The sequence below is a fragment of the Phaseolus vulgaris genome, chromosome 11 (assembly GCF_051622355.1).
Source record: "Phaseolus vulgaris cultivar YP4 chromosome 11, ASM5162235v1, whole genome shotgun sequence".
NCBI classification, from domain to species: domain Eukaryota; kingdom Viridiplantae; phylum Streptophyta; class Magnoliopsida; order Fabales; family Fabaceae; genus Phaseolus; species Phaseolus vulgaris.
Window position 1 is genome coordinate 5,354,426 of NC_143508.1, and position 60,948 is coordinate 5,415,373.

Genomic DNA, 60,948 nt, shown 5'->3' on the forward strand with positions numbered 1-60,948 from the left:
TCATATTATTTAGAAACATTGAAAGGAAAAAAAATTGAAAATGTATTTATTCAATATGAGTGTACAAGGAAGAATATAAAGGGTTAAAACAACATAAAATGTAATTGATATTAAATCAGATATTTCAGTTCTCTAACATCTCTCGTATGAAGTAATTATGGTGGGATTGTCCCACCATAAGTTTATCACAAAATTTATGAAATATAATATGACAACTACTTGAAATATTATAAAAATATAAATAAGAGGATTATACATTTACTAAAAAATAATCAAATTTATTGATGCACTTTTAACTACTGACTTAAATATGTAGTTAAATTCAGTATTACTTACAGATATTATTCACTGATACGTAAATTCAGTATTGTTTATGAACATTACACATGAATTTCCATCTGTAGGTAAATTCAATTTTACCTACAAATTATTACTCATAAATCTTTATTTGTAGGTAAATTTTACATTATCCACTAATTTTACCCACAAATCTATATCTAAAATAAATTCAATATTATTATTAATTATTAATATAAATATTTTTATTAATAATATTAAGATATAAATAATCTTAATAGTTTTAAAAGTTTTAATAATATAAATAATATTAATCACAATAATTATATACGTAATATTAAAAATATTATTATAATATATAATTATAAAATCATAACTAATATTCCTAAACAATATTAATATTATTATAATATTAATACTATTTATAATATTTATAATACGTATAATATTTGTAATATGTATAATATTTATAATATGTATAATATTTATAATTTGTATAATATTTAATAATATATATTTAATAATATTTAATAATATTAATAAATATTTAATAATATTAATAATATTTAATAATACTAATATTTTTATAAATGTTATGAATATTAATAATATTAGTATTATGAATAAAAATTAATAATATTACTATAATAATGAATAATATTCTTAATTTGAATAATAAAGAATATTATTAATAAAATTAATAATATAACGATATTAAATATATAAATAATATTAATAATTTTTATATTACTGATATTTATATTATTAATTATATTAATATTAATAAATATAATAATAATCATAACGACAACAAAATTGATTGGTACTTTAAAGTTTCTTTAGTCTCAACGACTTGCCTCCCTGTTGCACCTGATCGTGCACAAAATGGAGATTTAATTCAATGTGTTTGGAGACAAATCGAAAGATTGAAGAGGTTGAAGGTGTGCCAAGAATTGAAGCTGGCTTTGTGATCAGACGGCAACAGAACGTTCCCTTTTTGAAGTGTGCAAAGAGATAAGAATATTAAAGCTGTGAGAAAAAAAAAAAGAATTAAAGGAAGACAAAATTTCAAAGTAGGAACTGGAGAAAAAGAAGAGAAAGTCATGATAGACACTTAACCCGTCTGACCATGTTGAAAAAACAAAGAAAAGAAATAGATAAAAATATATTATATTCATCATAAACTAGAAAGGAAAAATATAAAATCACCTAAAACAACATAAAACTAATATAAAAAAAAGATATATATTAGTTATCTAAAACACATTAATCCTAAAATAAAAAAGATACTTATTGAAATCAACATCTCGAACGAAAAAATGTAAGAATATTATAATGAGAGAAAAATAATAATATTTGAAAAATTAGAAATGTTAATGTTTAAATTATCAAAGATGGTAATCAATAATTTTGTAATTAAACAACTATAAGTAATAATAATAATAATATATAGTTTAAACATAATTAAAAAAAATCAGTAAATTGCAATTCTACCATATACAAATACGAATTCCTTTTTTATATTGTTTCTTTTTTAAATTTATCATACATAATAAAACCATATATATTTATAATTTATTAGTTAAATAAATACAAAATAGTTTATATAAAATCATTGAAGACATAATTATTATTAAAGATTATAACTATATAATTTAATACATTCACAGTTATATATATATATATATTAGATCATCAAGATGAGTTTGATAACTATACAGAAGTTTGGAGATATTCATTACTCAACTAAATAAAAAAAAATCTCAAATTAAATTGAGTTAAATTTTTTATAATTTTTTTATTAGAATTAATTCAATCCAACCCTCTTTAATCGGTCAATTGATCCAAGTTTTGAACTTCTTTAAATTTGTCATTTAAAAATAAAAATTATTAAAATATAATGTTACCAATAACTTAATCAACTTTTCAATGGATGTAAATTACTTAAAAAATTGTTTTTTTATATATAAAATGACAGAAGCTGTATTAATCATGATTTTTTTCTTGTGATTATAGTTGAATTGTAATTAATGAAATTCGGGATAAATACTGCGTCCGTAATGTGACGAGTTAAAGTGTTTTAGTATTGTTAAAGTGCTGTAGATGTTTAGGAGGCAGTCAGCTGCAACACAGCTGCGAGATAGATTCAACAGAAAATATTCGTTCTTTCTGAAACAGCAACAAACAGTTTAAAACAAAGAGAACAGTGTGTTAAACCTATCATGCAGGTAACTGCAGCTGTCTATCAGCGTATTTACATGTAACAACGACAAAAAAATTAACTGCAATTGCTTAGCAAAAACAAAACAAAAATCATTCCAGATAGTAACTGAGAACCTGATTACTGGAAAATGTCCAGCTTAAATATTTGAATAAAAGGAGTCACAGACTTAGAAATCCAAGAACTTACGTTTGCTTCAACAACTACTACAAAAAATAAATGTACAATGCAGTTGTTGACAGATAATGTGCTACGACCCCATAAATACAAAGTGCTCACACAAGAATTACAGAATGATAATGATCACTGTATAAATGACAGATCCTCATCCAAACTCCCTGCACGCATCCCGTCCTTGTGGAGATTTTACTAACCTTCATGGATTTTAAGGAAGCACGACCATTTGAGTAATCAAGTAACCCCAGATGACCTCTTCACTTCCAACACAAACAGAACAGTCAGTTCTTCCTTGATCAAATATCTAACTTATGGTGCAGTTGATACCAATTTTGGATCATTTGATGTAAGATTCTCTTGGGTCCTTGTTACAGCTTTGCCTGTGACCAAACCATATATACATGTTTATAGCATCATTATAAATTTTTTCAAGATAGGAGAAGCAAAGAACGAATAATGAAAGCAAAATGAGGGGGACATAGTAGCAATATTGATTTTGATACAATGAATACTGACTTTCATCTTTGCCCATTTTCCTTCTGCTGCGCCATAGAAGTCGTATGGGTGTTCCAGAAAAACCTGCGTCCGTACGCAGCTGCCTCTCCATATAGCGCCTGTAAGTCTCAGGAAAAAGTTTTGCATCATTGACGAAGAAGACAAATGTAGGTGGCCTTATGGCAGCCTGCAAGAGGAGATCCAGTTAGACTACAAAGTAATTAAATATATTTTATATTGTGAGTACATAAAAGTATAACCAAAGGAGCTATTGAGTATGACTGCTGCACTATTCATTTCAATCATTCTAGTAACAAAAATTTGCCAATACAATACAAAAACTAACATGTCCCGGCCCTAGAAGGCTCCTCACTGTGCAAATAAGGGGCCATTGTGCGTAGTCTTACCGGCATATGCAAAAGAGGCTATTTCCAAATTCAAACTCATGACCAATCGGTCAACAAGGTACAACATCCTAATAAATGCAATGGGAACATCTCTATCATGAACAATAAAAATTCAAGAAGAATTCATCCAAACATTCCCAGTAAACTAAAAGACAAACATTAACAACTATTAACATGATACAAATACCTGAGTGCAATAGTAAACACGCCCTCTTTTTCCACCACGTGTCCTAGGCGGAGGCTTAAAAGCTACTGCTTCCAGAACTACTTGATTCAATATAGAAGTGCCAAGTCTTCTAGATCTTTCCTTTTCAACTTCACTGGCTGCAACAATAATCCTATTCGGAAAAACAACAATAAGCGATCAGCTATCAACTCCAACGAAACTTATCAAACCTGAATAAGTAATAAGTTTAATATATGAGACCGTGTTAGTGTCTACATCCAAGAAAAGTTATTCGCTATTAAAATTTATCTGTGACAAATAGTTTTCTACATCCAGAAAAAACAAAGCTAATCCATATCCAAATAAAAATTATTTTGAAAAGAGCCAGCTTCTCAAGTCCACTTATGTGCACTGTTTAAGCTCAAGAAAACGACCAAGGACTTTTTTACCACACATCAAGAAACAACAGTGCATACTAAATTGCAAGCCATCATCGGCCAATAGTGTGACTACTACTTGAGATCAACCATGACCCCCTACATTACAACAGATAAGTTCAACAAAATATACGAAGCATGACCTCATTCACCATGGGGGATACAAGTTGATATTTATTGCACGTGCCTATGAAATAAAAACTTGTTTTAAAGGGAAAGTTGGAGGAATTCAAAGCATGGAATTAGCATGCTATACAGCATAAATCAATAATTTTCCACATAAAACATACTTGTCAACACTATGACCAGCTATAGCAGTAGAATAAACAATTGGAGCCCAATCAAGTGAGCGAAGCTTCTCCCTGACATCTTCCTCATAGTGTAATGCAGTCTGCTGCTTTTTATTTGGTATTGTATCCCACTTGTTTACAACTATCACACAACCTTTTCCTTCTTTTTCTATCCTCTCAGCTATCTTGTAGTCCTTCAAAAGACATTTAAATAGTTCAAGGAGGGGAAAAGTATACATTAAACAACTACTATCCCATGTGTCTCCAGACCTGCAGCACTACTTTATTATAACAAAAAGAAAGACAATATAATTTTTATGTAACAAACAATTTAATCAGGAACCTGTTCTGTGATACAAGCCATGGCCTCAATGACAAGAGCAACAACATCAGAACGACGAATAGCACGAAATGCTCGATTCACTGACAAAGCCTCTGTTGTACTCCCTGCTGAAGCTATGGCTGCTCTTTTCCTGATTCCAGCAGTATCGATAAGTTGGAACTTCTACAGAAAGAAAATAATTATTGTGATTCCTCAAAATTATAAAAGATTACCAAATCACTATGACAATCTGGTATGGTCCAAAAAATATACAGCCTTAAACAAAGTTGGGGTTGGGAAAGCCTTATAACCAACCAATCGTTTGAATTTTTTCTGAGAAAGTATAAATTTTAGGTCTAACTCAACTTCACAAAACCGAGTTGTAAGATGAGATTTGTACCAATTTATATATTATAATTTGATCATACCATACCATACCATCTCAAAAAAATGAGTTTTAGACATAATTTAATCTTATAAAACCAACTTATAATATGAGGTTTACATCCATTTTATAGACAATAATTTAGTCATATTTGCAATCGATATGACATTTCCAACAATTTTTACAAAAAATAATAAAACATTTGAATTAAGACTTGATTTTTTTTTTGTGGTGTTACATACACCATGTGTTTACCAGTCACCAAAAGAATCACACCTGTCCATCTGGTCCAGTAAATTCAGTATCAATAGCATCACGAGTAGTGCCACTGATGGGGCTAACTATTGTTCTGTCCTCACCAACCAATGCATTCAAAATGCTACTTTTGCCAACATTTGGCCTACCAACAATGGAAATTGCCGGAACATATTCTTCTTCTTCTTCAAGAATATTTGATTCCTATAGTTCAGCCATAAAAAAGTATGAATTAAAAAACAAAGGGTCTCGAAATAAGAATAAAAACTAAGATCCTAAATTGTATAGTGATCAACAATAATACCACCTGAATCTAATTACTTGTTATCGGTTGATGATGCAAAGTATAGTCAACTCAGCGTGCTTGCGACATAAAAGTAGAAAATAAAACCTAAATTTATCAGAAGAGAATGCAACTTATATAGAAAACAAACCTCAACTTTCTGTAAGCCAGAACAAACAAGGTCAAGAAGCTCTCCAGTTCCAGTCCCTGAGATTGCTGATATTGGAAGTGGTTCAAATCTGATGTAGTAACCACAACACAACAACACTTGCTGATTACAACATAACTCTTAGAAAGATCAGTAAATAATATGATGCAACTATGTAAGAATTCCACTCAGCATGTTTAGCCGCTCAAAATTTCAGGTGTCCGTTTTGAGAGGGAGAGGTGATTTAGATGCTGTCAAGGATATTTTTGTTGATCTCTTATACTTTTAATTTAAATATATTCAAAATATATGATGTAATCCTGAACATCTTTATGACTGCTAAAAGGCTCATCTCAGAGAAATTAAGTTTCTTTATAAATGTGTACTTGTTGCTATATCTTAATCGCATCAATAATATAAAACTGCATAAGAACATGTATTTTGTGTCTGACCATAGTTATTTCCTCTACAATTACTCACGTGTGAACTAATAAGAGGAAATATGAAGCTGCAGATAGTAAAAAATAAAGTTAGTTGAAATAAACAAGGGTGGTTTTGTAACACTACTACAGCACATCATAATTAAAATAATGGCTTATTGAAAATTTAACTGCTTTTGGTTAAATTAACCACTAATATAAGTAAGTAACCTGATTCCCCTCAATGGTCATTGAATTTAATTGAAGACAATGCGAAAGTATCAATAACACCTTTGATGGCCTCAATTGTATCTTGGATTGGAACTGGCACACAAATAATTAATGCTTGTTGAGGCATATTCAAAATTATATCCGTGAATTTCCAAAACCAAGCATACAATAGATGTTCTTGGACTAGATATTCATGCCACGAAAACATCAGATCATAAACATTGTTTATAAACCGGTTAAGTGTCATGACCATTTTCCACTGTTTTTGGCCACACTTTATGCATGCATTATCCACCCACTCAAGGAGTGCACCTCACCGAAATAGCTTACCCAAGGGACCAAAATTCAGATGTCTGGATAATTCTTTTGCGGGGAGATTCACACTTGTTAACTGCGAGAATTACATGTTTATCTGAGTAGTTTCTACGCAGCCAATCAGCAATCTCCTCATCAGCTGCTGTTAGTCCTGCCTGTTCAACATGTGTCATTACTGTCTTCGGATCATGATTTTGAGCAGCTTTATGAATCAGTTGATATATCATGCTTTTAAAATAGGTATTAAAACAACAAAATTAGATTGTCCCGTTTTGAAGGTGTATAATTGTCAGCTGTAGCCAGATGGCACCATTATAGGAACCAAGTTATATAACAAAAGAAATAACTACACCAGTGCTAATATGTATCACTGATCATAATAAAATTCCTCTATATAATGGAATTAGAGAAATCCAACAGAGAAACAGTACCGGATAGAAATAACCTCCGTACAAATACGGAATAACCACTAATGGGACTTTCCCAACACCCTCATCCACAAATACCTATCAAACCAGGCGAGCCTACCAGAATAGGCAGCTACCATATCAGATTTCATCTTAAAACTAGTTGGCATTAAATGAAGTTGTCCAACAGATATATAAGCCACACTCTTTTGCAAACCTGACGTATGGGCCTAAGACACCATAAATACCCAAAGCAGTAAAATACGGCTAAGATTTAGATTCAAGAATTACCCAAAAAAATGTATTAATGACTGTAGCCTCGGAGGACTGGATTGCCCATCCAATTCTTAATAAAAGGAAATATCACCTTTTAACATATCTTGTGACCCATTTTTTATATATCTATTATATTACATAAGAAACGATCAGGGAAAAAGAAACAGCCTTGGTGAAGGAAAATAAAAAGATATGGCATACAAAATACCTGACCATCGACCAGGAAAATAATAACAGATGATTCTTCCACAGCTGCAGTTGCTTGTCTCTCGATCATTGAGGGCATCCTGGCAACAGCTGCTTCCCTAACAGCAAGTGGAATGCCATCCATACCAATGGTAGTAGTAATAGCCAGCTCTTCCATAACAGTAGCTTGTGACTTTGAAACAGTGATAACCCCCCCTGTGTCCACTACCATGAATTCATGCTCTCCCCAATACGATCGACCATATAAACGATCCCTGGTAACCCCAGGTTCATCCACCACAATAGCCCTGTTTCTCTACAATTTAAGCATCAAAGAGGTGACTGTTATAACTAATCAATTTCAACATTCAGGTTTTAGATGCACCAAATTTTCCAATGTTACTTCCCTAGAACACGAAAACATAAAGAAAAAATAAAGTTTACAGAAATCTTCAATACCCCAACAAGACGATTAAACAATGCTGACTTGCCAACATTTGGCCTTCCAACAATTGCGACCCTTTGGAGAAGATTGTCCGGGATCTGCCATTCAAATTAGAAGAGTTTCCGTAAGTCCCTGTTTATTTCAATACTTTCGAAAGAAATATGCTAACTAGTTACAAGCAATAAAGAAAAAATATCTGCTTAAAAATATTCATAGCTATTGTGACTCGCACCGAAGCTCGAGAATGCAGTAAATTCAAGCGCGAGTGACAAATCTCCCCATTGATTGGAGATAAATTAAATAAGAATCAAATAACTAGAATAGACTCATTGTTTGAATTCATTGGCATTGTGTAGAGTTCCAGAGTTTGCCAAGTTCATTATTGTTGTAATATATAGGCTTAATTACCCTTTTTATTTTATATTTTATTCAATTTGATCCTTCTATTAATTAAAAAAGTCAATCATGTCTCTCAATTTTAAAAATGCAACAATGTGACCTTGAAATTTGAGGTGGTTAGTTTTATATATTGTTAATATAGATTGATTATAAAATAAACAAATAATGGAATAAAAAGTTAATTAAGCCATTTATATATACGTGTGTGTGTGTGAATTTAACAAGAAAAACTTAATTATATACTAACAGATTTTGTTCTACGTGCACTTCTACTGCGGGATTGAGCTGTTTCCTCGTGATCATTTTTCTCCTCGTCTTCTGAATTCAAAAAACATAGAGATGGTTATTGAAGGCGCGCTGCAAAGAGAAGCAAAAACGAATTAAAAATATATATATTCACCAATGGTCAGAACTTGAGACAGAGAGCTTGAATAAGCTTGGGCAGCGTCCTTTGCTTCTTGTTCGAGGGCGATGACATCGAGCTCGCCCAGTTCCGCCGATTCTTCTTCGTCGTCGACACTGTCGGAGAATTCGGCGGCGGTAGAGCGCAGGACGGAGCGGAATAGGGAGCGGCGAATGGGCTTTTGGCGAGAAAGGATTGAAGAGGAGAAGGGAAGAGATTTGTGGAATGGGGAAATGGGGTTTAGGGTTTTAGCGAGAGAGTAAGAGATGGGTGGTAGTGTTAGAGTGTGTGCCATGGCATGGATTGGAAAGTAACTAAATCTCAAGTCTCAGGATTCAACATTTGGCGGGGAGGGGTTTATCTACTCTCCTTCTCTCCTCACGCCATTTATTCCTTACGTTAACAAAATATCCTATTCCCTACACACAATATTTTTTTTTTCAAGTTTTTTCCAACTAAATTTGGAGTTTAATTTTATTGATTAGAAAAACTTGTTAAGGGCTTTTTTTCAGACAAATTAAGGTGTTTTTGTTTTGAGTGATTTAACATAATTTAAGTGTGGTGATATTACGTAGGAGTTTTAACTTTTAATTTTCTGATTAATTGCATAATAAAAGAACAAAATGAAGATTTTTATATTTATGAGGGTACAGAAATAAAATTATGGAGTTAAAAAAAATCCTCCAAATGATAAGACAACAATTCATATATCATCTAAATATGGTAAATAAATCGTTTTAAATTGAAAGAGTAAAAAAAATACCTTCTACTTTGTAAAAACTGTATTTTATTTAAGTATAAATGAAAAGTTATAAAAGTGTAATAAGTCTTACAAAATTCTGTAAAAATATTAATAATATGATATGATAAGTAATATCATTATATCCTTATATTAAAGATTGACCAAAAAAATTAAAATTTATTTTTTAATTCAAGAAGACGAAAAAAAACACTAATACAGTATTTGCATCAGCTTGTTTATTTTTTAATCAGCATTTGCATCAGCTTGTAAAAACTATTTTTTAATTTATATCCATTATTATTAAAGTTATATCCAAGATATTTTTGTAATTCATTATATTATTAAACTAAATTAATTATTTTTTTACAAACTATCCACTCCACTTTTTTTGTTCAATCCAAAGATCTTTATTTTTTCAGTTTCTCTGTAGTCTAAAACAAATATTGGTTCAAAACATAGAATAGAATAGTGGAAGCTACTAGTTTCTCGCCTACCTTAACTTTGTATTTCAACTTAAATAGTCATCCTGAACATGTATATATAAACGTTACAGAATCAAAGCTCAGAAAATCCACATGTCACGTTTAGCAGTATCTTTTTGTAGCCAATTGAAAAAGGAATATGGAAGCTGCATTCCTCTGACATGTGTGCCTGTTTTGTTCAGCGTCAACAACTCAAGAATTTCTTATTCCCTTATCATGCTTTACTTGCTAACTCTGCGGAATCACATACTTCTTGCGGGCTATCTGGTTTAACTTTTATTTTTACTGGATTCCCAAGTATTGATTTATCTTCCATTCTAGCAATTTCTAAAGCTTTTGTACAAACTGGAAAACTCTGCTCATCCCAGAACTCCAAAATCACACCAGAACCTAAGCATGTTCTTCCCTCGTAAAAGGCCGCAAACTGCCCAGCTGCTAGACCTTGATCATCTTCAGATATGCGGACAACAGCAGAGTGACCTTGGCCATCTCCTTCCACTTCCATTTGTAAGCTACAATCATAGAATCCAGGACCATGTCTCACCTGAAAAGGTCAAGATACCATAACTCTGAGTGAGTACTACAAAAATGGGAAACGTTTTAAATAACAGGAAAAAGAACTTGATATTCAAGTAATCCACCTTGCATTGAAGTTGACTTGTCTGGCCTGGAGGCAGCTCACTAAGCCATTTAAAAGAGCCAACACGGAATACACGCCTCCTTTTGTCAAAGGAAAAGTAATTTCTTGAGACAAAAACTACATTGTTTTTAACATCCTTCTCAACAACATACCTGCATAAGATAAAAAAAATGGGATGAATTTCCTTTCTTTTAATACAAGCGGAAATTTGACATCTGGACAGGAATGCATGGAAAATATATTTTTTTCAAATGATTCAATGTGGAGAAAATAATTTAGGTAATGATAATAAAAAAATTGTACAACGCAGATCGTATTAATAATCTCATATTTCTGCAACTACAACATGGATATATCTTCAATGCAAAATGAATTGTATAATTACATGATTACAACTAATGTAGGAAAGAAATACGGAGATAACAAACCATGGACCTCCAGGTAGCCGTAGACCCTGACGCTGACCAATAGTATAAAACCAGAATCCTCGATGTTTGCCAAGGAAATCCCCTGTCTCGGCCTCCAGTATGATGCCTTCTCTTTCTCCAATATGTCTTGCAACAAATTCACTGAATCTTATCTATAACTCAAAAAGTGAACAGAAACAGAAATCAAACTTCTAGACTTGCTTCTAAACAAAAATATGGCATCATTGATGTTTTGAAATAGAAAATTAAAGAATGGTTACAATAATTCATATGGACATTGCCATAAGTGTCATTTCATTTATATTTTAATCTTCCACTCTTATAACCTTTAAAAGCTCAAAAAGTGATTTGTAAACACTTCTCATCATCATCAAATAGATATGATGTAAAGGACCCGTTCACTGCACATACCTTGCCCAAAAAGCATATTCCTTGGGAATCCTTTCTATCCTTATTTGGTAAATCAAATTCTGTTGCAAGCCTGCGAACTTCATCCTGCAGATGATAGGCAGGAGATGAAAATTAGATTAATATTCCTTCAAAACAACATGCAGTGTTACAGAAAAAGATAACGTGATAGCTTTTATAAATGGTTTACTTCAAAAGAGCATCCAAATATCAACCTACAATTAAGGGCACTCAAAAACCTATTTAATAAATATATTCAGAAAATTCCATGCCCAAATTCTCTTGTCAGCCATCATATAAAAAAGGATAGCAATTGTCTTTTCAACCCACAAGATGGAAAAGGAAAAAACTTCATATAGAGTAGGATAACTCGTTGGCATGTACAAATGGTTACTTAAGTGCACCATCCAAATTTAAATCACAAACAACAATTAAAGGCACACAAATTTAATAAATATATTCCGAGTGCTTACTGACTGACTTCTCAAGATAGACATCAAAAAGTGATTGAATTGCAGACATTAAAGACAATTTAAGCATTCAAAATTATACAAATTCACAACAAACCTTGGGAATACAACCAAGTGGAAAAAGAAGTTGCTTTAGCTGGGATTGTGAGAGGTGTGAAAGGAAGTATGTTTGATCCTTTACCTAAAATTCCAAAAGCACATTAAGATCTAATAGTATGTAAAAGTATTTTCCCGCACAATAAATGGGAAAGTAAAGAAATATGCAAAATTTAATACTAGTATAATTAGTGAAGATTCTTCAGACAGAGCTGAAAGTACCCAAATATCACCTAAATATAATAATAGACAAACAAAAACAAGATTCATGAGTACCATATCTTGTGATAGTTCAAGAACAGAAGGCCCGTTCATGCCATCAGCACATGGGTGGATAACATTTGCATAATGCCCAGAGGCAACATAGTCAAAGCCCATGCCACCAATAGCATCCAAGAATGCACCTAACAGAAAATATTTGATTAATGAAACCGAAAGAAAGTACGTGAAACTAACTACAATAAGGTCAGATTGGATTTATTGCATTTGACTGAATGTATACCAAACTTTATCCTTGTATTGCAAAGAACATCGGGGTTAGGAGTTCGGCCACTACTATACTCTTCAATGAGATAAGAAACCTGATATACATGTAAGTAATAGTCAAACACGAGGCAGAAGATACCTACACTATTGCAACTTACATTTTAGTCTTGTCTAGGTAAACTTATTGATAAGCTCTTATATAAAGAAAAGAATAAGGTAAAAGAATTAAACTTCTTTCATAAGTTAATATTAACTTAAGCTATTGATTAATTTAATAGAAATTCTCACATTTAACTGTTCCATAAGCTTATTATAAGTTATACATAAACTAAATTTATGTTATGGAAGAAACTTAATTCGTTTTTCTTTTCCAACAAGTACTTGTTCATAAGCCTTTCCAAACAAATAGCTTACACTTATTGGTATAAAGTAGCTGAATGTTATTTCCTATTAAAGGGAAAAGTGCATAAATATTGAACAAAAATAGCTGAATCGATCCAGCATACCACATTGTTCCAGTATTCATCAGTTAAGTGAACAACTTCTAACGGTACATCAACCTGCAAATAGAAACACAGACACCATTGGCATTTCCATTACTAATTTCCCGATCAGAAAAATACACGACAAAGGCGTTGATAAAAAGCGACCTGTTCACAGACAGCTTTGGCATACTTCAAATCCTCTTCCCAGGGGCACTCAGACCAAAAGTTCTCAAAATCTTCCTACAGAAAACCACGCATGAGAAAGCAACAGCCAGAATATCGATTACGCAATTCAATTTTAAACGAGAAGAATGAAGGCGTACTTGGAACCATATCTTGAGGTAGAAAGCGGTGCAGGAATGGCCGGCGGCGTGGAGCAGCCGCAGAGCGACGCTGCTATCAACACCTCCGCTAACGAGAACCGCGACTCGGAGCGGCGAATTCTGCGGCAAGGAGCAGCGGAGGTGGCGGTGCAAGTCGGCGGAAAGAGGAAGCGAGGTGTGCGCAACGGCGGAAGAAGAAGGTCGGCAGAAAAGCCTGACGGTGCGACATGGAGGCCTAGGGTTCAGCGTGTGGAAATGTTGGGATGTGAAGGCAGTTAGAGGCAGAGAAGCCGTTGGCCTCCAATTCCATCGCACGGCCACCCTCAACATCTCACCTCATCCATTTAGCGTGTCATTTCGAGAAAACGTTTCAGGAAAACACACTTGCTCGGATCTCTGTGTTTTTTTTTTCTGTTTTTTTTTTTATATTTTGTTTCAACTTTTGAAGAATTTTGTGGTGGTTTTCTTTCTAAACAATTATTTTTAAAAAAAAAATCATTATTTACTTCATGAAATATCATCTGTGCTTTTATCCAAGCTTTGGAAGTACTTTCTTGTTAATAATTGGTATAAGTGATTTTCACTTGAATTTAATATAATTTTCCACTAATCCAATTAATTTTAATTAAGTGATGTTAGGTTGAATATATTTTTTTATGTACATCCAACTCAACTCAACTTGAATTGATTGGATTGGAATCATCAACATAGATTATTATCTTTCAACAAAAAATATTTCAAAATATATAATGTTATTTCATTTTTATAAACTAACAATAATACTTATAACCTAATTATCAAAATATTGAAAAGTCAAAATAAAAATTGAAAATAATGGTGGAATTACATATTATTGCATTCGGTACATTTTGATCATTTTATCTTATTTTATTAAATTAAAAATTTAATATTCATATTTTACTGGTATAAGCCGAACGACCAATTCCATATCTCGGCTCATACGATTGGATCGACCGATATGCCCACATTTGGGTGGACCAATCAACACCTTGGTTCATTAATGCTCAAACCAAGATCATCATTAATAATTAGGTAATACACCTCTAAGCACGATTCATCTCACTGATCAGACTCCAACGAGGTAAGTCTATTAAAATAATATAAATAACGCATATTCCAATAAATAAGGTACATCATTATTAATTATTGTGCTCTGACGACCGAGTACCGAACGTCATTTGCTGACTTGAGCGTCAGAGCGTCTTCTGTAGGTATCCTCATTCGGGGAGACTAAGCGACCAAGCGACCGAGACCTAAAAGTGTAGTACGAGGACTGAAGGAGTAAGCTGAAGTGTGTGCTGACCGATCGATAGGAGAAAGAAATACGAAGTCAATCAACAGTTATCTAGATCTCATCTCTCTAACCGGAACTGTGGGTTTATGACTCACCTTTCCGTTTTCTTGTCATAATTGGGAGGTTAATTGCCACAATCAATTGCAATCAATGGGAGATTAATTGCCGCAATCAATTGCAATCAATGGGAGATTAATTGCCGCAATCAATTGCAATCAATGGGAGGTTAATTGCCACAATCAATTGCAATCAATGGGAGGTTAATTACCATTAATTGTATTTATTATTGTTGTCTCCTAGAACCACTATATATAGTGGCTTCCTTCAAACAATGTAACACACAACAAACAAGCACACACTTGCTTCCTCTCTCTTTTCATATACTCTTGGGTGTAAGTGTTTAACCCATATAGAGAGGATTTGTTTTAGGGCTATTTATCTATTAGTCTGAGAGGAATTCATTGTACTCCCAGTATCATTATAGTGAAAGTTTTGGCTCTCTCGCCGGTGGTTTTTTACCTCTATTTAAAGGGGTTTTCCACCTAAAAATTCTGGTATCATTCTCACTTTACTTGTTACTTTAATTTCTCATAATCTTTGCTTGAAATTATCACGCTTCCGCACACGATATCCCTACAAATTGGCATCAGAGCTTTTCGATAATTCAACCAGGATCTATTGTTCAATAATGTCGAAATTGGATATTGAGAAATTTGATGGTAAAATCAGTTTTGCTATCTGGCGAGTCCAGATGCTAACCGTTCTCACCCAGAATGGTTTAAAGAAAGTTCTGGCAGGTAAAATGATGAGACCAACCACTATGACGGAGGAGCAGTGGGATGAGATGGATGAAAAGGCATTGTCTGCAATCCAGTTATGCTTGTCCAGTGAGGTGTTGCATGAGGTCATCAACGAGAAAAGTACAGCAGGCATATGGGGTAAATTGGAGTCTCTATACATGACCAAAAGTCTTGCAAACAAACTCCGGTTAAAGGAGCGACTCTTTACACTCCGAATGTCTGAATGTACTCCCATCCAATCTCACCTTGATGAATTTAATTCCATCATAATTGATTTGGAAAATTTGGATGTTAAAATTGATGATGAGGATAAAGCAATTCTACTTATTGTTTCTCTACCACCCTCACACAGACAATTCAAAGAAATTATGTTATACGGTAATTATCTTACCTTAAGCTTTGATGATGTCAAGACTAATTTACTAGCCAAAGAAAAATTTGATACTCAAATTCATTCTGAAAATTCTGGTGAAGGATTAGTAGTTAGAGGGAGAAACCAAGAGAAAGGTAGGAACACTAAACATAAATCTAGGTCAAAATCTAGAGGCAAGAACTCCAAATATTGTTGTTATTGCAAGAAAAGGGGACACGAGATCTCAGAATGCTATAAATTGAAAAATAAGCAAGATAGAGAAGATAAGGGAAATGGTAAACAACCAGAAAAATTTGCCGAAGCTAGTTTATAATGGTCTTGTTTTGATGGGAAACGATGCTCAATGCAAAGTTGTTGGTGAAGGAACAATCAAAATCAAGACACATGATGGAATTGTTAGAACTTTAACAGGTGTCAGATATGTCCCTGAGTTGAAACGGAATCTCATTTCTTTAGGCACCCTTGAATCTCATGGGTGTAGATACTCAGCTGAAGGTGGAGTTTTAAAAGTGTCTAAAGGAGCTCTTGTGTTACTAAAGGCAATTCGATGTGATAGTTTGTATGTGCTGCAGGGTTCAACTGTTACAGGTTCTGCAGCTGTTGCCTCACCCAACAAAGATAACACCAAGTTGTGGCATATGAGATTAGGCCACATGAGTGAGAAGGGAATTCTAATCCTCAAGAAGAAGGGTCACCTTGGTAACCACTGTACTGAAAAGGTTGATTTCTGTGAACATTGCATTTTTGGTAAGCATAAAAAGGTTAGTTTTTCTAAAGCCATACACAGAACCAAAGGTACCTTGGATTACATTCACTCGGATCTTTGGGGTCCGTCAAAAGTTCCCTCTAGAGGTAAATGTCGTTATATGATGACAATTATTGATGATTTCTCACGAAAACTATGGGTGTATTTTCTCAAACATAAGAATGAAGCATTTTCCACTTTTAAAGAGTGGAAATTATTGATTGAGAATCAGACTGGCAAGAAGATAAAGAGGTTAAGGACAGACAATGGCCTTGAGTTCTGTTCGAATGAATTCAATGATTTTTGCAATAAGGAAGGCATTTCCAGACACTTCACCATCCCAAGTACTCCACAACAGAACGGGGTTGCAGAAAGAATGAATAGAACTATCCTGGAGAGAGTTCGTTGCATGTTCTCCCATTCTGGTTTGAGCAAATATTTTTGGGCTGAAGCGGCTTCAACGGCATGTTATCTGATAAACTGCTCTCCTAACAGATCCATTGATTGCAACATTCCAAAAGAAGTTTGGTCAGGTAACCCTGTTGATTATTCTAATCTTAAAATATTTGGTTGCCCTGCTTATTCTCATGTAAACGAGGGAAAATTAGAACCTCGTGCTAAGAAGTGCATTTTCTTGGGTTATGGCTCAGGGGTTAAAGGCTATCGTTTATATGACCCAGAATCTCACAAAATAATTCAGTCAGAATGTGACCTTTAATGAAAATGCTATGCTTTCTTCTGTAAAAGATACTGTTATTTCCTCAATTGATACAAGTGACCAGGAAGATGCTCGAGAGAAGGTGGAGTTTGAGATTAAAACACCCGCTCATGAGGAAGACGTTCCCAATTCCTCCAGTACTCAAGGTGATCAAGTCACTGTTATTGATGGTACAAATGAACATTTGAGTCCACATGAGCAATGTCCACCTAAACGACGAGGATTACCACAGCCATGGTCTATGGCTCAAGAACTTCCACAACAGAGACCAAGAAAATCGACTCAAAGATTAATTGCAGAATCAGCCAACATTGCTTATGCTTTAACTATTGCACAAGAGATGGGTGAAGAAGGTGAACCCAAGAATTACTCTGAAGCTATCTCTGGTGACGACTCAACAAAGTGGATTGCTGCTATGCAAGAAGAAGTTGAGAGTCTTCTCAAAAACGAAACATGGGAATTGGTGAAGTTACCAGAAGGAAAACGAGTCATTAGTTGCAAGTGGATCTTTAAGAGAAAAGAAGGGATCCCTGGTGTTGAGAGTACAAGGAATAAAGCAAGATTTGTTGTAAGAGGTTTTGATCAAGAGAAAGGTATTGACTTTAATGAAGTTTTTTCTCCTGTTGTTCGTCATACTTCAATACGTATATTACTTGCTTTAGTTGCCTTGTATGATTTGGAGCTGGAACAGTTAGATGTGAAAACTGCTTTTCTTCATGGTAATCTTGAGGAAGAGATTTACATCCAGCAGCCTGAGGGCTTCGTTGTACCTGGAAAGGAGGACCATGTATGTCGTTTGAAAAAATCTCTTTACGGCTTGAAGCAATCACCAAGACAATGGTATAAGAGGTTTGATTCTTTCATGGTTGGACATGGATACTCCAGAAGTAGCTATGATAACTGTGTTTATTTTCAAAAGACATCTGATGGGTCTTTTGTATACTTGTTGCTATATGTTGATGACATGTTGATTGCTGCAAGAGATAAATTTTTAGTTAACAGTTAAAGGCTCAGCTTAGTAGTGAATTTGATATGAAGGACTTAGGTCCTGCCAAGAAAATTTTGGGAATGGAGATCAATAGAGATCGTCAAGCTGGAAAACTTTTTCTATCACAAAAGAAGTATGTTCTTAAGATGCTTGACAAATTTGGAATGCGAGATTGCAAAGCTATTAATACTCCAATTGCCGCCCACTTCAAGTTGTCATCAGATCAGTGTCCAAAATCAGACAAGGACAAAAGACGCATGTCACATGTCCCGTATTCAAATGCAATTGGAAGTCTCATGTATGTTATGGTATGTACTAGACCTGATTTAGCTTATGTTGTTAGCATTGTTAGCAGGTTCATGCATAATCCAGGCAAGGCACACTAGGAAGCCGTTAAATGGATACTTCGTTATCTGAAAAGTTCTTCAGATCTTGGTTTGGTATTTGATCAACATAGAGCCGATCCCGGAGGAGCAGTTGGCTATGTTGATGCTGACTATGGTGGTGATTTAGATCGGAGAAGGTCACTTTCAGCTTACATCTTTACTCTATGTGGGTCTGCTATCAGCTGGTATTCTTCACTTCGAGCCATTGCGGTTTTGTCCACCACTGAAGCATAATATATTGCTGCGACAGAAGGTATGAAAGAGGCTATATGGCTTCGAGGCTTGGTAAGTGAACTTGGTCTTCAACAAGATGTTCTTGTTATATTTTGTGATAGTCAGAGTGTTGTTCACTTAACCAAGAACAGTAAGTATCACTCAAGGACCAAGCACATTGAAATTAAACACCATTTTATCCGAGACATTGTTGATACAGGAGATATAATTATTGAAAAAATTCATACGACCGAAAATCCTGCAGACATGTTGACCAAGCCACTTCCATCGGCTAAGTTCGATCATTGCCTGAACTTAGCTGGTATTATCCATACCTAATCAAGGCTTCATGGCGAGAGAGTGTTCCAGTCATAGGCAAGTCAAGGTGGAGATTTGTGGGTTTATGACTCACATTTCCGTTTTCTTGTCATAATTGGGAGGTTAATTGCCACAATCAATTGCAATCAATGGGAGATTAATTGCCGCAATCAATTGCAATCAATGGGAGGTTAATTGCCACAATCAATTGCAATCAATGGGAGGTTAATTACCATTAATTGTATTTATTATTGTTGTCTCCTAGAACCACTATATATAGTGGCTTCCTTCAAGCAATGTAACATACAACAAACAAGCAACACACTTGCTTCCTCTCTCTTTTCATATACGTGTAAGTGTTTAACCCATATAGAGAGGATTTGTTTTAGGGCTATTTATCTATTAGTTTGAGAGGAATTCATTGTACTCCCAGTATCATTATAGTGAAAGTTTTGGCTCTCTCACCGGTGGTTTTTTACCTCTATTTAAAGGGGTTTTCTACCTAAAAATTCTGGTATCATTCTCACTTTACTTGTTACTTTAATTTCTCATAATCTTTGCTTGAAATTATCACGCTTCCGCACACGATATCCCTACAGGAACACATAGAATTTTAGCTTTATACTATTAATTTACTTTAATATTTATATAGTTTTAGTTTTAGACTATTAATAGATATGAATAAGAGATTTGTTTCTGGGTTGTAATTGAAATCAATATACAGGTGTGTGTAATGAGTAATTTGTCTATCAGTAACAGTTAAAATATTGAATTTTATCAGTAAATAAAAGTTTAATTGTAAGTTAGGAAAAGCTAATAAATATTATCGATTAGTTACACTTTTTTTTTCAATTGAAGTTTTATTTGAAAAGAAAGAAGAAATTATGCCGTAATTTTGAATATATATATATATATATATATAATAAGATAATAGTCATTATTAATTATTATAAAATTTTAAAAGAGTGGTTATAAACATACTTCAACATATTTTCATATGCTTACATGAGAAAGAAGGTTTGGAGTAATATACTATTTAGTGTGTGCTTTATTGAGTTAATATTATTTTATTTTTAACATAATTAGAAAACTAAATTATTATAAAAATGAAATCATAAAATTAATATTATTGTAATATATTTTTATCATCCTACCTTTTTCTTTTTATCATCGTCTCTTGTTCTTTATATTTTATAAGAATTTGCATTTCATTATCTCTCGTCAACTTTCACTAATATGTATTATTTTATTGACATTTTCATCGTTCTCTTTTCTCCTTTTCACTATTGTGTATTGATCTTCAAAATATGTTTTCAAAATATAATTTTTCTAGAATTTTTATTTCTCTCATCAACCTTCAATGATCCAAAATCAAAGTCTCGACTTAAAAAAAAAAATATTTTAAAAACCAAAGTTGTATAATGGAATAGATGGATTTTAGATAAAAATACCTTTTGTCAATTGATGGACAGTATGTTGATATATCAACACATGAACTAATGTGATTATGCGAGATCAATTATCATGCAAAATATCCAAAAAGGTAATTTAGCAAAACAAACAAATTAACACATAATACCAACCTACACAATTTCCATTTAATCTATTTGATAAAGCTTATCACTACATAATATCATATATGTGTTTTTTTTAAGAATCATCATCTTGTTAAAAAAGATTGGAAAACTTAATTAATTTTGTAAATATAAGAATAACATAATCCGTAAAGACTCGCATTTGTGATAGTCATGTGTTTATGGACAACTGAAAAGTTCTACCAAGTACCACAATTTTAATTTTATGAAAACAAAATTATAAAAATCAAGAATAAGCAATAGAATTGTGTTACAAGTGTCATATTGGTCAGATACTACTTTAACCAATAATTAATGTAATAAAAAACTTGAATTGAGTTAATTGAAAAAAAATAGAATCTCATGTTTCCCGTAATGTTCTCTCATTGCTTTATGTTTATGCTAGACCTAATCATTCTCATATAGTACTTCCATATGATACAATTGTGGTTCACATGAGGTCTCTAACCAACAATTATGCTTATTTAACCAATTTTTTTAACTTGTTCAACCAATATTTTTGGTCCACATACACAAATATATTGATAATTGATTTTTCATGTGACAGTAAGGTTAATAATGACTATGAGGATTCTTCATGTGACAACGAGGGTGGTAATGACTATGAAAAATAACTACCATACAAATTGCATTTTAAATCTAGAGGCAATATGCAACACCTAAAGTCACATGTTATTTGTAGTTTCCAACTAAGATAAAATATGAAATAAATAATTATTAACACAAAATATTAAAGTATTAACCTTTAACGAAGGTGACAAAGGATAACATATATCACAAATAACAAGTGCATGCATCATGGTTGAGGGTGTGGAGAGACTCCATAAAGGTGAACGACAAAGTTATGTTGATAAAACATATCGTTAAGACTCACATTGTCCTTAGAAAGTGAAAAAGGTGGTTAAAGTAAGGTAAATAAGGCTTTTGACCAATGAGGAGGAATGAAGATGCATTGAGGAAAAAAATGAGATATTTTTTTACCAATGAGAAGACACGAAAACATGAGGAGAAGTAAAAAGACAACACAACATAACTAGAAGAAGTTAATCCAAATACCATAACAAACTTGTCCATCTTTTATTTTGTTAACAGTAAAAAAAAATGATACCAATAATGTATAAAGTGAATATATGCCACATGTGTATTTAATTTTCCTCGTTAAAAAAACTTAAATAGTTGATTCAATATAACAAGTATTAACATATTTCATTGTTAGTACACTAAGGAAAAATTACATTCTCATTACAATTTTTTTTATTGCATTAATTTTGTTTGAAATTTGTTAGTGGTTGAAATAACTAAACACGTGTTTGGTATTTAGATTTGTTAGGTGTATTTATTAAAGAAAAACATTAACATTAAATAACTTTATATATATTTAAATTTGAAATAAGTATTTTATCTTTTGTTTTTTGACTTGTAAATTTAAGCAAGTAAGCATCACAGTTTGGGTAAAACTTGTAGCAGAAGGTCAGTTGCTCCTTTGACAGGCGTAAGAAAATAAGGCAAAGATCGTTCTTTGCGGTGACTTTGAGAGAAGAGACATAAACAGGCAAAAACGTAGTTTCAGAGAGAGCTTAAGAGAGAAGTGATAAGAGTGTAGTCGCGGAATACATATGGCATAGAGTGAGGATGAGAGAGAATAACGAAACGGTAAACAATAGTGTGAAACGGGAACTCTTCTTAGTGCATCAGGCGTGCTTAGAGAGAGCCACAATTTGGTGCTCATTGATTGACACATATAAGATTTCCTTTTGTGGTATAAAATCATGTCGAATTATTTTTGTGCAAAAATTGTGATAGTGACACGTGTTGAAAGTTACCTTAAGATTGAGTTTCATTTGTATTATAAAATTATGAAATAAGTACATTGAGTTAAAAGAATTTAACATTTTAATATATAAATACATAAGTAATAATAATAAAACAGGAGAAAACATTATTAAATGTTTTTTTTAAATATATATTTATTTGTGTATTAAAGAGTAAAATACATGATGTATATATAAGAAAAAAAACTATAACCTAACCGAAACCGAAAATGAAAATTGCGTCAAACAAACAAAATCCAATAATTAAAAAAAAAACTAAATATGTTAACAATAAATCATATTATAATAATAAAGCCTATATCAAATAAATATAAAATAATATTTTAAAAGATTTGTTCGAAATCACTCTACATTTTGAGCTTGAAAAATTGTGTTCTTTTATTGCATGAATTTTTAATAACAATATAATAAATCCAAAAAACTATAACCTAACTGAAACAGAAAATGAAAGTTGCGTCAAACAAAAAAAATCCAATAATTAAAAAAAACTAAATATGTTAACAATAGATCATATTATAATAATAAAGCCAACATCAAATAAATATAAAATAATATTTTAAAAGATTTGCTCGAAATCACTCTGCATTTTGAGTTTGAAAAATTGTGTTCTTTTATTGCATGAATTTTTAATAACAATATAATAAATCCAAAAAACTATAACCTAACTGAAAAAGAAAATGAAAGTTACGTCAAACAAACAAAATCTAATAATTAAAAAAAAAATATGTTAACAATAATCGTATTATTATAGTAAAGCCTATATCAAATAAATATAAAATAATATTTCAAAAGATTTGTTCGAAATCACTTTGCATTTTGAACTTGAAAAACTGTGTTATTTTATTGCATGAATTTTTAATAACAATATAATAAATCCAAAAAACTATAACCTAACTGAAACAAAAAAATGAAAGTTGCGTCAAACAAACAAAATCCAATAATTAAAAAAAAACTAAATATGTTAACAATAAATCATATTATAATAATAAAGCCTATATCAAATAAATATAAAATAATATTTCAAAATATTTGCTCGAAATCACTATGCATTTTGAACTTGAAAAATTGTGTTTTTTTATTGCATGAATTTTTAATAATAATATAATAAATCCAAAAAACTATAACCTAACTGAAACAGAAATGAAAGTTGCGTCAAACAAACAAAATTCAATAATTAAAAAAAAAACTAAATATGTTAACAATAAATCATATTATAATAATAAAACCTATATCAAATAAATATAAAATAATATTTCAAAAGATTTGTTCAAAATCACTGCATTTTGAGCTTGAAAAATTGTGTTCATTTATTGCATGAATTTTTAATAATATAATATATAGGATCAAGGTCATATTTTTTAAAGAAGGGTAAGACTATTATGTTTGCATTAAATTATGTTTTATCTTTTTATTAAAAAATAAATAAATAAGAGAGTAAAACAAGATTTCTCGAACCCAGATAAAATATATTTAGTTTCTTTAAAATTTTCAATAAATTATGAGTGTAATTTTTGTACTATTAACTATTTTTATTTTTTTACATTATCTATCTATAAAAGAGAAATAATACTAAATATTATAATAATAAATATCACATTATCAATGAACTAAAAATCATCTCAAATATTCCTTTGAAATTATTATCATAAAAGTATGAGAAAAAATTTCAAACACTCCTCTTATTTTTTTAATAAATTATCATAAACATACAAAAAAACCATATTTATAATAATAATTAAAATTAAAAATATTTATTACACATTATATTCTAATTAAAAGATTTATCATGATTTACTAATACTATTAAAAAAGTTTGGGCTGATACTAATGTAAATTTAAACTGGGCCAGGTTGATCCAGTTTTCCATTGCAACCCAACCCACGAAGTGCCACCTTCTTCAAAATAAAACCCTCGTTCTACCCTGAGCATATGTTTGAGCTGTCTGCAGCCTCCAACCAAAACAGAGTCTATAAGATCGATAGCATAGCCGCAAAACCTTCGCTGCCGTATACAACACAAACCCTAGAAGCGAACGTGTTTTACGGTATGTCTGTTCTTGCTAAGTATCCGTCACTCGCGTAATCGCGCCGTTTTCCATATTGTTAATTTCTCAGGATTGTTCATGGGATCTTACGTTTAAATGTTCGATTGAGTTTAGTATGTGTTTTCTTTTAGGTTTTTTAAGATTCGTTTATAGCTGTTATTATATGTTTTAAATTTGATTATGTTCGATTAAATTGTATAATTGTATATTCAGCATATAATCCACATGTAGTGTTGCTTTCTGAATGAAAATTGATGTTTGTCTTACCCATGTTTTGTTTAACATTTGTAGCTTGATTCAGCGTTTTTTTTTTATATTTCTGTTATAATTTTTTTGTGGCAGGAAGGTTGATAGGGTGCGATGGTTCAGTATAATTTTAAGAAGATTACTGTGGTGCCAAATGGGAAGGATTTCGTTGATATCATCCTCTCTCGCACCCAGCGACAGACACCGACTGTTGTGCACAAGGGATATGCAATTTCGCGGCTTCGTCAATTCTACATGCGCAAGGTGAAGTACACTCAGCAGAATTTTTATGATAAGCTCTCTACCATAATTGATGAGTTCCCCCGGCTTGATGATATTCATCCTTTCTATGGGGATCTCCTCCATGTGCTCTACAACAAAGACCATTACAAGCTTGCACTTGGACAAATCAACACTGCTAGGAATCTTATTAGTAAGATTGCCAAAGACTATGTGAAATTGCTGAAGTATGGTGACTCACTGTATCGGTGCAAGTGTCTTAAGGTGGCTGCTCTTGGCCGCATGTGCACTGTGCTCAAGAGGATTGGCCCGAGTTTGGCTTATCTAGAGCAGGTCAGACAGCACATGGCTAGGCTCCCTTCGATTGATCCTAATACAAGGACTGTCTTGATCTGTGGATATCCAAATGTTGGCAAGAGCTCGTTCATTAACAAAATTACACGAGCTGATGTCGATGTCCAGCCCTATGCTTTCACTACAAAGTCTCTATTTGTAGGTCATACAGATTATAAATACCTGAGGTACCAAGTAATTGATACACCAGGGATTTTGGACAGGCCGTTTGAAGATCGTAATATTATTGAGATGTGCAGTATCACTGCTCTAGCACATTTGAGAGCGGCAATATTGTTTTTCTTGGACATTTCTGGGTCTTGTGGGTACAGTATTGCTCAGCAGGCAGCTCTGTTTCACAGCATTAAGTCCTTGTTTTTGAACAAGCCACTGATAATAGTTTGCAACAAGACTGACTTGCAACCACTGGATGGGTTATCCGAGGAAGATATGAAGTTGGTCATGGAGATGAAAGCTGAAGCTATGAAGACTATAGTTGGTCAAGGAGGTGAGGCAACAAATGAAGACAGTGTATTGTTGACCATGAGCACTTTGACAGAAGAAGGGGTAATTGCTGTAAAAAATGCAGCATGTGACAGGTTATTGAATCAGAGGGTAGAAGTAAAGATGAAATCAAAGAAAATGAATGACTGCTTGAATAGGTTTCATGTTGCAGTACCAAAGCCTCGTGACCAGAAGGAAAGACCATCATGTATTCCTGCAGCAGTTTTAGAAGCTAAAGCTAAGGAAGCAGCTGAGAAGGAAAAGAGAAAAACTGAAAAGGAACTGGAGGATGAGAATGGTGGGGCTGGTGTATACTCAATGAATTTGAGAAAGAATTACATTTTAGCCAATGATGAATGGAAAGAGGATATACTGCCTGAAATCTTGGATGGACACAATGTTTATGATTTCATTGATCCTGATATTCTGCATAGGGTTGAAGAGTTGGAAAGAGAAGAAGGGATGAGGGAGGCAGAAGTTGAGGATGATGATTTTGAGATTGATGGAACTGAGTTGACTCCTGAACAGCAAGAGGCTTTAGCTGAGATTAGGAAAAAGAAAAGCTTGCTCATCCAGCAGCACAGGATTAAAAAGAGCAATGCGGAGAACAGGCCAACTGTTCCTAGGAAGTTTGACAAGGACAAACAGTTCACATCAGAGAGAATGGGAAGACAGCTGTCATCTTTGGGGCTTGATCCCACTTTGGCAATTAAGAGAATGCGCAGCAGATCTGTCTCTACTAGAGGACGGAAAAGGGATAGATCACCTGCAAGAAGTGCAGATGGCCGAGATGGTATGGATATTGATGGTGATACACCTAGCAAAAAACAGCGACTGAGTAGATCACTGTCACGGTCTAGGTCATTGTCACGCCCACCACATGAAGTTGTGCCCGGTGAAGGCTTGAGGGATTCTGCTCAAAAGATCAAGGCAATTAAACTTGCAAAGAAATCTGTCAAGAAGAGAAACAAGGATGCCCGTCGTGGAGAAGCTGATAGAGTCATACCTACTCTGAAGCCCAAGCACTTATATTCTGGGAAGCGCTCCTCTGGAAAAACTGATAGACGCTAAGACAGGTATGTGTTTTGTTTGGGCATCGTGCCTTATTTATCATGTTTGAAGTTTCACTAATTGCTCATGTTTCAAGCCCTTGAATGCTGATTTTTGTCTGATGAGTACTCACCTTTTTTATTGGTTCATAGGAATTGAATAGTAGCTGATTTTTCTTGTTAGACATTTTAGATTGACCTAATATAATATATATATATATATACATGTTTTGTTTTTTTTGGAAGATTGATTTCAGTATTCGCAACTCACCCAGATTAAATTTTCTCTGCAGGTGATGCAGTTTTTTGCAATTTAAAGACATTTGTTGGCATTCTCCCGCAGTTGCCTAAAGTTTTGTTATTTTATTTAGTGTTTTAAAGTTTTGTTATTTTATTTAGTGTTTTTTGTTGGGAGTTTAAGGTGCCATGATGGCAACCAAGTTAAGTTTTACTTTATACTGTTTTTTCCATTATTATTAAACTTGCTATTCTATAAGTTGCAAAATTATAGCTTCCTTTGTTGCTAATTATTTATTTAGTTCAATTTTGGAGATATCTGTGAATGAGGTGCTGTTTGAATTGTTTGAGTCGCAACAGAGTTCTGTTTCATATGTATTTGCATGCTTGGAAACAATTGAGCTTCTGTTTCGTATGCTTCAACCATAAGTGCTGCCATTGGAAATTAGTTTCTTCTAGTTTAATGAGTCGTTCAACTAAAATTGCGTATGTGTGTGGTTATTCTGTTCTAGTCTTGCAGAGACTGGAACTAGTACAAAAATGTGTTTTGATGTGGACAATTTTATTACAAACTCGTTCATAGGATAGGATAACACCTTGTTTTTGTCGAGAAAGGGGGGATGAACTGTTGGAGACCAATTGATGTCAGTTTAATCCCAGCAGCACTCGTTATCAGAAGAAGTGATTAGAGTTCAAAATGACTAGATTATCGAAACATGTTAATCGTTATTGTTTGTTGGAAAATAGGGTGGTAAACGGAGAGAGGTGAAAATTATATAGCTAGGAAAGGAACTTGAGTATTCCTAATTTATAGTCCCAATTTTTACATATCAACGGAAGCCAACATAAGTTTGTTTTGTTACAAATGTACAAATGTGCTTTTTAAGATTCTTGGAAGTAACGTTCTATGAAATTGTTAAACCATAATGTAAGAACATAAAATTGTTCTTGTTACAGATGTGCTTTGGTCTGGTTAACTTTTTTTCTCAAATGATATTTTTCATTTAGCTTTTTTATTTATTTATATTAATGTTATTTATATAAAGTATTTATCGACTATGTCAATCTTTAATTTTTCTCCAATAATTTAGTTGACCATTTCTTAAAGGTTTTTTTTTCTCCAATCATATATTTTATTTACTCTGTTCATTACAATTTTACTTTATAAAATTATTAAATATATATTTCTAAAAATATCTAAGTAATTTTATGTCATTCTTAATTTGGTTCAATAATTGAGACGATTTGATAAGAACCAAGTTTAATGAAAATAATGTGAGATTCATTAGTTTTTTTTTCAAGTTTTACTTTTGTTATAATAAATAAACAAAAATAATATTTTTTTATATTTTAAATCAAATAACTTTAGAAAATTAGTTTTCACTTTATTACTCTTCAACTAACCTTTACTTTTGTATATTACTCTTCTCCCTATTTGTTTTATTTTTACCAATCAAAACATTATAGGATTTGAATAGAGAAAATAAAAAACAGAGTATCGTTTTGTGACCTTTTTTTGGAAAATTATTTTTAAAAAATAAAATGAAGGAATAAATGAAAAAAATTTATAATGTATTAGGAACACGAATTTAATAAACTAATTTTATATTAAAATTTGACTTTAACAGTGACAACTAGAAAAGTAACTGTAAATGTAAGATTAAAAATTTATCTTTGTTGTTAAAATAAAATATATGATTAAATTATTTTATACCTAAAAATTTAACAATGTAAAAATATGTTACAAATTTTCACACATATTTTTCATAACTAAATTTTTTAAATTATTAAATTTTTAATAAATATAAATCTTAAATTATTTAATGTCATACTTATATAAAAATATGAAATAATAAATTTTTTAAATTATTCTAAATCTTAAATAATACAAAATTCTAAATTATTTAATGTTCTATTTAAATAAAGATTTAAAATAAATAAAATTATTAAATTATTAAAATAATTAAATAAATACAAATCTTAAATTATTCAATGTCTTATTTAAATAAAAATTATCAATAAATAAGATTTTAAATTATTCAAAATTCAAATAAATACAAATCCTAAATTATTTCTATTTAAATACAATTTTGAAATAAAAAAATCCTAAATTATTTAACATTATAAATAAATACAAATCTAAATTATTTAATGTCCTATTTAAATAAAAAATTTAAATAAATACAAATTCTAAATTATTTAATGTTCTATTTTGAATAAAAATTTAAAATAAATAATTTTTTAAAATTATTGAAAATTATGTATAAACAAAGATCTAAATTATTTAATGTTCTATTTAAATAAAAATCTGAAATAAATAATTTTTTAATTTATTAAAAAATCTAAATAAATACAATGAAAATTATTTAATGTATTATTTAAATAAAAATATTAAATAAATAAAAATCCTAAATTATTAAAAAAATTCTAAATAAAGATAAATTAGAAATAAATAAAATTCCTAAATTATTAATTTTTTTAACTAAATACAAATCTAAAATATTTAATGTCTTATTTAAATAAAAATCTGAAATAAATAAAATTCCTAAATTATTTAAATTTTTAAATAAATACAAACCTAAATTATTTAAATAAAAATTTGAAATAAATAAAATTTGTAAATTATTGAATTTTTTAAATAACTATGAATCTAAATTATTTAATGTCTCATTTAAATAAAAATATGAAATAAATAAATTATTCAAAATTCTAAATAAATATAAATCTAAATTATTTAATATAAAAAATATGAAAAACCAACCCATAATCGATTATGTGAGAAGAGATAATCGATTATCCCATAAATTTACACACAAAATCGATTATCTTGTGACCAACATTGATTGTCCACTCAAATTTCACACAAAATTGATTCTCATATGCTCCAACATCGATTTTCACTTAAAATTCACACATAATCGATTCTCATGTGCTCCAACATCGATTATTTCTTATTAAAAATATATATAAAATATTACAATTTGACGTGACTTTCTTCACAAATCTTCACCATCTTGTGTAGACTGTGTTTTGAGTTTTTTTTTGTATTTCCACGCCTCCAAATCAGTACAAATTCATGGATGCAAACGTGAATGATCAATACAAATCCATGTTGATATTCACCCGGATTCAAATACACTCTAAAGGATCAAAGAGTAAAAGTAAAAAACTTTGTATATTACCAATATGATAAAATTTCCGTACCTTTTTATGATAAAAATATTTATAACTAAAAAAATAGTTAAATTTTTTTATGTCAAAGTTATAAAAAGAGTGTATGCTTTAGAGTGAGTTGTTATAGTAGAAATAAGATTTTGATTGTTCTTTCTTGAATGTTTTTTTTAGTTGTGGGTTTGAAGGGTTGTCATTGGTTTTGTCGCAATAATTATCTTGCCGTTCCCTCTAATGTGTTTTTTTTACTCTTGTAAGGCTTTTATCTCTTTGAATATATAAGTCATTTCTTTTTGGGAGATGGTCATTTGATTATTTGAACAAATAATAACAAGATTAGAATAATTGATACTTAAGGTTTAAATTAAATAATAAAATAAAATATATTCAATATAGACTTTCATATCTATTGTCTAGTACTTGAGTTTCAACATGTTGGTAATATAAAAAATAGTTTTAAATTTTTTAAACTTGTCACAACACTCATGATTGGTTCCAAATCTTTCTTCCACCGATCAAGCACTTTGAATATATGTGAATTTTGGGTCCAGTAAAGAGAAAAGTCCTTTAACTGATTAGGGTTATCGCTCGGAGTTTGAATTTTAAAAAAATGATCTTTAAAACATTTGAAATAGGAATAAGAGACATTGATAGCTAACCCTATTTAAGGATAGGTTGTTTTTTAGTTGTTAACATTTTTTTTTTAAGTTTTATTTATTTGGTCCAACTTTTTTTTTTTCTGTTTTAGCTAGATCTTAATTTTTTTTTTTATATATACCATGTATTTTATTCTCAAGTAGACAAGTTATTGAATTTTCTTTTCTCTACTTTTCTCTCTTTTACATTTAAGTCATTATCTCTTTTTCCTTTACAATTAGATTTCATCAAAACCTTTCTTTCTTTATTGTGATTACGTGCTTTCCATTGAAGCACTACATCAGATCAGAAATATTCATCTTTATTAATTATTATAATAATAGTATGAAAAGACATATTCATACCTTCTCAAAATAATCTCTAGTCTATGGCGATTTTGGTGTAAATATATGGGTCATCCAACCAAGACTCAAAAACACCACACTAGTGAAAAAAAAGGGCTTTCTTCTGGTCGTTTAACCATAATAGTATCTAGGAGATGCACTGAATTTGATATTCATTATTCATAATTGACACCTACCATCATCTTTTTCTGCGTCTTGTTTGTTTGTAGCTGTGTGTTATCAGAATCATGTATCCTAAGAAAACATTCCCCGTATCATATGTCCACTGCCTTAGGAGATAGCTATAGTCCGTTGCTATGGTGGTTGCACTTTCTTAATTTATTGCTAGGTTTTTAATGGCAAGTTTGTTGTTGGTAGGACCCCTCCTCTCATCTAACTAAAGTCATGCTTGCTTATTTATGAGGTAATCAACATGAACAGTGCAAAGCTTTGGCTAAAACATGCAGTACTCAGAAAGCATGGAAAAGCTCAACCCTTCACATTTTCACAACTTCTATCACTAAATTTAGCTATCTAGCTAGAGTCTGTGTACGTAAGTATGTGAAGCATATTCAAACACGGATTAAGACATTACGTTCATGTTTTTGGCTTGCTTGTTTCTCTGGTCGTTCTCTACTTTCATTAATTATACTTTTCTACACTTTATTTTTATTGATTAAGGATGCATTTCGAAGCAACTTGAAAATGGGCCATTTCTTATGATGTGATTTTGTGTGAGGGTTTTGCGATTTGTGGACACGAACCCTTACGCATATTCTCTAGACCCTGCACTATTATGCTAAAACTGCGATTAATCATTATATTATTTGAAGTCAAAGCAATATGATGTGTTGTTAACGACATAAATTGGAACTGTGAGGTGGAAAAATTGATTTTTTTTTTCTACCTACACCCAAGCAAATATCCCTTGCTACATTTCTTATACCGAGCGAATCTCTAGCCACTTTCATAGTTTCATAAACACATGATTTTGTGACAGAAATGTATGATCCACCCACTTTGGTCCCTCTGGGGGATGCTAATTTGTTTAAATTGATTGCTTCTTTTAACTTTTTTACTTGTACTATTTCTGCAACTTTTTGGCAATCTTTCAAGCCTTTTGAGTTTGTAGAACTTGTATAGGGTTGTTACAAACAAAAACTTACTATGAAAAAGAACAATCATAATAAATGTGTACAGAATGAGACTATAGAAAGGGTAGCCATTATCCCTATTCCAATTGGATCTCCTTTCCTCGTGCAGAAAGTGGGTCTCTACTTTATCCCTACACACTGAAAAGATTTTGGTTGTTTTTGTTTGATGCATTGCAATTAACTTAGTGCTCACACCAGTTACGCAGCTAGCAATTTATCTTTCTATGGTTCTTCCAATCATCCAATGAGCTTTTGAGAAGTGTTTAGGCTCCTACATGCTCCACCACTTTAACTACCACAAGTCCTCTCAGGATGGTTTTCCTTCAAGTTTTGATTTTAAAATAAGGAAAATGATTTAACTAATTAACCCTCATCGCTAAGATATTATCACAGGTACGTCAGCAGAATGTTATATTATAACCTCCAAATCAAAACAGGTAAAATTTGGGGTCTCCATGTCAACTTGTTTTGAAGGTTGTAATGTTAATTAGTTTATTATATAATTAAGGAAACTGCTATATTGTCCATATATGTATCAATGTTGTCCTTGCTGCTTTAAAAAGATGGTCCAAAAAGTCAATTATCTGTTGCACCATTTCTTTCTTCTTTTTCTAGCATGATTCACCTTTATGTGGAGGAATATGCATGACAAAATCAAAGAAGGCTAAAGTGAACACTTCCTTCATTTGCAATTTACTAATCTCCATCTTTTCGTTTACTATTAATGAAAGTCAGCATTTCTCTGCAAAAATAGTAACACCTTGCCTCTCTATATCTGTTACTCAACCATTGCTGGTAATCCGCAGAGACTCACCTTGCCATCCTCGCTAGGAGTTTTTTCCAGTAGCTTTATAATCATAATTTTTTATACCCTATGGTGAAATTTTGAAGTATTTTTACAAGTTTCAGTCTCTTTATCTGATATTTAATAACACTTGAAGTTTTTTCTTTTTCTTTTTCAATAGTGTATTATGCAAGAATGAAACTTAAGCTTAGTAGCTTGTGGCCAACTAATTGTCATTGGGTCCCTTGCTAGGACGTTTATAAACAACATAATTAAATATATTATTCACGAATCTTTATTTCTATTTGGTTGGTGAAAGTAACAGCTAACATAGTATTGTCCTAAACTCAATTAAGATCAAACTCACTTCTATCAGATCATCAAACGGCACTGATAAAATCTTCCCTCATCAGCTGATTAATTATCATTGATTCATGCTGATGTTAGCGTATATCCAGTGTTTTTTGTACGAGATGCTTTGAAGGGTGAATGCTTTTACATATATATATATATATATATATATAGAGAGAGAGAGAGAGAGAGAGAGAGAGAGAGAGAGAGAGAGGTGAAGAAACTTACAAATTCTTCTTTTGTCGCTTTTGACGAATGTTCAAAAGCGTATAAAACATATATATGTTCGTACATATATTGAGTCTGTTTTACTTCTTTTTGTGTAATAATGAAACTTAGGCATGTGGATGTTATGCAGAAAAAAGAATTAAAAATAAAAGTTACATGCATTATTTCCCAGGATGTGCCGTCATATATAAACCTTTGTTTTATAATATCTTGAAGAACACGTGTGGGGGTAGAGAGGAAGAGATTATGTGAAGTGGAAGCAAATATATTGGCTTGGTTATAAAACAAAGTTGCTTGTATCTACATTTTTATTTATTCATTTATATATTTTGGGTGCGTATGTGTGTGTGGCACCCTATGGTTCACGTATGATGACTACCTTGTGAGTGAAGAAAAAATTAGAAAAGAAAAAAGACAAGGCCATGGAGTCAAAGACAAGAAGACACCCATCTTTCTCAATCTCTCATGTCCCTCTCCAAACCGTTTTCTACTAGACTCATCAACCAATTCTCTCTCTCTCTCCCTCTCTCTCTCTCTCTGACTCTTCCCTATTTTGTAAGCAAACCCCACAACCATCACCATCATTATCATCATCATTCCCACCCTATGAAGCTTCTTTGTTATCTTTCTCCCTCTATAAATGCTTCTCTTATCTTACATCACACCCCTTGGAGAGGAAATTGGTCATCAGTGGAACACTGCTTCTGGGGTCTGGATCATATAGTAGTGTACAATGAGAAAGCCCGAGGTGTCTGGAAAAAACAACTCCAACATTAATTACAAGCTTAGAAAGGGGTTGTGGTCACCTGAAGAAGATGACAAGCTCATGAACTACATGCTAAACAGTGGACAAGGTTGTTGGAGCGATGTAGCCAGAAATGCTGGCCTTCAAAGGTGTGGCAAAAGTTGTCGCCTTCGATGGATCAATTACTTGAGGCCTGATCTCAAACGAGGTGCATTCTCTCCACAAGAAGAGGAACTCATTGTCCATTTGCATTCCCTTCTCGGAAACAGGTTCACCTACCCTTCCTTCTTTTGTACCATGTTCTCTCTCAAAAACTCATCCATTTTGCCATATTTAATTTGAACCGATCAAAGTATATATCATTAACATCACGAAGCAATAATAACTTTTATTGATTAACATATGCCATAATGCATTTTAAACTTGATTTTATTTGATCTTCAAGAACTCTGCCAGTACTTCTCTACATGTATTATGTATTTCTAAATCCAAACATACTTACACCAACGTGTATACATACACATATATCTCAAAATTTATCAAGCAAATCAAAGTTGTGTGTCTGACATGTTACACCCACTAGCTCCTTCTAACTTTAGCTATATTCTCTTTATTAGAAAGGTGGATAGAGGCATGATTAATGTTTGAAAATTATGTACTTGGTGCCACTGGATGAGGTTAATTTAAGTGAAATACATAATTTGAGAACCCAATGCCATGTGCCATATATTTTTCCTATAAAAATTGTATGTCTGTATCTAAAAGTATGCAAGAAAGTTCAGACATGCATATATACCATGCCCAACACTAACTATTTAAAACAGTAGTAATTATAAGAAACCTGGCATTTACAATAAGACCGAAGAGATTTTAAAATGGTTCTGTTGAGTCATTGGTTGTGAAATCTAGTTCTCCTTGTCTAAGATATGGCACCAATATTCAAAGTTAAAAAATACTTGCACAAACCATGCATTATAAATATATAACAGACATACATATTTATAAGTCTAGGCGGCTCCTTGTAGAGGACAAAAAGACAAATGAAAACAACATAGAAGCATTGCGATTGGTCTGTATTTGAACTTCGAGTTGAAGGCACTCCATAATTTGAATCACTTAATAAAAAACTATATATACATTAACCTCCATGAATTATAAACATGCACTGTTTTTATGGACACCCACCAAACTCAATTAGTTTGTGCTATGTACTAAGCTGACAAATATTCATTTGTGTTCCACTTTTAAAGATGGTCTCAAATAGCGGCGCGCTTACCTGGGAGAACTGACAATGAAATTAAGAATTTTTGGAATTCAACAATAAAGAAAAGACTCAAGAACTTGTCATCCAACACCTCACCAAATGGAAGCGAGTCGTCATATGACCCTAACAAAGACCTTAACATGGCAGGGTTTACTACTTCTAATACCCATCAAGATCAACTAGCTGATTTTATGCCTATGTTGAATTCATCATCTCCATCACCATCCATGCATGCCACAGTTCTCAATTCCATAATTGACAGGTTGCCTTTGCTAGATCATGGACAAAACATGCCAGTTTCTGGTGGATTCTTCAATGGCACAGAACCATATTTCTCATCGCAAAGTGGAGTTGATCACAAAGGTTTTTATTTGGAAAATGGAGGAGTATTTGGGAGTGTAAATATTGGGGCTGAAGGAGATATGTATGTTCCTCCTCTAGAGAGTGTAAGCACTACTTCTGACCATAACCTGAAAGTTGAGAGCACATGCAACACAGATACTAACAATAGTTACTTCGATGATATAAACAGTGTCATCCTTAATAACTGCAGCAACAAGAGAACTGAAAATAGGGCTGGGGTGGAGAATTTATTTCAAGAAGAGTTAACCATGGGAGAGTGGGACTTGGAGGAGTTGATGAAAGATGTTTCATCCTTTCCCTTTCTTGATTTTTCAAATATCCAATAAGTGTTCTCTCTTTCCCTTTTTCAAAGTCTTCAAAGGATCCCATTGGCTGCTAGCTAGTCATAATTGGAATCAGCACCTCCATCTCTCTCTCTCTTTATATATACATATGTCCATTCATATTAGATAAGCTTGGTGATCTCCTAAAAACCTTGTAATTTGTACCTTTGCCATTATATTCACTGATTAAAAAGGTACTTAGGTCGAAAATAAAAGTAAATCATGTATATCTGCAGGATTGGTGATCATGTGTAATTAAATTAGTCATGCAACTCGTCATCTTGATGGCATTGATGAGGTCACTTTTATCCGGGGATCCAAATGTAGTTATTTACAGCAATCTGTTATACTTGTGAATAGATTGTAAAACATTATTTTTCTGTTCAACTATTGAGTGGATAATAATACTAAGATATTGTTTACTGAGAGCTGCTTGTTGGTGCTAACAATAGTTCTTAAGTGTCTGTTAATTTTTCATATATCATATGCTTATAAATTTTCATTCCATTGGAATTATGCGATTAAGATCACAATGCGGAATGATTCTGCTCTTAGAATTTTGCAAGCAAACCATATGTCAAGCACGATCGATGATGAATGAATGATGGTTAATGGGTGCTTAGTCCACCAGTTTTCATTTAGTTTGTGGGTTTTCATGATATCATAATAAGAAAGTTAGTGTGATCGAATAAGCTGTTGAATTCAAATAGTAATTATAACTTGAGCTTTGGGTTTCAACTTTTGAAGATGGGTAAATGCAACTGTGATGAGAAACAATCAGTGGAAGGAGAATTTTGGCATTGTGTATGGCATAGTGTGAATTTAAAGCAACTTAATTTGAAATGACAAGTTGGCTTACCGACGAGAGACGATGGAGAAGGAGAGTGCCTTACGATATCATTTCTAATTGGAATATGAACGCCCCATGCCATAATTATCACGTGTGTTTCACAATTATTTTAACCTACAAACAATCAAAATCAATCATCATAACCAACAAAGCCTGGTACGGTAACAAACCTCATTGCTTCCAACATATCTTTTAACCTACAAATTAACGAAACTAAACTTTAGGTTATGCTAGCTCATGTGTCAATGAATAAGAAAACTCTCTTGTCATTAGTGTAACATTGAACTTTTTACTTAAAAAGGATACTTTATACATTTCACATCATATAATGAATCCATTTACATATCTTTCATGTAGAAAATAAATTTTAACATTATAGAGTGTAAATAATATAGGATTTACTTTACTCAAAACCTAATAAATCCACAATAAATAATATTTATATTTAATGAACTTTTCTTCTATCAGCAAAAAGAATAAATAAATAAAAATTATTTAAGGGGTGATCTAACTCGTATATATATGTCAACTACTCAACTCAAAGGACAGATCCAATAACCTTACTCAAAACTACTAACTTACAACTAATAAAAGTACCTAAAAAACAATACCACCAAATCTACCTACTCAAACTGAAAATTATCTTAGACTTTTGATCATAAGTAAACAAGACAGTGGATTAAGACACCAATTAGAAAAAGAAAAACAAACAGAATCAACATTAGAAGTAATCTAAGATCAAACTTTTAATTGAGCTAAAGAAAAGATCTCACAATGATCAATCACTTCGCCTTTAAAAATGTGTTTATTCCTATGTTTCCAAATCTCACTAATGATTAGAACCCAAACACTTTCCCAAACGACGTTTACATAACTTCGAACACTCTGCAAAAATTAAAATGTAAAAAATGTGAACCAAAATCAATATGATCTACCGACGTCACTCCAAGCTAAACATAACACTGATTCAAACTAACCAAGTTAATCTGCATTCAAAGAACAAGTACTTAGTAGTCTCTTCTTCTTCCTGACACAAACAACAAGAAATACAATCAACTGTTACCCTCCTAATCAAATTTTCCTTAGACGCAATCGATTGTATATTTAATGACCGTAAAACAAATCTACAAAAACATAAGAGTGATGACAGTTAAAAGAGGATTTCAATTATTAGAAAACTTTGAATAAGAATGTACAACATATTGTTTTATTCTGTGAAACATAATACATTTATATATAAATAGAACACTTGGTGGTGGTCAACGATTACACGTCCCATCTAATTTTAAGTGAATTGTATGGGTCTTATGTGCGATTTTTGTATACAATTCATATTTTAGGTCTTAAGAAGTCAATTTTAGATCAAATTCAATTTTACAAAATTGGTTTATGAGATTAGGTTTGCTAATCCTTTAATTTTAATTTTTTGTGATATATATATATATATATATATAAAATGAGGAGAATTTGGAGAAAAAAATTCAATCATATAATAAATAAATCAAAATGTTGCGATCGTGTTAGTGAAAGAGATTGAAAGTAAAGTTTTTGGTGAGTGTTACGATAAAAAAAACCAATAAAAGATGGTAAGAAGCGCAAAATAAGAAAAATAATACATAAAAATGGAAAAAGGTGTAATATATTTACACCTGTCAATTTATTGCCAACAATAATAATTGAAAATCAATCAATTTATTCCTACAATAATAAGTGAAAATCAAGCAATATATAGTTTCTTTTTTATCGGCAACCAATATATAATATGTAGAACCAATATATCATATGATCCAATATTTAGAGAGATAATGTCATTAGAATTTTTATTATTATAATAATTACGTAAAGACTATTATAGTTTAATTATATAATATAATTTTTTTATATATACTTAATTACTTGTTAAGTGGTATAATTTTATGAAATTTTGATCAAAATATCACACTTCGATCATTTATTTCTTTCAATACGATATTGTATAAAATATTTATCTAAATAACATATTATATTATGCAAAATAATTACCCAAATAACACGTTTATTATAACAGTTCAGAATTCTATTCCATTTCGAAGTTGATTTTAATTTTTATTTAAAAATAAAGAAAATAATTGGTACTTTTAAGTTTTTAAGAAACAATTGTTTAAAAATTTTGTTTAGAAAATAATTTATCAAAACTTTTTTTTTGTAAAATCATGATGTAGAATATAATAATTTAGAAAATAAATATTTACAAAAATATTTTTTTTTATAATTTATTCAAAAATAATATATTTTATTTTAAAATTTGAAATTATATTTCTTTTATTTTTAAATAAAAAAATTCAGTATGAAATCAAACTCTAAATTGTTACAGTAAAACATGTTATTTAAGTTATTATTTAAAGTAATATACTATTTTAGTAAATATTTGACAAAATATTCTAATTGTGCTATTTTAATTTATAATTTTATCCCATAAGCAACACTGCAAATAATTCTAATGCTTCATCTTACCAATTTTTCTAAGCATTAGCATTAGAAAAACTTCTAAATTTGCAGTGACGTTTTTTTGTAGTGTAATTATTGCATTAGAATTATGTTAGTGTCGATGTGACGCCTCCGGACACATTCAGAGAATGGCCTCAATGTATAATGTACCATTCATCATTACCTTTTTCATTTAATTGCTACATATTAAGCTTAGGTAACGTCACATTGTTTTCAAAACTTTACTCAATTATATTATCACAAAGTAATCACAATTTTTAACCTTTTTCCGCTGACTTTCAAGCCCAACTTTATCTATTAACTAAAAGATGAAAAACATGTTAAATTATTTTCATAAGACCATGAAAACAGAAGTAAAAACCATTTAATAATAAGTGTTATTTACTATGCAAAAATAGTATTACAAAAATTGCTGTATAGTTTTAATGTAGTATATAAAACATTTGTGTCAACATTCTTAAAACCCTAATGACCCTATACTATTATTGCATAAAAAACTTGAACAAGAATTTTCTATGCCATAGAATTGTTTCGACAAACAAACATTTCCATGAAATAAAATATAATGTTTTCACAATTTTTATTGAAATCTTACATCATATGTATTTGAGTAGGTGATGAAAATAGAGAGATTCTACATATATATTAAAAATTAAAAGAAAGAGGTATGTATAATAATTTAAAAAAAAGCATAAAAAAATTGATCGTCGCCTGAGAGATTCGAACTCTCGCGGGGAAACCCCATGTACTTAGCAGGCACACGCCTTAACCACTCGGCCAAAGCGACTCGTTGAAAGCTTTTCCCATTTATTAAAGTTTAACATATTTTATTACTTTCAAAATCTAACATCTGAAAGAAGTTTCAAAAGTGGCTTTAAAACTTCAAGAATGTCAAATGAAGACTGAGCCATTTTTTTAAAGTTTACATTATGAAGGATGTAAGTAGGTAGATTCCATTCCTCATAGAATTAATAAAACTAGAGAAGAAGAAAATGAATAAATGAAAAACCAGAGTACAAAAAAAAAAGTACACTTGAAGTTCATTTTGCGTTGCATGTACCATTTAGAAAGCATCCATAATAATATTGAAAATAGGGTTCATTAATATAAAATGCTTATAATAAAGTGGAAAAATACTATTGAACATGCTCGAAGATTCAGCCAAAGAATTACAACACCAGCTTAAGCAATAAACAGTTTTATGTATGCAGACCGAATTTCAAATCATTAAGGTTTTTTTGTTGTCATTTAAAAGGATGTTCTGTGACTGGCTTATTGGAGTGGTCGTGACCACATTCTAGTTAGTGCTCATTGCCTTTTTTATGATGTATCGTGTTCAGAAACTATATATGACAAAGTTATTTATTTTATTTAAGGATATACAAGAGTAATACGAAATAAATAATATGTGAGAACGTGACATGATGAGACCTGTTTGGATTTTTATCTTCTAATTTTTTCTAGAAGAGATAAAAGAAATTTGTTGTCTACAAGGGGTGGTGAGATGAATGAAGTATGGGAAATTAATTTATTATAAGAAATATTACAGAGAAAAAAAATCAAACCATAGATATAATAATTAGACAATTTTAAATTGTTAATGTAGCCAAATTTAAAGGTATGGTTTTATGCCTATCGTATTGAACACATAAAACAGAAAATCATTTGTATCAAGAGAAAGCCTCTAGGACCTAGGCCCAATAACTTTCCGCAGATACGATGTATAGACAGAAGCCCAGAAAATTAAAATAACACACACTATATGATGATAATATACATTAGAAAGGGAAAAAAAATCTAATGTTTTAAAATCTGTCTTTTAAATTTATTAATTTTCTTTCTTTCAAAGGTTTGAATTCTTTTAAATTATGTTGTATATTCTTTTTGTGAATTTTTCGTCGAAAGTTATAAATGATGAAAATTTTCGACTTTCTCGTCGATATAAAAAGTTAATCATTCACATGATGATGGAGATATTAATCTAAAGGAAAAAGATACGTTTAGAATGTTTAAAAAAATGAACTATTAAATTGGTATTTAATTAAAATATAAACTATTTTTTTATAAAAATTAATAAAAACAATTGTAAAATAGATTTATTGAAAAATCTGGTCATCAAAGTATCTTAATTCTAACGTAAATGATAAGGAATTGATGTGATAAGACGTATAATAATGTAAAAATATGAAGATAAAATATAAATTATGAAAATATAAGAATAAACTATTTAAGATTGTGAAAATATAGAAATTAGATGTACAATAAATAAAATGGAAGCAAAAAAAAATGTAAATGATGAAAATGATAAAAACAATGTTCACATTTCATGCATTTAGAATTCTCTTAATAATCTCAAACTGTAAATGTTACCTTCACACCTACAAAATCATGTAATTGTCAATCTATATCCCTTTTATCTTTATCTTGAAACTAAATTTTTAATTTTTGTAAAAAATTATTAACAGTTAAAATAAACTATATCACAGTCTTATAATTAATGTATTAAAAATATTTCATTATAAAATTTAATTGCGTAAAATAAATGCAAATAGTATAATAAATAATACTTGCACTATTAATAGTATACTAAGATCAAATTAGGAGTATTGGCACAGAAATATTTATAAAAGAAGGCTATTTCAACCTCTGGAAGAACAGTTTTCTTAAACACTAGTCATACACTTCGTGAATAAAGATAAGAAATTATTATGCTTGCTTACATAACACATAATAATTGATTATGCAAGCAAATGAAACACTTCAAATAATCTATCAGATCAATTATTTTATTCTTCTTCACTTTATATCATAATTATAACATCAGATAATTATATGGGATAACATAGATATTGATTTTAAAATGCAGATATTTTAAGTTTAGCAGATTTAATGGCTGACATTGCATTAAACATTACTAAAAATTGGAGCTATATTAACAAATAATATTAGAGTGTTAATATATTTATTTATTGATTTAACATTTACAGCTTAATTATATAACTTATGGTGAAATGAAAAAATAAAGTTGGAATTTCTTATTTTTATTAATATTTAATTTAACAAAAGTTTAATATTTTTGAAAATTTGTCAATTTTTTTAAAAAATATTTTTATTTAATAAATTAATTACTTCATAATTAATTAAATTTTAAATTTAATTTATACTCTTCCTTTTTTAAATATAAATAAGGTAATTTTGTAATTAATTATATAATACAATTTTTTTTCTTTTTTCATCAATTAAAATATTTTTCTTTCCTTTCTTTTGTTTTCCACCTCAACCCTAATTCAAAATTAGTGTTAGTCCTTTAAAAAAGTTTCAACCACACTCAATATTATCTGTTACATTTGAAAGAGACAAAGAAAAAATGAAATGATTGTCCCATGAATGGCAAGTTTAATCAACATAGGCCAACTATGTTGTTGTACTTTTTTCGCACATTCCATGTGCATTGTGTCTTCGTTACTTGTATCTATCGTGTTGGGATTGAGTGAAAAAAAAAGAGAAATAAATAAAAATTTACAAATAATGGAATAAATATGATTAATTGAAAAATTATAAATTAATATATTTATAAATCATTAAGGATTCTAATAGATGAAATTGGATTTATTGTTAGATTAAAATCTTCTCTCCATTACCATTAATGTATTTTTAGTAGAAATAAACTACGTAGATAAAAAGAATAAGTAAGTATAATATAAAATGCGTACGTTTGTGGAAAGAAAAATAAGCAATTAATTTAGATTTGAGTTGATTTATTTAATTAAAAAAATTTAGTATGTAACTAAAAAATCCAATCTAAATAGGCCACGTGTAACTTACCCATTTCATCCTTACGTTTTAATGATGTTATTAAGCAGATATTAAAGAAATAAAAAAAATTCTCAGTCAATAGTAATTGGACTTAGTAAAATTTGTATTTTATTTAACAAATATGGTCTAATATTTTTAATGAGTTTGTCACAGTTGGGTTTTACAAAAAAATAAAGATTAATATTATTAGAAAAGAGTATTATATAATAATTATAAAATCATTTCATTTAATTTCTTATTAAAAATGTTCTATTTCTTTAAAATTATTAAAACAGAACTATCTAATGAATAACACTGACCTTTAAATTGAAGAATAAAAAAATAGAAAAACACCACATCATTTTTAATGCATATCACTGTCTTTCTATTTTCTTTTATATTTATCACATTGTCTTCTCTTCTAGCTATCGATCACAAACTGTATATACCAGTTCCTCATTTTTCAAAAAATAAAATAAAATTGTACTTTTAGTAAATTTTCAATTTTAGTGTTTACATTTTCAAATTGAAGAATTAATTTTATTTTAGAAAACATATTAAAGATAATTTAAATTCATATTATTTATAAAAAAATCATTTATTTGAAAGCAGATACAGAAAAAGCTAAATCTAACTGAATACAAAAAAAGAAAAGGGCTACTCAGGTTATTTGAAAGTTGGGTTTTTTGTTTCCAAAGAAGTTTGTGGCCTTTTGGACGATCCAAAGGCCCAAAACATGATATCTTATTGGCAATTTCTCCCTCCACCATATCAATTTCAGCATGCACCCAATCACTCTAGAAAATGACAAAAATATCCCTCCTAAATGACGAAAATAACCTTACACAAAAATAGAAAAATTATTTTTAAAACTTTTATTTGAAATATTTTGGATTTCAATCGGAACATATTTTTGAATTCTGAAATTTTTTATCCATAATGTATTCTTAGTTTTGTGTTCATAATTTTTTGTCCAGCATGTATTTTTCTATTTCTCAATTATAATTATTATTTTGGATTTTTTAATTTGGAATAAGGGTAGTTTTGGAAATTTAAAAAATTGATATGGTGAAGGTTAAAATTTATATGGTGCGGGAGGGTAGTTTTGGAAATTTAAAAAATTGATGTGGTGGAAGTTAAAATTGATATGATGCAGGAGGGTAGTTTTGAAAATTTAAAAAATTGATATGGTGGAGGTTAAAATTGTTATGGTGCAGGAAGAATTTGCCTATCTTATTTTTGGATGCATGCCATGTCTCCATCGTTACGTGTTCACCCATTCCACCTCACCAAAAGAGACAATCTGACGTGGCAACACACCCATTCACCTGTCGCCACGTGTGTTTCTGGCCCCGTTGGATTCTCCACCCACAGAGAAGAAAACAAGATCTGATCTCATTATTTTGCCTCTCTCTTTCGTGTGGCGGAGACATCGACATCTCAGACGTCAATCACAAAGCTAAAACCTACCCAAACCACCAATTTCTCACCAGCAAACAAAGCCGCATATTCCACTTCCAATCTCCACCGTCCGTTTCAAATCTAACGCCCCATAATCAAACCCCTCACATCACATCACATGCTGCCACTCTATTAAGCTCCAACACTGCCACCTCACCAGATCCCACTCCCACCACCATGGCCTCTGTAGCACTCACCACCACCCTCCCCTCTCTCCGCCTCCGCCGCAGCACCACCACCGCCGTGGCCCTCAAACCCAATCGTCTCACTTCTTTTCCAGCTTCCTCACTGAAACCAAACCTCACCACTTCGATTTCCTCCATCCCAAATTTCTCACTTAAAAAAACAAACCTCGTTTTCAATCGCAAGCACTCTTCTCTCACTGTTAGAGCTACCGTAGCTCCCATCACTCCGGCGCCGACACCGGCTCCGGTTCAGCCATGGCAAGGCGCTGCAATAAAACCCCTATTAGCCTCCATCGCCACGGGAGTGATACTTTGGTTCACACCAGTTCCCGCGGGCGTGAACCGTAACGCGTGGCAATTACTCGCGATCTTCTTAGGCACAATCGTCGGCATTATAACCCAACCGTTGCCCCTCGGCGCGGTAGCGATATTAGGTTTGGGCGTTTCCGTTCTCACCAAAACCCTACCGTTCGCCGCGGCGTTCTCCGGCTTTGGTGACCCGATCCCCTGGCTCATCGCTCTCGCCTTCTTCTTCGCCAAGGGATTCATCAAAACTGGGCTCGGGAACCGTGTTGCGTACCAGTTCGTGAAGCTCTTTGGCAGCTCCTCCCTCGGGTTAGGTTACAGCCTCGTCTTCAGCGAGGCGCTGCTGGCGCCAGCGATTCCCTCGGTGTCGGCGAGAGCTGGCGGGATATTCCTCCCGCTCGTGAAGGCTCTGTGCGTGGCGTGCGGGAGCAACGTCGGCGACGGGACGGAGACCAAGTTGGGAGCGTGGCTCATGCTCACGTGCTTTCAGACTTCGGTGATTACGTCGGCGATGTTTCTGACGGCCATGGCGGCGAATCCACTCTGCGCGACGCTGACGCTAAATTCCATTAACCAGACGATTGGGTGGTTGGATTGGGCCAAAGCTGCAATTGTCCCTGGCTTGGTGTCGTTGGTGTTGGTTCCGTTGATTTTGTACGTTATATACCCTCCGACTCTGAAGAGTAGTCCCGATGCTCCTAAGCTTGCGAGAGAGAAGTTGGCGACAATGGGGCCCATGACAACCAATGAGAAGATCATGACTGCTACTCTCTTTCTCACGGTAATGACATGAATTTTGATTTTAGTTTAGCTTGATTTGGTGTTCTTTCTTAGTAGTGTTTTGTAGAATGTAACATGTGGGAGTGATATTGTACTTAGGACTAAATTGAACTTGAATATGAAGTTAAAAGAGTTATGTTTTTAAAAATGGCGGTTTTATTAAAGGAATAGGTCAGTCTATTCTGTTGTTTGTGTGGACTAACACTACACTAAAGCGTGCATTGTGCAATAGGGTGGTGAAATTGAATCAACTAATTTGGAGCCAAATTTGTGGATACTTTGATGGCATTAGGAACTCTATTATTTTGCAGTGGGATAAGTCTGTTTATTTTGGTTTCTGACAGTCTAGGGTTGTTAGTCACTCATCAAGGGCTTGGGATTTAAAATTGTTTTTGAAATATGATCGCACATTATTGTTCTCTTCTGGGAGAACTGCTGATTTGAATGCATAGTTGGCCCCGACAAACTCATTTGGTCACTCACCTGCTATCTTTTGCTTATTTTGTTAGTATATATTTTGAACCTAATGTGTTTTTAAACTGTGCTGTTGGGGTTTCTGCCGTTAGTTAAGTGAATATTCAATTTCAGTGTTAGGCTGATCACAGGACTTAAGTGGAAATATCAAACATCGGTTTACTAGTCATGCCATCTTTAATTTTGTTTGGTTGCGAGTGTCACAGAAGCTTGCAGCTTCTTATTAGTCTGTGAAAGTAATCATTTTGTAGTTGTATTGTTGTATGTCTTGATAACGTGAATACTTAATGTGGTGCTTTAAACGCCTAAGAATCTTTGGTTGTTTATTAACTTATTACTTCTCACTTGCCAGGTAGGACTCTGGGTATTTGGAGGAGTTCTTAATGTTGATGCTGTATCTGCTGCAATTCTTGGATTATCTGTACTTCTTGTCACAGGGGTTGTTACATGGAAGGAGTGCTTAGCGGAAGGAGTTGCCTGGGATACTCTCACATGGTTTGCTGCCCTCATAGCAATGGCTGGGTATTTGAACAAATATGGCCTCATTTCTTGGTTCAGTCAAACGGTAGTCAAGGTATTTTTTTTTTTCATTTTCTGGTATCTTTACTCTGCTAGCAAATATTCAATTAACATAACTTATGCCGCTCGTGATAATTGTTGTTTAGTTAGTTTGCTACTTTTTTATCTGTTTTTTGGGGGTGAAATTGTGAATCTATTAAACAAATAGTTTCATTTCTCATTACTAAATTGTTTTAGTTGTTTGACCAAACCAAGCAAACGCAGGAACCTTTTTAGTGCTTTGAAATATGCTGAAGCTGATCAAGCTTTCCACCAACTGCATATGATTATTGAACATACTTGCCTCTAGTATATTACGACTGATCAGTTTGCTTGTCTAATCTCTTGGAATGAAGTCTTCATCATGCATCTTATTTCATTCCTCTGCTTTGTTCCTATTTCTCAGTTTATCAACGTCACCTTCATAGTCAACTCAGCAAAAGAGAATATGCATTGTGCATGTGTTTACAAAATCGAACTTTACATTTTGAGAACTCATTAGAATAATTTATTATCTTGACTATTTTAATGAAATGATTTACTTATGTCATTGTTTTATACAGTTTGTTGGTGGATTGGGTCTATCATGGCAACTATCTTTTGGGATTCTAGTCCTTCTCTACTTTTACTCACATTACTTCTTTGCAAGTGGAGCTGCTCATATTGGCGCCATGTTTACTGCATTTTTGTCTGTTTCCACTGCTCTGGGGACTCCACCTTTCTTCGGAGCCATAGTGCTGTCGTTCCTCTCCAACCTTATGGGTGGCCTTACTCATTACGGAATTGGATCAGCTCCTGTGTTTTTCGGTGCCAACTATGTTCCCCTTGCTAAATGGTGGGGTTATGGATTCCTCATTAGTATTGTTAACATTGTAATCTGGCTTGGACTCGGAGGAGTTTGGTGGAAATTCATTGGCTTGTGGTAAGAAGCCTATTATATAATTTTGCCTACACAAGATTTCTAATTTAAGATTTTTGTATACGTTCATGTATTAATCCTCCTTACTATGAGCAGTTGAAGCAACCTGCTAATCTTTTTTCCGATTCTTTCTAAAATAATCCTTTTGGGAGGTTTTGATGGAGATTTAGGTGCGACATGAATACAGTTGGTCATTTTAGACCCGGGTAGAACATTTCATTTTCTTTCTGAAATGTAAGGACATCCTGCCATTCAGGATATGTTGTAGTTGTATGCCTTGAATGCGTTTTTCTATAAAATATTAAATTTTGCTGAACAAATGTTATATTCTTGTGTTGTGTGGGACTTTAGTATGATTCAGCATTTGACAAGTTATCATCATCTCACTTGTGTTCATAAACCCAGTTAAATGTTGTTATCTATGTTGCGGTGAAAGCTTGCTTGTTATCAATCTGAGTTTTCGGAACAGTATTGATCTCTTTTAGATAAACTGTAATGGTATTATATTAATGAGTGCAATAATACTTTCAAAATGTTTTTCTATGCATTCACTTTTTCTTACTCTGAATACTATTATAACGTTGTTGCTGATTTAAGGAGGGGTTTTAAAGACTCAATAATTTGGGATTTTTTTTCCTTCGATAAACCCATAAATTTTTATGGCACCTTTCTGTTCATCAATGAGTGAATTTTCGGAAATGTACTTTCTACATTTTGAAAATGAACGGGAGATGTTCAAATTCTTTGAAGGTGTAAGAAGAAACATTTATTGTTTGCTGGGTCCAAATAAATCCGTTTGAACTATAGTTCTGATTCAATTTATTTTGAAATTTTTACTACTTTTAAAAAAATTGAATTGAATCAAATAAAAATTTCGAGAAAATGTGTCTTTTAAACTAATTTCCCTAATAAATATTTTAAAGTCAAACACAGCGTATTACATTACAATCAACACTAGCTTAGCATTTAATGTTTAAGAAAAATAATAAAATCGAATTAAATTTTTAAAAAAACTGATACTTGCGCGAATGCAATTTTGTATTTTTTTTTCAAGGAACTTTAGTTTTATTTTCCAGTATAAAAGCATTTTCTTTTGCCATAGACGAAACAAATATATGGAGAAGTTGAAAATTTAATACTTATAGAAAGAAAAGTTGTTATAACATTTAATCTTAACATAAAGAAAGTTGAATTGCAATGGAAAGAATGCTAGAGTATTTTGAAACATTGGTACATAACTAAAAAAAGGCATTTAATAAAAATACAAATATATTTACATTTTTGCTAAGAATTATTTTAAGAGTAGTAAATAGCAAAATGATTAAAAGTAAAAAAATATAAAAATATAACATTTAATATTAAAAATATATATTAATAAAAATATTTTTTAATCATTACTTCTAATTAAATCTTATTGATTAATATTCGGTATTTTAAACAGTTTGAATGAATTGATTGGTTCGTAAGAGTAAATATTTCACCTTTGGTTTGTTTTACTCAATTTTAGTGTACTCTTACTATACTTTTATTAACAACTTCTTATTAATATTTTTATACAAATAAAATAAGGATTAAATAAAAAAGTATTCGTATTTAATATCATAAAAAATATACTGAAAAGAATTTAACTTTTTAAGTAAGGGAATTACTGAATAAATAATTTAAAAAAGATTTATAATTATTGCTAATACCTACCAGTATCCCTGACTGATTTCGGTGAAAATTGGATTTTCAATTCGAATAGTCAAAAAAGAAATACAAATTGCAAACTATTTTATTTAGACTAATAATTTTAAAACTTTCAATTTAAGCGAAATGAAGATGATATAAAAATAATCTAGACTTACAAAAAAAGCAATAAATTTCAATAAAACAACTAGTTTAGATTCTAAGAAAAAATATTTTCACATATTCGTATGAGTTTGATGATCTTTTAAACAAATATAAAACAAAGTTTATATATATTAAGTTGTTCTTTATATAAATTGATTTAGAAAGAAATGTGCAAAACTAAACGGCAATGCTGAAATTAAAATGAATCACAACAATAAATATTATTGGAATTAAATTAGATTTTTTTAATAACTTAAAGTAGGGAAAAAGTTCAATAAATGATAAACAAGCAATAGAAAACAATAATACAAAAACAAAGTATCAATGTGCCAAACTTTAACAAGTGAAACGAAAAGTTGATAATAGTCATTATCATCTCGTCATCATTAAATTTATAATAAAAATACGCCAATTTCCTATTTAAAACCCATTTTTTTATAGTAATTTTCATTTAAGTGCACTGAACTTGTTGAAAATTCACTTGCCTATAAGCACTCACTAAATAATTATAATTTTTCATGCTCTCCATGACCTACTTCGTTTTAGATAACTTATTCTTAAAATCAAATTCATTTTTCAAGTTTTCAAACAATAACTTTAATATTTTTATTTCTTTTTCTTACAAATGGAAATTTTATTCTTCTCCTTCTCATGTATCCAAATTTTCATGCATCCATTTAATTTATCTTCTTTTATATATATTTTTTTTATGATTTATCTTCTTTTATAAGTGTTGATATATTAACAATCCTAAAAAAAATTAACTTTTTTACCGAAATTGAGTAATTTTAAAATTGCATTACATCACACTCTTGTTGACATATGTCTTTCAATGTACTCTTTCAATTGTGAAAGTAACATTTTACTTCTTTTTATCTCCTCAAATTTACTAACTAACACCATTGATGATGATGACGATTGAGCAGCACTATTTGCAGGAAGTTGGCAATATGCAGAAAACAAGAGAATTGTGAAAGCAGACGCAATGCACTTCCACATAGCTCCAAGATACCATCACGGAATTTCAACAGAGGAGTGTCAGGTTGTGACTTATGTTTGGTTCTTGGATTTTCTTATTTGTACAATAATAAGTGAATTTCCTTATAACTCTTGGTTGAGATCAGTGATTTCTTATGACATTACCAAAGGATGTTTCTGTTATCTTACTCTAAACTTTTCAGATACCAAAAGAAAAACAATCACGGAAGCCTTTGATGTGGAACGTGGCTGTCATTGTCCTTACTCTTTCACTGTTTCCTAAAAAGGGTTGTGGTTTTCTTCTGCAGGACACTGCCACTTTTGTTTTATCTTTGGCATTACTGCCACCTATGCACCTTAAATGTTTTTGTTCGGTTCTACACTTCTTTCTCTTTCTCCTACTCTTCCTACCCATCAAAATTTTATTGTGATATAATGTGTCCATGGGGCATGCTAACTACTCTATACCCTTTGTTGTTGAGTTAATAATGGGAACATAGATTTCAATGCTCACATTAGATGTTGTTTCACCAAATAGAATCTCAGGCATTTGCTTTCATCCTAAGAAGACTTGTGCTTGTCTATTTACTCTTACTCTCAGGTTTCATACTTTAAAGCTGTTTCAGAGGAAATTTCCTTTGAACTTCCTCTGAAACTGAGATAGATAACACTTCTCTTTCTAAACTGTTTTTCAATCGGACATTTAACCAAATAAACATGGACAAACCACCTCTGAATTCTGACATCACATCAAGCAAAAATCCCAACCAGAAAACTAAAAGGACAATGCATTTCTACATATTGAAGCATATCATGTATCCTTTTCATGACTTGAATTTCTCTGCTACTTTTGTGCAGTGAAGAAGCACGTTTGTCATCCTAGATAAGATGGCTGACAAAGATACCGTTTATTCAGCAGGAAATGAAAGGAGAATTCCAATTTTCAGTTTGTTTAAAGATGCTAGGTAGGATTTAATAGCATTTCAAATGAGTAGATTTTAGATAATTTTTTGATAAGTTCTCTTGTACTTCAAATGAATTTATGTACCTTAACTTAGAAACTCTAAACGAATGACCATCTTTAGATACACAAGTTATTATTAACGGTGGGAAAAGTCACAGTCCTTTTATCTTTTTTGTTTCTTTTTATTTTCTGTGTACTGTTTTTTTTATCTTTCTCCTTCTTTCCCTAACGTACAAGGAAACTATCTTCTTTTGTTTTCCTGAAATTCTTTTAACATTTTCTGTAAAATGTTTAGTTTGTTCATTAAACAAAATACACAGTATCATTTATATTGGTTTTGACCACATTGATATTGGTTTTTCATTCTAAATGATTGTTCTGTTACACTCCTAATTCTGATGCAGTTTCTGATTTTCATTTCAATGCAGACTAGTTTTCAAATCTGATAATCTTGGTCGTGAAATATTATCAATTGCATTGCCTTCAGCAATGGCTTTGACAGCTGACCCTATTGCTTCACTGGTTGACACAGCATTTATTGGTCAAATAGGTATTTTCTACTACTTTAGTAGCTTTGAGCTCAGTATAGACAACACACACCAGTCTCAATCCAAGTTTGCTAAATGACATGGCTATCTATTGTTGAATATTAATGGTCCATGCCTACAGGTCCAGTGGAGCTTGCAGCTGTAGGGGTGGCCATAGCACTCTTCAATCAGATATCAAGAATTGCAATATTCCCACTTGTCAGTGTCACTACCTCTTTTGTGGCTGAGGAAGATACCCTTTCTGAAGCCTGTCCTCAGGTAGAGAAGAATGAATGGTTGGAGGCAAGTCCAATTATAGATGCTGAAATGAAAGAACTAATACCACTTGAAAAAGGTATCTTCTGGAGTAACATCTTATTGCTCCACAGGACTGCCAATAAAAAGAGGTTTATACATGGCACATTTTAAAACCCTTTCTTTTTCTGGTCAGACACAGGTGGAAATGTGCAAAAATCAGATTTGATTGGTATTGACTTTAATATAGTTAAGTTTGAACATAAGAAAAGACATATCTCTTCTGCTTCATCAGCATTACTTATCGGTGGCATTGTTGGCATCATCCAAGCAATGTTCCTCATATCTGCTGCAAAACCTTTATTGAACTTCATGGGAGTAACCTCAGTAAGTGCTTTATGGAAATATTGAGAATGTTTCTTTTAGTTTTTAGCAGTTGGCATTTATTTCAACGTGTTCCTTTAGTGATACGACCTTGTACCAGCATCATGGATGATTGCTAATTAGTACACAACATCTATACAGGACTCTCTTATGCTAAACCATGCACATAACTACCTGACATTGAGGTCTCTTGGTGCTCCTGCAGTTCTTCTCTCGTTAACTATGCAGGGAATCTTCCGAGGATTCAAAGACACTAAAACACCTTTATATGCCACATGTATGCCTTAACAGAATTGTATTGTGACATGTTGAGTGTAGCAATATCCTGCTGTTATCTGATTCTAATGGCTCTTTCTCTGATGTGGTCTAGTGGTAGGAGATGTGACCAATGTAGCCCTTGATCCTTTATTCATATTTGTTTTCCGCTTTGGGGTCAGTGGTGCAGCTGTTGCTCATGTTATATCTCAGTGAGTCTCATTTCATTGCACTGATTAAACTGCCATTGAAATATGAATGAGTCTGCAAACATCTTTTGGAAGCATAATCACGTCACTCATCTCTTATTTTCCTTTTATTCCTTTTGGCCTAAGTCATCTCTTATTTTCTAATTAACTGGTGATTTAGGTACCTAATTTTACTTATGCTCCTGTGGAGCTTGATGGAAAAAGTTGATCTTATACCGCCAAGCATCAAGCATCTACAATTTCATCGATTTCTTAAAAATGGTAAGGATTTATTTTGCTGGACCAAAGCCTTGAAAAGGGAATGGCATGTACATTTTTTAGTTTATTATAGAAATAAATTCTTAAAAGCTTCATATCCTATATTACAAAACAGATTACCAGTTCCACCAACTTAACTTTATAGAATTTTCTTGCATTATAAGTGATTAACTTGCAATGACACTAATGAAAGCAAGCATAGAATTTTCTCAATCTGCTGAATTCATTTCATGGTGTTTAATCACATTATTTGGTGCTTCTAAAATATCTACCTTGCTCTTCATCTTTCCTTTTGCATTCAAGTTCACACTTTTATTATTAAATGTTTCCCTTGGATTAAGGTCACCAAGCGCTTGATCCTTGACATTTGACACTACATTTTCGCTTTCCTGTTTCAACTTTTTCATCCAGGCTTTCTATTATTTGTAAGAGTAATTGCTGTAACATTCTGTGTGACACTGGCAGCAGCATTAGCTGCACGCAAGGGACCAACATCCATGGCTGCATTTCAAGTCTGCCTGCAGATTTGGTTAGCTGTGTCCCTTCTTGCCGATGGTCTGGCTGTTGCCGGACAGGTTAGATACAATCACATTGTCCCGCTGTGCTAATCATGCATGTTTCATACCAAAGCCTTCATAAAGCATCAATGACATCCACATGAATCCTTTTGAGAAGATAGACTATATCCTGATAGTATAAAACATTTTTATGCCAACATCCTATCATAAACTATCAAGTATGATCATTTTCATTTATACAATAATTACATGAAAAGTCACATTAGAGGTGATTTTCGACTGATTCAACATATAAGAGTTTTTACACCGACCTAGCATAGCCATTAAACTCAATTTTGTTGAGCTCGACTAGAAATAAGGACATTTCATTGTATAGAAATGAATGCAGATCTCACCTTATGAGTCAGTTTTATAAGGTTGAGTTAGACTTAAAATCCACTTCTTAATATCAAAGCCCTAACAAAAATCAGTTTAACTGATCATATTATATAAGTGGGTGCAATAATAATGATTGTTTTTTATATCGTGCCACTCTTTAGGAGCAAAAGAAAGGAAACTTTCGATCTCAATCTATTTCCATTTATTCATAACTTCTATGATGATATCATGCTTGTTTCAGGCAATTCTTGCAGGTGCATTTGCTAACAAGGACTATGAAAAGGCCGAAGCAACTGCATCTCGAGTATTACAGGTTCTTTACAATGTGGAAATATTTCCCTATCTTTCTGCAACAAATTGATTAGTTGCAATGTAACAAGCAATTATACTGCAGCTGGGTTTGGTTCTGGGGTTAGCTCTTGCATTCATTCTTGGAACAGGACTGCATTTTGGAGCTAAACTATTTACCAAAGATGTTAATGTCATTCACCTCATTGGAATTGGGATCCCGGTAACTTATGTTCAAATCACTAGCTCATCTTTTCAATTCCAAAGCGGTGAAACTTAAATTCATAATCATTATTTTGATCAGTTTGTAGCAGCCACTCAACCCCTCAACGCTTTGGCATTTGTATTTGATGGTATCAACTTTGGGGCATCTGATTTTGCATATTCAGCCATTTCATTGGTGGGTATTTTCTTTCATGCTATAATAGATTATATAGTTAAACATTTTGTTCCTTTCAATGCACTACTACTCGTTATAAACGATGCAGGGTCAATATTCAAAACTGCTTCATTCTATTGTGTGGTATTAAGTATGAACCAAAGAATCATTAGAATAGAAACTGATTTTCTTCATTATGATCTTCTTTTCACTTTCACAGGTTGTGGTGGCAATTGTCAGCATAATCTGTCTACTTGTTTTATCATCTGTTGGCGGTTTCACAGGAATTTGGATTGCTTTGAGCATCTATATGGGTCTTAGAGCAATTGTGGGCCTTCTGAGGTAGAAATTCACCTGTATTTTTTTTTCCTAATGGTTTTGCTATTCTTACAACATTAATGAATTAAAGAAATCACATTGATGCAGGATTGGAACTGGGTCAGGACCCTGGAAGCTGATTAGGAGCTAACAGTGGCAACACCAACCCATCATCATAGTTTTGATACTTTCAGTGGATTGGTTGAAATGCTATATTTGTGCTTCAAAATATGTGCAAAACATAAAAGAAATGTACCAAATAAGAGAAAAATAAAAACAATTAGTTTAATTGTATGTTATTGCTATCATTCCACAAATTTTATCTTCTTTATTTGTATTGTTAATTATATTCTCTCATAATTGATCAACTAGGAATTAATATTATTTTAATGACAGCTAAAAAATAATTTTTTTATAAAGAAGTGACTCTTACTTTTGATAATTAAAAAAACTATTAAAAAATGATAGTATAATAATATTAATAGATTATGTTATATGTTTAAATGATCATTGGTCAAGAAAATGGACTAATATTAAAGCAAAGTCATTTTAGAAAATCACAAGAGCTAGTAAGAGGGATGATAAACGAGTTTAAATGAGTTCAGTTGAATGGAGTTCCTTACTCACTCTCAAAACAAATTAAACTCAATCTAGTCATTTTATAGGTTAATGTGAATTAATTTGGGTAAATTTATTTGGTTTTCATTTTTTTACACCAAACTGGTTTTCATTTTTATTATTTTAAAAATAGTTGTATTCTGTAACCACTTAAAACTTATTTGGGGTCATGGTCTACATGCATTATGTTATGAAGGCTCTTATGTGCACTAAAATATTAGTATTTTTCTTGTAGCTAAAATATTAGTTACAAATTTAATAATATCAAATGCTTATAAATTATTTCATTAAAAAAAAATATAACTATAAAATAAAAAAAGTCACACATATAGCGTATTAACGAACTCCTACAAAGATCATGTTTTGATCAAAACATGTTAGCATGATGGCCTTATAATATGGCCTAATTGGGTTCGTTTCAAAACAAGAAAAATGAAAATTCTTACTACACCTCCCTATTTTCTTCTGATATCCCATATTTTTTAAAATACTAAAATTATTCGTTTTAGATACTATAATCTAAATTAAAAAATTTGTAGTTTGTATTTTTCAACCCAAAATACAGAATTTATATTTTAGATTATAGAATTCAAAATACAAAATTTGTATTTCAGATTATAAAACTTATAAATTTGTATTTCAAATTTTATTCAAACTATAAATTGTGATTTGTATTTCAGATTGTTAAATCTGGAATACATTATATTTCAGATTTTATTATTCTAGATTTTACAATTTAAAATACAATTTTTTTATTCTAACATTAAATTTAAATGATATTTCAGAATAATTTTGAATTATATAACCCAAGATACATTAGATCTATTTTACTATATTTTATATTGTATAATCTGAAAAGTCTTAGAATTATACAATCTAAAATTAAAAAAATATTGAACTATTTGCATAAGTATATTTTTAAAATTAAAAAAATTATGGGGGTACTATGAAAGGACATTAAGAATTTGTCCGGAAGAAGCAAAGAACATAATTTTATCTTTTTCTGTAATCCTTTTTTGGTACATGAATTTTAGTGTGAGAAGGCAGAGATGGGAAATTTTTCCAGATTCAAGGTTCTTAGAAAAGACTTGCCATATTTTGATATTGAGGAATTAAATCTGCAACTTTAGGTACAAGACATGTTTAATTCGGCTCATTCATCCTTTTTTGTGATACTTTTTTTAGCAACATTAAATATGAAAACATAGAATGCCTTACATGAATTTAAGTATCATTCACATGTTTTTTCGTGTTTGTCAGTTGCCTCTGACACTCAATAAATTTCCTTTTACAGACTTTGCGCCCTGCTCATACATTTGTCATACTCACTCAAACTCTTCACTTATTATCATCTTCTCATAGTGGATTTCTTTACGCTTTTTTTTTGCTTCTGATTTTTGCATTTTGGCTTCAACTATTATGATGTATTTAACGGACCTGTTGAACCAGTGAGCATCATAAACCAACCCACGTAAGAATTGATTTGTAAGTTTATAGGTTATGCTGTTTAGTAACATCCTTAGAACTTTTTTTTTTAATTTCGTGTCATAATTTATGTTGTGTCAAGGAGGAAAACAAACGTATATTTATTTGAATGAGTTATTATTTTAACAATTAGCAATGACGGTTTTTTTTATTTGCGGGATCAGCAGGATTTTCATGTGCACCTGTTTTTATGTTTTATGTTATTCAGCTTGTATCTTTCTTGTGTGCTTTGTTTCAAAGTTGAAGGTTTTTTTTTTTCTTTTAGTGTGTATAAAATATTATCTATATAAGAGTTATATAATTAGAAAAAAATGAGAATACAGTTTTGTTTTCCTTTCAGAATAGCCTTTCTTCTTCCTTGCCTACATAATCATGTTTTTTTCTTTCTTCTTGAAATTATGAAATTCAAGATGATATCAGAGGGGGTAAACCTGCTCTGACCTACTGCGCTCGCTCTGATATTCTGTTTCTTTTTTATTTTCTTTATATTCTTGTATCCTCTTATTTTGTTTCTTTTATGGCTTTCGAGGACCCTTTACAAGACCCAACGGGTCCCTACCACATTCATCTCGGAGAGAATACAGGAGCAGTGCTAGTTTTGCTTTCACTTGACGGTAGTAACTATTATTCATGGAGTTGTGCGATGAAAAAGGTTTTGCTCTTGAAGAACAAATTTAATTTTTTCAATTGAGAGATTCCAGAATCGACATGCAAGAGCAAGCAATATGAAGCATGGGAACGCTGCAATGTCATTGTGATTTTGTGAATTAATCGGAGTCTTATCACACAAAGCGCCATTTACATTGACAACACAAGGGATTTTTGGGAAGATATGAAGGAGAGATTTTCCAAAAGCATCCATTTCCACACTTATGATCTCCTTTAAGAAATAAATTCGATCAGAAAAGGAGAGAGAAACATTTATAAATATTACTCAGGTTCAAAAATATTGTAGGAATAACTGGATTCACTGCGACCCATTCCTACATGCGTCTGTAGTGTCAAATGCACTTGTAGATTGTCCAAGACCATCCTCAAGTACAAAGAATTAGAGAGAGTTTTGTTTATTCTAAAAGGCCTCAGAGATACTTATAACAATATAAAGTCTCAGGTATAAACAAAGTTTTTTCTCTTGCTTTGCAACAAGAGAGACAAAAAAGAAATTTCGGTGATGTTGTTGTCATAAAGTCAAAGATTCTGCAAGCCAATCTAGTAAAAAACGGAACACCAGTGGATGGAAAGGAAATGGCAGAGGCAGAGGAAAGAATTTTGGAAAGCAATGCTCTTTTTGCAATAAGATAAACCATATTGTGGATGAATGTTACTCAAAACATGGTTATCCACCATGGATTAAACAGAGAATCACACACGCTTTTACGAATGCGGTAGAAAATCTTGAAGAGCAGGTGGCTGAAAGATATTCTCCACAAGATAAGTTTCTAAATCATCAAATTTTGAATGCTTTATCACTGAACAAATGCAGAAAATAGTTGATATTATTCAAATGAATAATGACAAAGGAAAAATCAGTAATGTTGTCAGTAATCAACCTCTTGAGAAAGGTAAAACAAATCCAAAATCTCGAATTCTTGATACTGGAGTCACAGATCATGTAACCTGTGATATGTCTTTTTTCTTGACTTACTATGAAATTGAGTCTGAAATTTTGACCATAGTCTTATATGAAGATTTCATAATATACAATGTTTTATTTATTATCGAATTTGCACTGAATATATTATATGTTCTACATCCAAGATGATTGGACGAGCTAGGCTTGGTGTAGGACTTTATAATTTTGATTTTTCATCCGAGAAGAACATTTCTCTCTTCACTCAAACTGATGAATCCTTTCAGCATGTTAAAAACTGTACTCCACTAGGAAGCATTAACCACTAGATCAAACAAGTTTTTTGGTCATATTATCATTTTTATTATACTTATTATTAATAATAATTATATTAATAATAATAATAATATAAATTATATTCATATTATCAATAATATAAATTATATTCATATTATCAATAATATAAATTATATTCATATTATTAATATTGTTAATATTATCAATATCGTTAATATTATTAATAATAATAAGTATAATAAAAATCATAATAATACTAAAGAATTTGTTTGTGGTAGTTGTTAAATTTTCTTTGGTCACAGAAGGGACCTAGTTTCATCCCATTCACTGCAAATTTTATTGTATGGTGTCAAAAGTTACATAGTAATTACATACGAATGTAGATGACATTATTCTAACCGGTAATGACATGCATGAGATAAATATTGTGTGCAAAACCAGCAACCACACCCATGCAGAAAAAGGTAGAGAATATGTTTGAAGAACCTGACATTCATGAACCTTCAAGTTATAGAAGACTCATTGGACGTCTTTTGTATCTTGTAAATACTATACCAGATATATGCTTTGCAGTTTAACATTTGAGTCAATTTGTTCAGAAGCCTACAATCCATCATCATCGTGTCGTTCAAGATGTGCTACGATACATAAAAGTTGCACTTGCACAAGGTTTCTTCTATTCAAAGAATTATGTTTTGCATTTAAAAGCTTTTAGTGACTCTGACTGGGCATCATGTTCCATGACTCGACTCTCAACAATTGGCTTCTACAATTTTCTAGGAGACTCATTGATTTT

The 60,948-nt window shown here is 31.6% G+C and overlaps 6 protein-coding genes and 1 non-coding gene across 15 annotated transcripts; 4 read left to right on the forward strand and 3 right to left on the reverse strand.

The window, feature by feature from the left end:
* Positions 1–2,638: 2,638 nt before the first annotated feature.
* On the reverse strand, positions 2,639–9,396 carry EMB2738 (GTP-binding family protein). 2 transcript variants are annotated; one of them, XM_068624450.2, is made up of 12 exons: positions 8,962–9,396; positions 8,809–8,879; positions 8,177–8,260; positions 7,740–8,033; positions 6,864–7,003; positions 5,887–5,974; positions 5,474–5,656; positions 4,834–4,995; positions 4,491–4,684; positions 3,785–3,935; positions 3,212–3,377; positions 2,639–3,075 (listed from the first exon to the last, which is right to left on the reverse strand). In XM_068624450.2, exons 1-12 carry the CDS (start codon positions 9,257–9,259, stop codon positions 3,005–3,007), a joined length of 1,902 nt encoding a protein of 633 aa, XP_068480551.1. In that variant the 5' UTR covers positions 9,260–9,396; the 3' UTR covers positions 2,639–3,004. The 2 variants fall into 2 exon arrangements, with proteins under 2 accessions (XP_068480551.1, XP_068480559.1); XM_068624458.2 differs by having other exon boundaries at positions 8,809–8,876; positions 8,962–9,342.
* Positions 9,397–10,172: 776 nt separating this feature from the next.
* Positions 10,173–13,965, reverse strand: LOC137821019 (tRNA (5-methylaminomethyl-2-thiouridylate)-methyltransferase). 4 transcript variants are annotated; one of them, XR_016517354.1, is made up of 10 exons: positions 13,525–13,961; positions 13,367–13,437; positions 13,223–13,276; positions 12,733–12,811; positions 12,507–12,634; positions 12,232–12,315; positions 11,668–11,751; positions 11,264–11,408; positions 10,830–10,980; positions 10,173–10,732 (listed from the first exon to the last, which is right to left on the reverse strand). XR_016517354.1 is itself a non-coding variant. In XM_090297317.1 (10 exons), exons 1-10 carry the CDS (start codon positions 13,532–13,534, stop codon positions 10,403–10,405), a joined length of 1,143 nt encoding a protein of 380 aa, XP_090153443.1. In that variant the 5' UTR covers positions 13,535–13,965; the 3' UTR covers positions 10,173–10,402. The 4 variants fall into 4 exon arrangements, 2 of the variants coding, with proteins under 2 accessions (XP_090153443.1, XP_068481523.2); XR_016517353.1 differs by having other exon boundaries at positions 13,367–13,441; positions 13,525–13,934; XM_090297317.1 differs by having other exon boundaries at positions 11,257–11,408; positions 13,525–13,965.
* A 10,679-nt stretch (positions 13,966–24,644) lies between these two features.
* On the forward strand, positions 24,645–27,750 carry LOC137828077 (nucleolar GTP-binding protein 1). 2 transcript variants are annotated; one of them, XM_068634497.2, is made up of 3 exons: positions 24,645–24,851; positions 25,194–27,250; positions 27,517–27,750. In XM_068634497.2, exon 2 carries the CDS (start codon positions 25,212–25,214, stop codon positions 27,243–27,245), a length of 2,034 nt encoding a protein of 677 aa, XP_068490598.1. In that variant the 5' UTR covers positions 24,645–24,851; positions 25,194–25,211; the 3' UTR covers positions 27,246–27,250; positions 27,517–27,750. The 2 variants fall into 2 exon arrangements, with proteins under 2 accessions (XP_068490598.1, XP_068490602.1); XM_068634501.2 differs by having other exon boundaries at positions 24,673–24,851; positions 25,198–27,250.
* Positions 27,751–34,779: 7,029 nt separating this feature from the next.
* LOC137832116 (transcription factor MYB46) lies at positions 34,780–37,251 on the forward strand. 2 transcript variants are annotated; one of them, XM_068640127.2, is made up of 2 exons: positions 34,780–35,142; positions 36,124–37,251. In XM_068640127.2, the coding sequence occupies exons 1-2, from the start codon at positions 34,862–34,864 to the stop codon at positions 36,824–36,826; spliced, it is 984 nt and encodes a 327-aa protein (XP_068496228.1). In that variant the 5' UTR covers positions 34,780–34,861; the 3' UTR covers positions 36,827–37,251. The 2 variants fall into 2 exon arrangements, with proteins under 2 accessions (XP_068496228.1, XP_090153975.1); XM_090297849.1 differs by having other exon boundaries at positions 36,400–37,251.
* Positions 37,252–40,865: 3,614 nt separating this feature from the next.
* Positions 40,866–40,947, reverse strand: TRNAS-GCU (transfer RNA serine (anticodon GCU)). Its single transcript has one exon. It is a non-coding gene; the product is annotated as a tRNA-Ser (tRNA).
* Positions 40,948–45,327: 4,380 nt separating this feature from the next.
* On the forward strand, positions 45,328–48,958 carry DIT1 (dicarboxylate transporter 1). The gene is made up of 3 exons (XM_068615743.2): positions 45,328–46,688; positions 47,514–47,735; positions 48,283–48,958. The coding sequence occupies exons 1-3, from the start codon at positions 45,594–45,596 to the stop codon at positions 48,643–48,645; spliced, it is 1,680 nt and encodes a 559-aa protein (XP_068471844.2). The 5' UTR covers positions 45,328–45,593; the 3' UTR covers positions 48,646–48,958.
* A 2,967-nt stretch (positions 48,959–51,925) lies between these two features.
* On the forward strand, positions 51,926–56,476 carry LOC137831874 (protein DETOXIFICATION 42). Of its 3 annotated transcripts, none has more exons than XR_016517742.1 (14): positions 51,926–52,050; positions 52,308–52,414; positions 52,842–52,963; positions 53,083–53,295; positions 53,392–53,582; positions 53,721–53,856; positions 53,950–54,046; positions 54,204–54,304; positions 54,713–54,876; positions 55,439–55,510; positions 55,638–55,708; positions 55,790–55,885; positions 56,085–56,206; positions 56,291–56,476. XR_016517742.1 is itself a non-coding variant. In XM_068639767.2 (14 exons), the coding sequence occupies exons 2-14, from the start codon at positions 52,338–52,340 to the stop codon at positions 56,331–56,333; spliced, it is 1,551 nt and encodes a 516-aa protein (XP_068495868.2). In that variant the 5' UTR covers positions 51,926–52,050; positions 52,308–52,337; the 3' UTR covers positions 56,334–56,476. The 3 variants fall into 3 exon arrangements, 2 of the variants coding, with proteins under 2 accessions (XP_068495868.2, XP_090153965.1); XM_068639767.2 differs by having other exon boundaries at positions 55,592–55,708; XM_090297839.1 differs by having other exon boundaries at positions 53,398–53,582; positions 55,592–55,708.
* The last annotated feature ends 4,472 nt before the right edge of the window (positions 56,477–60,948 follow it).

Bases quoted from the DNA above. Each gene is read 5' to 3' on its own strand.
- EMB2738 (XM_068624450.2), bottom strand. From the start codon at position 9,259: ATGGCACACACTCTAACACTACCACCCATCTCTTACTCTCTCGCTAAA. The intron at 8,261-8,808 runs GTTAGTATATAA...TTTGAATGGCAG, and splicing joins GTGCACGTAGAACAAAATCT to ATCCCGGACAATCTTCTCCA. The intron at 3,936-4,490 runs GTATGTTTTATG...TTTTCCGAATAG, and splicing joins GCTGGTCATAGTGTTGACAA to GATTATTGTTGCAGCCAGTG.
- LOC137821019 (XM_068625422.2), bottom strand. From the start codon at position 13,854: ATGTTGAGGGTGGCCGTGCGATGGAATTGGAGGCCAACGGCTTCTCTG. The intron at 13,277-13,366 runs GTCGCTTTTTAT...TTCTATTTGCAG, and splicing joins CCAAAGCTGTCTGTGAACAG to GTTGATGTACCGTTAGAAGT. The intron at 10,981-11,256 runs GTTTGTTATCTC...TATCTTATGCAG, and splicing joins CGGCTACCTGGAGGTCCATG to GTATGTTGTTGAGAAGGATG.
- LOC137828077 (XM_068634497.2), top strand. From the start codon at position 25,212: ATGGTTCAGTATAATTTTAAGAAGATTACTGTGGTGCCAAATGGGAAG.
- LOC137832116 (XM_068640127.2), top strand. From the start codon at position 34,862: ATGAGAAAGCCCGAGGTGTCTGGAAAAAACAACTCCAACATTAATTAC. The intron at 35,143-36,123 runs GTTCACCTACCC...CCACTTTTAAAG, and splicing joins CATTCCCTTCTCGGAAACAG to ATGGTCTCAAATAGCGGCGC.
- DIT1 (XM_068615743.2), top strand. From the start codon at position 45,594: ATGGCCTCTGTAGCACTCACCACCACCCTCCCCTCTCTCCGCCTCCGC. The intron at 46,689-47,513 runs GTAATGACATGA...CTCACTTGCCAG, and splicing joins CTGCTACTCTCTTTCTCACG to GTAGGACTCTGGGTATTTGG. The intron at 47,736-48,282 runs GTATTTTTTTTT...TGTTTTATACAG, and splicing joins TCAGTCAAACGGTAGTCAAG to TTTGTTGGTGGATTGGGTCT.
- LOC137831874 (XM_068639767.2), top strand. From the start codon at position 52,338: ATGGCTGACAAAGATACCGTTTATTCAGCAGGAAATGAAAGGAGAATT. The intron at 53,296-53,391 runs GTATCTTCTGGA...TTTTCTGGTCAG, and splicing joins ACTAATACCACTTGAAAAAG to ACACAGGTGGAAATGTGCAA. The intron at 56,207-56,290 runs GTAGAAATTCAC...ACATTGATGCAG, and splicing joins GCAATTGTGGGCCTTCTGAG to GATTGGAACTGGGTCAGGAC.